This window comes from Cavia porcellus, unplaced genomic scaffold (assembly GCF_034190915.1).
Source record: "Cavia porcellus strain 051 isolate PalLab524CR breed Dunkin Hartley unplaced genomic scaffold, mCavPor4.1 scaffold_36, whole genome shotgun sequence".
In the NCBI taxonomy this organism is placed as follows: Eukaryota; Metazoa; Chordata; class Mammalia; order Rodentia; family Caviidae; genus Cavia; species Cavia porcellus.
This window is the reverse complement of record NW_026947519.1, coordinates 494,605-566,693: the sequence shown is the minus strand read 5'-3', so window position 1 is coordinate 566,693 and position 72,089 is coordinate 494,605. Positions and strand designations below refer to the sequence as shown.

General features: G+C 37.5%; 1 pseudogene; it reads right to left on the bottom strand.

Annotated features, from left to right (window-relative positions):
* Positions 1-27,063: 27,063 nt before the first annotated feature.
* LOC134474710 (uncharacterized) lies at positions 27,064-61,676 on the bottom strand (annotated as a pseudogene).
* Positions 61,677-72,089: the final 10,413 nt, after the last annotated feature.

Below are 72,089 nucleotides of genomic sequence, written 5' to 3'. Positions count from 1 at the left end.
AAAGGAAGAAGATACAAGAAAAGAAGGGAAATAATAAGGCTGGTCAACTCAATCCAGAATCCTCGGCCTATGCACAAATTCTTTTGAGTCAGAATTAAACTTCCCTTCCTCATTCTTCTGACAAATGCGTTGAATACGTCAAATGTGAGAAACATTGATCAGAGCAGACATGAACACTATCTTTTACTTGTCCTATGATATAGAAAACATAACAGTTTAGAAATGAACTATAATTATAAGCAGGACACATTTGTGACAAGAACAAGGAGTCATAAAAGGATATTTATGTAGAAAACAAAGTGTTCATTGAGATGAAGCAGTTAACAGAAGTTTGAGTAGGGACATCTGAATGATGTGTCCACATTAGTTTGCTGAGAATTTCACAACAAAGACAACTGTAAGTAGGTTATAAGACAGGCATAAAATTTCCACACTAGGGAGCCCAAATAAAAATGTTGATAGATCATGTCTTCTCTTAGCATGTAATGAGGGGTTGGTTGTAAGTCTTTCTCTCATTGTCGATAATTCAATGGACTATTTGAACAAAACACCAGTCTTGTGAAGTATTCTACCTGTGTGACAGGAATATAGTAAGAAAGAAATTGTTTTCATTTATTTACTTACTCACTTCTATTCAATATATGACATGATGAAGATTTTAATTGGCTATAAGTACAGCTAGGTGCTATTATACTTACACAGTTATTTCTGGAATTTGGTGATAAATTAATAGCATTATATAAACCAATATTTTACACAATTTTGAACTCGTGTACCTCGAGAAACTTCTGTTATGTTCTTTTAAAGACTGTTAAGTCCAAAATATCATTAGTAACATATGAGAATTTATGAAGAGTATCTCCCAATACCAGAGACAAAAAAGTTAACCAGATATATAACCCTAACAATGCATATTAATACTCAGAAGGAGCTACTGTGTACAGGTAATATACTTGCTGTACCAAAAACCATCTAGTATTTACAATATACAATATACAAGAGAATCCACAAAGAGAGTACTAAGAGCAAGTAATGGCTAGAACAAACTGTATAGCAAATAGAAAAGAAGACAATATTTCATGTTTAACAACAAAAAAGTATCCTTGAGTCTTTCTGAGAAATAGAGTAAGCCCATAAAACCTTTTAATTTACATGATGCCACACATACACCATACACATTCGCCTTCTTAGCCATAGGTCAGGAAACCATTTATATTGTGGTGAAAATGAGAGATTACCATGGACATATTCAGTAGTGAATGTGTAGATTGATGCACTTATGCACAGTTTTAACTTCAATGTAGGGCACTTAAGATATTTTTTCAGTTAACTGAAAATGTCATGCCCTAACAATGCACATATATGTTTATAACAGTAAGATTTTTAGTAGCTAATCCTTGGAAACAAAGAAATGCTCATAAGCCATAAAATGATTGAAAAAGATGTAATCTTATTCAATGAAATATTCTCAGCTATAACAAGGATGATTTTGAGGTTTTTATAGGTAAAGGAGGAAATTGAGCCTATCCTTATAAATGAAATAAAACAGACTCAGATTTATAAATATCATGTCTTTATAAATTAAAAACTAAAAAATAATAAAAAATAAAAAAGTGAAAGAGTCATGAGGTCCAAAGTGTACAATAGGTACTATAATAATGAAAGGGGAAAAATGCTCAAAAACACAACTATGGGGGTAGAGGAAGGGGAAAATAGAAGAAAGATAAAATATATTATGTTGTTAAACATAAATAAATTTACATATGAGTATATATGCTAGACAAGCATACTACTAATATCTCTTTGTACATCAAAGGAAAAGTATGTGCTGCCATTATTTAACTGAGCAGTTTTGTATTTATATTTTGTAAGCTGAACAACTTGTTCCGAGAAAACAATATTATGCATTATATTAACTAATGTTTTAATATCCTTATATCCCCATCCTGGTTTCAAGCTTGCAATAATCTTCCTGTGTATTCCTTCCAAGTACTGGAATAATAGAAATTCACCACCATGCCTGGCTTCTTCTGGTCTGTCTTTGCCAGCGCCAACCTAACTAGAGTTACCTTGCTGACTACAATGAAAATTTTTTAAATTCATTATTTGGAGATTTTTCTCTTAATTCTCAAGGTACAGCTGGCTGAAGACCAAGTAGCCATGCCACATTCCAAAAATTAAACCCCCTTAAAAGTCTTTTGTGGGACAAATTCATCTCAAATTCTTCAACTCAGTCTCTCAAGAGTTCCTGGATATTAGCAAATATAGACATGTTTTTTCTGGCAGAAAAATACACGTTGGAATACTTCTGCCAAACTAAAACCAGACAAGTGTGGCCTTCTCTATATGCTTTTCAGTCAACATTCCTATCTGCTTATTTCTGATTAAGATCTGCCTTTAAGCTTGGTTCACAGTATTCTCCCATGCTTTGTTTGCAGTAACTTCAAAACTTTTCCAAATTCCTCATCCATTCCAATTCCAAAGGCCTCACAAGCAATGGATCATTTGATCAGGTAAGTTCAATATAGTAATCATGCTTCTCTCTCTCTCTCTCTCTTTTTTTTTTTTTTTTTCATCTTTATCAGTACCGGGGATCGAACTCACAACCGCTTGCTTGCAAGGCAGGTGCTTATGCCACTGAGCTAAATCCCCAGCCCCTAATCATGCTTCTTTGATATTCAAATCAGTTTTATTTTCTTTCTCATTGGTGGGACACAATCCTCAGCACCAACATATTCATACACTTTAATTTTTGCTCACAGGTTTTAGACCTTTCAGTCCATGGTCAAGTCTGCACAGCATAGTAGAAAAATATGCTGACCACAAAACAACTCATGGTGTGGCAGCTGCAAATGGTGGAAGGAGGAAGGAGGTAGATATTGCTCACAGCCCTACTGATCAATCTCCTCCAACTGCGCTTCGCCTCCCATAAGTCACATTCTTCTGTAAAGACATCAGTGCACCAACTCATTCATGAGCACACACACCCACAATCCAATTATCCCCTAAATCTCACATATAGGTATCATAGAACAGTGAGGTATTCCCCTTGATATAAAACATAGCAACTGAAAGCTGCTGGAATAAACAATGGGTATACTAAGAGCAGTAAAATTAATAAAACAGAATGACAAGTTGGAAAAGATGAGAAAAGCTTTTAATTTGTTAGAAAAGTAACAGCCTAAAGTTACAGAATGCTATTGGGAGCTACCTTGAATATAGCAACAAATAAAGAGCAAAGCTAAACACATGGCAGATTTCTACAAGCATTGTCATCAAGATCATGATAGGAATCTAAAAGTTATTAGAGTCCAGTATAAGCAAATTACGCTTTTCAAGGGATTAACTGTTCATAGAATTAATAAATATAGCTTCAGAAAACAGAAATGCTTTGAAGTGGTATAAAGACTGTGTGCAGAGGATATAATCATGAATATCATCAGCCATAATATTGGTCCTATATCACTTTTCAAAGTTTTAAAATAAGAACACTTCTCTAAGGAAAATAAATCAATTAAATGCTACTCCAAATAAAAAGATCCCACTACATTGAACACAAAGTTCAGGTATTAAAGGTAATAGTTTTAATACTTTGATTTAAACTACAAAGTACACATACTAGAACCAACTATCCTTGAGGCCTCAAGGGTAAAGACAAAAGATTAATTAAACTTCAATTGTTGACAGTGTCACTACATAGGACTTTACCATATAGTCATTTTTTATCAAATTACATCCATGATCTTGATTACACATGTGTAGCAGGCTAGATGTGAAAAACGTGGAAGAATATAGCATGCTCAAATGAAATTAAAGCATTCTGAAACCTCTAGAGCTAATGAAGAATGTGCTGCATTAGAGCAGGTATATAGTGTGTATTTATGTTCTGAGATTTTATTTTCTTTTTTTCCTCACACCATCCCAGACAAAGGCTCATCAGCAATTTGCTTCAATGGCTTCACAAACCATTTAATTTTTTTGTCTCTGAGTTTTGCTTTTGTTCTTAGTTTTTGTTATTAATTTTTTTTGAGCAGACTTTTATTTACTTAGAAATGGTTAGTAAAATTTCCTATGGTGTGGTTAGAAAGTGAAATATTAAATGTCGAGAATGGTAATAGTCTGACCTGAAACAAAATGAAATCTTAGTACCCTTAAAACATATTTTCCATTTATGCTACAGAGAATAATGTAATACCCAACAGCCAATTGAAAGCTACTGGAAGAGAGTACAGAAATGATAGCCTTATTTACATTTTACTTTTATTTAGCAGTATTTTATACATACATGTAATATGTAAAAATTATATGTAGGTTGGAAATATATATATATATATATATATATATATATATATATATATATATATATGACAAATTTTTAAGATCAAAGATCAAATTATCCTCTTTTTCCCTGGCCTGCCATCTTCTATCTTCTCCTTTGTGCTTCCAAATCTAATTCTAATACTAATATTAATACTAATACATAGTAATAATGATAATATTCATATCTCCAAGTAATCCATGTTCTTAATTCATTACTTTTTATTTTTATGTTGGGTATTCATAAAGGAAAAGCCATGTGATATTTGATATTACATGATTATATTTAATTCATTTTGCAAGTGAATTGACCAGTTTCAATTTACTAAAGATGACTTGAAGTCATTCCCTTAACATATCTGCTCCCTTTATAATGGTGGAATAATATTTGATGTAAGGGGTATAAATGCATATCTGTTGGGTATCTAGAAACAAACTATTATAAATTTTGCTGCTATAAAACTGAGCACATACATGACAGAATATGATGACTGCCATTTCTTGGAAGATATACATGACAGTTATAAGTGGATGCAATTTTTAGATATTTGAGGAATTTCTGAACTGATTTCCATAGTGATTTCACTAGTTTACATTCTAACAACACAAAAGGTTAAGGTTTTCTTCAAGTCCTTGCCACATTTGTTGCTTTTGTGTTGACTGTAGTTTTTCTTGAGAGCCATTTATTTTTGGTGTGTGTCATCCTAATTGAACATAACATGTATTTTTCTCAGCAATGTATAAAATTGTCCTGTAATCAGCCACCTTTTAAGACATGCCATGTTTAAACAGATACAAAAATCTACCATAGTGCCAAGCTTAATGCATCCTGGGCTGTTGAGACTAAAAATATACAGCAAGCAAATCCAACCAGGAAAACACATAAATACATAAGGATTACATAAGATAGTCTTTCTAAATGTCTTATTTTAAAATGGAGAATAATTAAAACAATGGTACAGAATTTCAAAACCCAGTAAAAGGTTAACATTTATTAATGCATTGAAAAATGTTATTTTCAAAGTAATTTACTTGAGTGTGGGCATAGAGAACCAGAGAAATATGATACTACCTGCCAGGCACTGCCACCAGAATGGCTCTTGCTTATGGGCTCTTAGTGCTGAAAGAGCCAGACAAATCTGCCTCTGGCTGCCAGGCACTCACACCAGAAAGCCTTTTGTTATGGGCACACAGCACAGGCAGAGAGAGCCATAAAGAAGCATCTCTGCCTGCTGGACAATGTCATCATAAGGCTTTTTCCTACAGGTGCACAGCATGGACAGAGAGTGCAAGAAGATCCACATCTGCCTGCTGGACACTGCCACCAATAAATCCTTTCCTATGGGACATGCATTGTGTGCAGAGACAGCCTGAAATATCCTGCTCTGCCTGTCTGCCATTGCCCCAAGAAGGCCTTTGACAATGGGCTTACATGTGTATTGAGTTCTGTCCTAGATCCCCGATCTCCCAAATTGGGGAGGTTAAATTTTTACAGTGGAGGTTAAATGTTTAAAAAGACAAATTTGTATGATTTTTAGGGGCCCAGGAGAGTCAACACCCTTTAAATAAGCTTGAGGCCTCAAGGGTAAAGACAAAAGATTCTCTGGATCAGTCCACTATATTAAGACAAAGCATGGAGAAACTGAGGAAAGTGCAGAGAATGAGAAGGATCTTGGAGTCACTTCAAGGATGACTCCAACTCATTAATCAAGTCAACTTAGTAGCACTGTCTTATCAGGAAGACATGGTAGAAGTGAGACTATAGGAGTAATCTTTGAGCTGCAATCTCCACCTTGTTAATTGGAGTTGGAGACAAGAATGTCCACAGCTGTGACCTTATCTGGTCCTTTGAGGTATCTCTGGCCTCACAGGCCACTGCAGGCCTCATCCAGGACCAGTGATTCATAGAGGTTCACTTACTATGAACCAGCTCCCATCACCAGGCAAGAGGCCTAGGCTTAGGACAGACTCCCAGATAAACATGGAAAGCCAATTATTAAAATTTAAGTCCTGCTCAGAGCCACTTCATAGTGGTCTCCAACAAATGTGGGTAGAAAGAGTTGGACAGATCCACCTTTGTTTACTGTGCACTGCCACCAATGCTCTTTCTTAAGGGCACAAAGCACAGGCAGAGAGAGGCAGACAGATTTATCTCTGCCTTCTGGGCACTACCATGGAAGAACTTTACTTGTAGCTGCACTGCATGGGCAGAGAGATCCAAACAGACTTGAAAAAGCCTGCAGGGAACTGCCACTTAGAAATCTTTTCCTTTGTCACACACTGTGGGCAGAGAGAAATAGAAAGATCCATCTCCACAAGGCAAATTCCACCACTGGAAAGCACTTTCCTATTGGCTCTCAGTGTGGGCAGAAAGGGCCAGACAGATCTGCCACAGCCTGCCAGATATCACCAACAGAAGTTCCTGTCCTACTATTGCACACAGTGGACAGAGAGAACAAGACAGATGCACCATTGCTTGTTAGGTGCCGCCAGCAACAGGCCCTATTATGATGTAGCCAGTGCATTCTGAGAGCACCAGAACATCCTCCTGTTCCTGCAGACAACTTCCACTGGAAAGATTCTTCCTACAGATCATCAGAGAGAAGTGACACACAGCCAGCTAAGCCCTATGCACCTGTAGTCCATAATAGGAGGTTCTTGGGTCCTTTTGGCAGCCATCACCCAAGAGAAGAATCAGATAAATATATTCCTATATGTCTGCCACCATTGTGGGAGTCCCAGTGTAGATGCACAGGCTGAGAGAGGCTACCCCAACTCCACACACTTTGATCATCAATGAAGCCTCAGTGTAGCTTCACCGATGTGGAGAAGCATGCTCATTGCCCTGCTACCTCTCTGCAAATCTGGGGTCACAGGAACCAAGTGCCTATCCCATCTTCCTACACTGTGTAAGGGCATCTACTATGGAAAGTGCCTGGGGCCCCACACTCAGCTTGTTGGGTTGAATCCAAGAGAAGAGCAAGATGAAGGACCAAAAGGCAAACTCAGATCTCATGCCACTTGGAACAAGTCAGGGAGAAAATCATGGAAGAAAATGGAAGTCAAAGACCTGAAGTCCCTGAGTGGATAGCAACTAAAGCAAGGAAACAAATTCGTGAGTTTTTAAAGCAGTCAAATCTGAAACAATGTCTCCATTAAACCAATTCACATACATACTTAACAATTATTTAGCAGGTCTAAAGTAAACACAGACAAAAAAGAGGATCAAAAAATGATGGAAAACATGTATAAATATAGAAAAGTACTAAAATACATGAAACAAATCCAGGAAATTAAAAATTGAATTAAAAGCTGGCCAAACCACTTGAATACTAAAGATAGACTTTCAAATCTTGCAAATATGATTGCAGCTAGTTATTGTAAGAGGAAAGATTTCATAAAAACAACATGGAATCAGGAAATAATACCTCAGTGGTTGCAAGATGACACAAGAATCATAATGTAAGAGTGATGGGTGTTTGTGAAGAAACTGGCATCAACACAAAATTAAAGTGTTATTTGCAGAAGTCATAGAATAAATCTTCCCAAACATGGGAAGTGGATCTGGCATGCAGAAAAGTGATGAATATAGGACTCCCACTAGCCATAACCAAAGTAAATCTACACCCAGACATAATAATAATCAAGATTCCAGAAATTCAGCACAAGAATAGAGTATTAAACACTGTTAGAAAAAAGAAGCAGATTGTCTAAAAAGAAAAACCAATCAAAATCTCAGAAGATTTATCAAAACAATCAATTTAAGAAGAGTTTGGAGTGCAGCTTTTAAAACACTGAAGTGAAATATCTTCCAATCCAGACTGCTCTACCCTGCAAAACTGTCTTTCAAAACTGATAGAAAAAAAGATATATTCATGTTAAAATACAACTAAAGGAATCCATGACTATACAACCAACACTACAGAGGGTGCTAAAGGATATTCTAGACAGAGATAAAAATGACCATGGTTCCAGGGAAAGCAACTTAGAAAGACCATCAAAACAGGCAGGCATTTGAATGAGAGAAAAAAAGAGGAGGGCTGGCAACAGGAAGATAACATGAAGAAGAGGAACCAATGTGTGCTTCTTGTAATCATTAATATAGATGGCCTCAGGTCAGCAATAAGGAGAAACGCATGGAGAATGCATCAAGAAACAAGATTCATCAATATACAGTAATACATAAGAAATGCATTTAACTGGAAGGGAAATTCATAGCCTGAAAACAAAAGGAGAGAAAACAATTGTTCCAAGTGACAGGAGACCAGAAAAATAAGAGTATCTCGCCTATCAACCACAGAATGGATAAGAAAGATATGGTATTTTCATGCAGTGAAAAGTTATTCAGCTCTAAATTAGAATGATTTCAAGGCTCTGGTAGGTAAGTAGTCACAACTGGAGTCATGTTCATGGATGAAACAGTTTAAACTCATATGCATGAACCCCAATATAAGAAACACAAGCAGCAGTTCATGTAAGAGTGATAGGGGATGAAACATCTGGAAGGAAAAGTTGGTTACAATGGTTAATTTCTTATTATCTTGTCTTAACTTTTGTATTATTTTCATAATTTTGTTAGGTTTGGCTTTGTTCTGACCTGTTAGACTTTATTCTGTCTGGTGATAGGGGCAATTATTTTGAATATTGTGGGACATATTATGTAATCTATTATATTCCCTTGAAGTCATAATTATTTCATTCATTTTTTTAATTGGCTTCATTCTGTTTTCTTTGACTTTTTTATGTGGGATGGTGCAAACAGTTGTTTTGGAGAAAGTGAGACAGTATAGCAACCATTGCTGATTTGCTGTCATCTTGCTTTGAAGTCATATCATGCTTCTGTTCTTATGTTCTGATTGGTTCTATCCTGTTGTGTTTTTTTTTGTTTGTTTGTTTGTTTGTTTGTTTTGTTTTGTCTTTTTCCTTTTTATTGGTACCGGGGATCGAACTCACCACTGCCTGCTTGCAAGGCAGGCGCTTATGCCACTGAGCTAAATCCCCAGCCCCTATCCTGTTGTGTTTTATTTGATTTTATTGTATGTGATGGTATGAATGACTTTTTTAAGGAAAATGAGCTATTATAGTTTCCATTGTTCATTTCCTGTTATCTGATTTAGAAGTCCTGTAATGCTTTCATGTTTAGAATGAATTTATATAATCTTACTATGTTTGCTATTATTGTGTATGAATGTAAGATCAACTATTTCAAAAAGACAAGATACATTAAGTTAGCAACTGTTAATATCTTGTTGTGTTTTTGTTTAGTGCTCTATTGATTGCAGTGTTCTATTATGATTTCTGTTGTTCCATTCTGTTTTTTAGTTTTGTTTTGTTCTCCTTAAAATTATGAAACAAAATAGCATACTCCACAAATTATGGACATGAGGGAAATGATCAAAAAATAGAACAATGAAAGCAAAAATGTGATTTTAGATGAGTAAAGATTATTAGTATAGTATCAGTATCTAAGCATACATGTATAAGATACATACATATGCTTGTGTTAACACACACTCACAGCCCTCCATATACACATATGTTAATTTTCACATTAGTCAGTTATCTCTCTTTTACTTTCTCAAAATCTATTTTACATTTGATCTTATTTACAATCTTGTTTTTTTTTAATATTAGGAAAACCATATGATATTTATGCAAATGATTCTGATGTATTTCAATATTCAGTACAATTTAAAGTTGCATTTGTTTGCCTAGAGAAGTTCCACATTTATTCCCTTTTATCACTGAATAATACTGCATTTTATCAAAATATTGTGTTTTTACCCAAAGCTATGTCTTCTACACAAAACAAAGAATATATTCTTGAATAATCAATGGATTATAAAAATCATCAGGAATGTAATTTTAAAAGTGACTAGGATTAAAGGTTTGACATAGAATATATCCAACTATCTGGGACACACAAAAAAAGTTTCAGAGAAAATGCATAGTTCTGAATCCCCACAATAAATAACAGTAGAATTCAGGTGACATAATGATAGATGTCAAGCTTCTAGGGAAGCAAGAGCATTATAACCTGCTTTCAGAGAATATTTTTTAACATGAAGCCACAAGTTAAATATGAAATTTTATTGCTCAAGTAAGAGATTTTTATGTTTAGAATATCTCACCATATTTTGTTTGTTTTTATAATCCTGTATAATTTAGTGTTTCTTTGTTAGATCACTGCTAATTAAAATGATGGTTGTGCAATGAAGATGGACTAGCCTTGCAAGAAGGGTAACAGATGTGTCTGTGTTCATAGCCAATGAAAGCAATGGATTACTTCCTGGTAACAGCCTATAACCAGAAGCCTCATCAGCTCTGAAAAAAAGAAAACTATACAAATGCATGAAAGGTTGTGTCATGACTTGAGAATAACTGTGCTGAACAAGAGACATGTTGTGGTAGTGAAAAGAAAATGCTGCAACAAAGTTGACTGTTGAATCACTTGCTTGAATGTAGCTGTAATTTGAGGACATGTGTTGATATAAAATGGTATGCTGATGTGTTACAGTTTGTTTTGATGGTCTAACTGAAGTGAAAGATAGTGGAGCTAAATCACTCCTTAGAAGGTCTGCTGCATTACCAATTTGGTGGCAAGTGGAAAGCTTCTTCTTTAGAGACACATTTAAGTTTGGAGAGTTTGAAAACAAGTTTTCTCCATAAGTTTTAACAACCTAGCTAAAATGTTAACTATCTGTGTTATCCTTTGCTCATTGATTCCTCTAATCAAAATTAGGAACTGATGCAGGTGGTATTGGAAAAGATTTCTAGGTCTTAATCTTGTTTTAATACTTGGTAGAAGTTGTGGAAATTATCATTTAAAATTTGAATTCTGAAAGAACTGTAATTAAAGTCAAAGAAAAGGGGATTAATTCAATTTTATAGAAAGAAAGAAAGCAAATCTATGAAAGTAATCAATGACAGATTTATAGAAAGTAATTGATTATAGTAAATAATTGATTACACAAAGTAATCAATTACAGATTTTAAGTTTAAGACAGAAAGGATATCAAATAATACATAGAACATGTAGCTTATGGTATTATAGATTTCAATTTTGAAAATACATGATACTAATAAGAGTATGAATCTCTTTTTCTCTGAAAGTGTTCTTTTTTGGAAATACACTAAAATATTAAGGCTCTTCATGGAAATATATGCAATATGTTTATACCAAAAATAATATTTCAGTTAAGTAACTTGATTGTACATATTGACTTAGTTTTTGAAGTCAGTGTGAAAGTAACATAAAGAATGTAAAACAACATATTGTATCACTAATACTAATATAATTTCAAGTGCTTTTATCCCACACACTATGTAATAATATAAAAATAAAATGATAAACATTGTCAAAATAGTGGAAGTTGAACAAGTTTCATACCTAGTTTAAATCAGAGGCTCCATTTCCTTCTGTCAGGAAGTCAACAAGAAAAGTTGATCTTTGAAATGATTTTTTTCACTCTCAAAAATCCTTAAAGATTAAGCTGTCTTACAGAGCTTTTCATTTTGTTAGTCTCAAACATTCTGCAAGGAGTCTTCCTTTCCAAAACTTCTTTTTTAAAAAGTTCTTCAGTGATAACTATGGATGTTCCAGCTTCATCCCACCAAATTGACTTAAATTTTCACTTTCAACTAATTTTCATAGCTTCCTGGGAAAGGCAAGGAAAGAAAGTCATCTTCATCTCATTCTGAGATATGAAATGCATAATTTTTACAAAGCACCTCTGAGCCAAAACTTTGAAAGTTGGTTCCTCAACCATAGAAAGTTGGTTCCTCAACCATAGATCTTAATTGAGTCTTCCCTGAATGTGTGATCACACCATGAAGATTCAATGCAAGTCTCTGAACCAGATGATTCATTTTTAGAGGTAGCATCTTGAATTCCTGAAGAAATCAGTGCCATCTCAAACAAGGATTTCCTCAGTGACTCTTAAACTTGCATGGCTTTGAGCACTGGAACTTCAAGTACTGTTTCAGGAAGCTGGCAGTTAAAATGTCCTGAGCCAATCACAATGCTTACCTGTGATATCACCATGCATACCTATGACATCACAAAATGACTTGGTTCCTAGCAATCAGAATGTAAAACCCAGCATGAGTGATTCTGTTTTCTTCTACTCCAAAGTTTTTGTTTCAATTTTATTTAAAGAAAGACTAAACAAAACAGAAAATAGAAATAATACATACAGTCAGAGAAAAAAATAAACAGTAAGAAATCACTAGTTGATATTTACATATTGTCATTTTACAAATAGTTGTTCAAGTTACAAGAATGGAACATGTAAAGTGGGAATTCAAACAGTGAGACTGCAAACAGTTCTGTTCCACTGTCCAACAAAAGCTTAGTAACTTTGTTGTCAATCCTATACACTTAAACATACATGCAGTTATCCATATCTTCATTTATGTTTAGATTAAACAAACTAAGGCAGGTTAAAGTCATTCTGAACAAAGAATAATAGTATTTCTGGATTTTACATCATGACACTCCGTGATCACCACTGGGTACTGTTTTTTAAATTTAATTTAAAGAAAAACTAAACAAAACAGTAAATGGGTAGAAATAATACATAATTTAAAAGAAAAATAAACAGTAAGAAATCACTAGTTGATGATTACAGATTTTCTTCTTACAAATAGTTATTCAAGATACTAAAATGGAGCATATAAAGTGGGGATTCAAACAGTGAGCTTGCAACCAGTTCTGTTCAACTATCCAACAAAAACTTAAAAATATGGTTATCAATCTTTTTTAAGTAACATTTTTTTATTTAAAAGGAAAAAGAGAAAAACACAAAACAAAACAAAGTGGTGTAAGGGTACACGTAATACAGAACTACAAAAAAAAAAAAAAAACAGTAAGAAATCACCAGTTAATAGATTACATATTATCATCTTAGAAACAGTTGCTCAAATCACAGTATCAAAGCATAAAAAGTGGACTTTCAAACAGTGAGACTGCAAACAGTTTTGTTCAATGATCCAACCAAAACCATTAATATGGTGAGCTATTTAACACCCCTAAACACACTTGCTGTTGTATCCTTTAGAGCTCCTTTTTTCCCCTCTCTTTTTTACAACAAAATTTACACATTTTGGGTTTTAATACTCCTTAGTTCTTATTACTTTTTGTGGGGGGAGAGAATAAAGTCAAATATGGCAAAACAAAGCTGTCAGTCAAAACCAAGGATAGACATAGCACATGATGTAAAACAGAGTACAAGGTTATCAACAATGGTTATCAACGATGTCTAAGAGACCTAGAATAAAAAAGGCAATTCTAAGCAGCAAAGATGAAGCAGGAGGCATCACAATCCCTGACTTGAAGTTATACTACAAAGCAACAGTAGTAAAATCAACATGATATTGGAATCAAAACAGAGTCGAAGATCAATGGAATAGATTAGAAGATACAACCACAACTACAAACACACTCAACCACCTTATCTTTGATAAAGGAGCCAAGCAGGTTCACTGGAAGAACAATCCTTTAATAACTGGTGCTGGAAAAACTGGCTCTCCTTTTGCTGAAAACTAAAGCTAGACCCATGTCTATCACCATGTACTAAATTAAAATGTAAATGGGTCAAAGATCTGAATATTAAAACAGAAACACTAAATCTATTGGTTATCAATCTTATACACTTAAACATACATGCAATTATCCATATCTTCAATTATGTTGAGATTAAATAAACCCAAGCAGGCTAATATCACTCTGAACAAAAAATAATAGTATTGTTGGGTTTCACATTATGACACTCCAGTACTGGGTATTTTAGTGTCTCCTTTTCTTCAAAGTATCTTTTCATGTCATCATATCCATAAGATCCATTCTAATAAACTGTTTATAGGTTCTACACTTGCATGAATCTTAACATGTATTTCTATCTTTTCTATATTAGAGGGAGAAACAAAACAAACCAAGGTAAAACAAAACATATTCCTATAAGCACATGAAATGAAATAAATAAGACCATTGTACAAATAGTTCTACCATGGTTCCCGTGTTGTTTCTTGTTCTCTTCAATACAATTGGATATATCATCAGACATAGTATAATTGAATATATGAGTACATAAGAGTATTAATAAAAGCACAACTTTATATATAGTATAGAACTTCAAAAATAGGCAGCTATCAAACCAGAATGTGCTTTGTAGAGTCTTGTCAACTTCAGTGTAGTTGCCTATACTCTCAGACTTGATACTATCAATCATATCTAGTTTTGAATAAAATATTTTCTGCCTCATTTGTGTTATGCTCTTTTTTTGCCATCAGTTGCCTACTTATCTTCTTCATTCTGTTTTCTGCTCCATTCATTGAGGCCTCTCTGCCATTGTTCCTGAAATCCTCATAATTTTTTCTCTCTAGAATGCCCTGCAATATTCTCTGTAGAGTTGGATTGGTGGTTACAAATTTCCCAAGTTCCTCTCCATTTTGGAAGCATCTTGTTTCTTCATTAATTTCTAGAGATAGTTTAGCATGGTATATCAATCTGGGATGGAGATTATTTTCTTTCTGGGTTTGGAATATTTCACTCCAGTCTTTTCTTTACTTGATGGTTTATGATGGGTAGTCTGCCATTATTCTTTTTTTTCAGATTTTTTTAAATTTTATTTAAGGAGAAAAAAGAAAAAAACAGAAAAAGGGTACAAGTTATACAGAATTTCAGAAAATAAACAGTAGGAAATCACTAGTTAATTACATATTGTCATCTTAGAAATAGTTGTTGAAGTTACAAAATTAAAGCATATAGAGGGGACTTTCAAACAGTGAGACTGCAAACAGTTTTGTTCAATAATCCAATAAAACTCAGTAATATGGTTATCTATGTTATACACAAATATATATGCAGTTACATCTTTTAGAGAACTTTCCTTTCCTTTCTTTTGTACAATGACAATTACACATTTGGGGTTTTATTGCTCCCACAGTTCTTATTACTTTTTTTTTTTTTTGAAATAAGTAAAACCAATGTGACATACCAGGACAGAGTCAGTCAAATCAAAAGGATGGACATAATACATAATGTAAAAACAAAATACAAGGTGATCAACAATGGTTACCATAATGCCTCTAGTTATCATAAAAAGAATTGCCTAAATCATCAGTTATAATAAAATTGAACAAAACAGTAAAGAATAAGACCAATAAAACCAAAACATTGGAGACATTAGAGGACTTCGAAAGAAGATAATAGTCAACCAGAATGGGCATCACAATAGATCTTATTGTCTTCATAGTTGTTGCCTATACTTTCAAACTTGGTACTATCTAGCATAAAAGAAGAGAGGAAAATCAGTTAAAACAAGATGGTGAGAGCAATACAGAGTTTCAAATCAAGTTAATAGGAAATCAAAGTGGGTTACTATAATATATCCTGTTATTTTTTATTTACTTTTCCCTTAATTTAAAAGGATAAAATGAAAAAGTAGATAATAAAAAGGAGATTGAGATAAAAAAAGAGGGCATAACAACAAAACAGTGCAGGTCAAAACATAGCCATTTAAGCAAAATAGTGTTTCACCACAAGATAATCTTGACATAATAGTAGTTACCATAGTGTCTCTTCCCTTAAAATCTTTGGGTATAACTGCATATACTGTAGCATCAAACCTATCAAGACAATGTAAAACCATTCAAGAGAATGACAGTATTACAGGGTATTTAGAATCAACTCACAGAAAATGAACAATGGTTTCTGTATCATCTCCTTGTCTATAAAAGTTTTTCTTTATATTATCACATATAATAAAATCCAATAAGATACAACACGTTAAAACTGATGGAGACAGAAGAACAAAAGCTTGATGGGACTTCAAAACAAGAGGATATTAAATCATGTTCTAGTCTGCCATTATTCTGATGGGCCTTCCTCTAAAGGTTATCTGATTCTTGTCTCTAACAGTTTTTAATATTCTGTTCTTATATTGAATTTCTGGGATCTTGATTATTATACGCCTGGGTGTAGCTCTGTTTTGGTTGTAGGTGGCTGGAGTTCTATATACCTCATATATCAGAATATCATTTCCTTTTCCTATGTTTGGGAAGTTTTCCTTAATTATTTCTGTGAATAACCTTTGTAGTTCCTTTGTTTGTACCCTAGTTTCTTCATTCATAGTCTTTATTCTCAAGTCATAGATCTTTTTTTCATCTTCTAGCCTTTGTATTGTTATTGCTTGTTTCCTTGTTATTTTTTTAAAAAGTTTTCCCTTTCACACTCCCACAATGCAAAATTGTCCTCCAGTTTTGATAATCTATCCTTGGTTTCTTTCAAGCTGAATTGCCATCTTCCATTTTAATTTTCTGGTGGTCTCTTTGAATCTGATTCATGTATTCTATATTTTTTATATTCTTCATCAAATGGTTCTCTCCTTTGAGTTCCTCTCTTCTTCCATCTGTGGCTGTATCTCTTATTAATCTTCTTATATCTTGCTTTATTTGGCTAAATATTTTACTTTTGAACTCATGTATGAGGTTCCGAATATATCTCTTTATGTCCACTGGTGAAGTGTCTGATAATACACATTTGCTGTTCTCATTCTCCTTTGTATTTACCTGTCCTCAGTCAGTGTTCTCAGGGTTGGGACCTGGGGATTTTTTTTTTTTGTTGCTTCTTCTTCCCATCATTTTTGCTTCTTCCAGGAGGCCCCAGTTTCTTTCTTTGTTGGTTACAATTCTTCTGAAGTGCACTGGATAGATGACCCTTCCCACTTCAGTGTGCTAGTGAGTTGCAGACAGGGACAGTGTAAGCTGACCCCTCCCGTCTGGATGATTCAAGCTGCTGTGGCCTGAGTTATACACTAATAAACAGAACTTCATTATGTTTGTGTTATGGTTGCCAATGCCCAAGTTATATAACCAAATCACCTGTAGTACCATCATACTGTTCTGTATGTACCATCTTACTGGGTGACTTAATTGATATGTTAATCATTTCTCCTCTCTGCAAAGGACTGTAAATTCCTGGGAATCTGACCTGATTGATAGGTTAACCATTGTTTCCTTCTGCAAAAGACAGATGTTATCTAAAATTAAATGCTAAAATTTGTAGGATTGTAAATTTCTGCAAAACTTCTTTGTCCTCTGCAAAGGGAAACAAAGGTCTTCCTCATTCCTTAGCCGATAAAGTATTTTCTCATTTCCTGATCCACAAACATGATCCCTTACTTTGTAAATTGTGTGTCACTCAAAAGTTTTTCCAGACTTTTTGTAGAAAACACAGTTGTTTCCCTTTGTAATTTCAGTAAAACAATGGCCTGCTGCATGGCACCCTGGGATGAAAAAGCAATGTATCATCCAGATGGAACCTGTCCTCTGATCCAGAACACCAGAGCCATGTTTTCCCTTTGTCTCACCCCTATTGGACAACCATAGGTAAGGAGGTTCTTCATTGGTATCACCAGTTGTTCTCAGTAGCCATTAGGGCACCCCAAAAAGTGCACCAATTTGCCCAAGGTAGCAGAGGTGAGACAATTGGCTAATGAGTCTCCCTCAGGGTTTTCTGAAAAGATTGCAAAAGACCTATCTCATTTATATACAAGTAGCACTATAAAAATGCAAGGGCCATTAATATTGACTTTGTAAGCCAGTTGGCCCCTAACATTAAGCAAAAATTGCAAAAGTTTGAGGGATTTGAGGGAACCCCTTCATTCAGGTATTACAGAGTGCTTAAAAGATATCTGACAACCAGGCTTAAGACCAGGCTTAAGAGGTTTATGCTGGGCAGAAGGACTATATTGGTTGTCGGACTCTACATAAAGGAAAACAGTCTTTCCTCCCAGTGGATGCAAGCCACCAAACACATTCCAGTCCCTGTGACTAAAAAGCAAGTGAAAGAATTTCTAGGAGCCATAGGACTGACCCAGAGATTGGGACACTCACAGAGGCCTGTTGCCTATCTTCCAAGAGACTTTATTATGTGGCAGCTGCAAGGCCACCTTGTCTGTGGGTGATTTCCTTGGTGGCCATCCTGGTAAAGGAGGCTTAGAAATTGACTTTTGGACAGAAACTCTTAATTGTCCGCTCCCATTTGCTGGAGACTTTCATCAAGGCTCCACCAGATCGATGGCTGCTCAACTCCCGAGTCATGCATTACCAGGCATTATTTCTGGATCTGACTACCATCAGTTTCAAGGGGACAGTGGCTTCAAACCCTGCTTCTCTGCTGCCTGATTATGACCCTCCCTTGCCCTTCCATGACTGTATTGAGGACCAGACTTGTCGGATGAGCCACTATTTAGAGTTCCTTTGTATTTCTCCTATGGAAGCAGTTACACCTATCAAGGTAAGTGGGTCATGGGAGCTGCCATTACTACAGACTCTCAGATTCCAAGGTAACACACCCTGGAGCCCAGAACATTATCCTGATGGGCTGAACTCATTGCCTTCACTGAGGAGAGGCCCTCAAGTTGTCAAAATGCATTTGCTACTGCCCATGTTCATGGGGCCATTTATCAAGAGTGGTGTTTACTGACTTCTGGAAGCCAAAAGATTAAAAAAGCCCTCCAAGATTTGGACACGTTGGCTGCCATCTGGATGACAAGGAAAGTGGCTATTATCCACTTTAGAGCCAATTAGGTTGGAGATAACCTTGTTATACAAGGAAATAATTTGCAGTCGCCACCCCCCAAAAGGCAGTGACAAAATCAGTGAGGATTGAGATAGCCCTGACATTATTGATGATCCCACCTACTCTGTCAGAGCCCATTTGCACTTGAAAAGAAATGTATCTGGGGGCTAATACCAATGCTTGCCCAGTCTGTGAGCCTCAGATGACCTCAATGTCAATTAGTGAACACAAAGCGACTGCAACAAATAGTAACTACTCACTAACGTGGGACTATGCCTGGAGAACATTGGGAAATAGACTACAAAAGTGGGAAAGCCTGGACTTCAAGAAAAAAAAATACTTATTAGTAATGATAGACATTTTTCACCAGATGGGTTAAAACTTTGCCTACTAAGGCTGAGTCAGCCCTGATAGCAGTTTCCCCAATTTGGCCTCTCTTTATCCATGGGGTCCAACAATGTCCCAGCTTTTATAGCCCAGATAACTCAAAAACTAACCTAAGCTTTGCAGATCGACTGGAAACTCCATTGTGCTTACAGGCCTCAAAGTTCAAGATAAGTAGAAAGGATAAACTAGACTTTTAAAATGATAATAACTAATGGCTTAGAAAGTGGTGAGAACTGTGAATCTCCTTCCTTTTGCCCTCTTGTGTGTGCTTTGTACCCTCTATGTTGCTGGTATTTCCTTTTTCAAGGCTTTGTATGAGAGACTCCCTCCTCTTATCCCTAAGATTTCTGAGGAAAAATTAGCTGCTTTAGTTAATCAAGATCTTAAGTCCCTCCTAGGCCCTTTAGCCAGTTATGGCTTCCATCCACTGGTTATTCAGACAACAACATCCTCTGCCTACAGGGCACTATTATGACAAACACCCGGCAGTAGAGCCTGAGACACTAGTCCTCACCAAGAAGCATCACCGTGAATCTCTTGAGCCAAAATGGAATAATCTCTACACTGTGGTCCTCAGCACTCCATCTGCTGTCAAAGTCACTAAAAAGCCTACCTGCATTGATCATTCCCACTTCAAGCTGGTCCCAGCCTCTGAAGACAATCAACCTACAGATAAGTGGACTGTCATTCCTTCCAAGGACTCTTTAAAGCTTAAGATTGTCAAATATATCTGATAATCTTTTCTTACATGTTCTCCCTTATGAAGACCCCAAGAAGGCCTCTGTCTGGCTTTAGAAAATAATTGTTGTTTATATGCCAATAATTCTGGAGTCATCAGGCAAAACAGAGCTAATTTAAATGTTGGTTTTCTTTCTCCCTTTGCTTAACAGCTTTAATAACAGTGGGTGCAAGACCTTTGTTAATCCTCCTATTGGGCCTTGTATTATAAACAAATTGCCAAATTATGTCAACGATCAGGATCAAACTATAAAACTTATGATTTTAAAGATACAAGGTTATAAACAGATACCTATGTCTGAAAACTCCATGAGCCAGTGATTTGATTCACTGACTAAAATTAGTGGGGAATGTTATACACTAACAAAAAGAGCTTTGTTATGTTTGTGTTATGTTTGCCAATGCCCAGGTTATATGAGCAAATTACTGGTAGCACCATCATACTGTTCTGTATGTGCCATTTTCCTGGGTGACCTAATTGATATGTTAACCATTGCTACCCTCTGCAAAGGACAGACTTGTCTAAAATTAAGTGCTAAAATTAGTTGACAAAGGATTGTAAATTCCTACGAGACCTCTCTGTCCTCTGCAAAGGGAAACAAAGGTCTCCCTCACTCCTTAGTGAATCAAGTATTTTCTCATTTCCTGATCCACACACATAATCCCTTACTTTGTAAATTGTGTTTTCTACAAAATGTCTGGGAAAAGTTTTGAGTGATATGTGCAGCCTTGTGAACTCCAACTGCACTATGTCTCTGGGCCCAGGATAAATAAATCAGAACTGCTTTTTAAAAAAACATGTATTGCCCCATTTTTGGACACCAAGTTGGGGGGGCTCATTTTTGGGTTACAAGAGCCTGCAGTGTATTATTTTGTACTGCCTCCTCTCCAAGTCAGACAAGCTGCTGTGGCCTATACTTTATTACTTTGCACTACCTCCCCTCTGAATCAGTCAAACTTCTGAGGCCCCACTGGGTTAGTGTTGTTAGTGTGCTCCACCAATGTAGGGACTTGATTTTGGATAACCTATTGGGTCTCAGACAGGCCACAGGACCCAGGCCTAGCTCACTCCACCAATCCCGTTCAGGAAGGGAAAAACTGACTGAAGTCACTGCTGCCCCTTGTGCTTGCCAGTTCTGCCTGGTCCCAGAATGTCATTCACCAGGGCCCCTCAATTTATGGAATGGCTCAATTCCCATCACTCACTACAGGTCTTTGCAGGCATCCTGATAACTCAGCTCTCCTTTTGACTTGCCAACCCCCAAAATCAATGTAACTGCACCTCCAGTGAGTCAAAACAGTGGGACCTTGGACAGCTCAGCAGGTCATGGTGAGACCTCAGCAAGTCACGGTGGGACCTTGGCAAGGCACAGAGGACCACAGCAAGTCACAGCGGGACCTCAGATGGTTAGGAAGTTGCCTTAATTTCTTCTTGGGATGAGAGAATTCATCTCCCTCTGTTTGGGGCTCCCCAGTCTGTATTATGTTGAATTCTATGTTGACTATCTCAGGGAACATCTGTAGCCAGTTGTTATCTATCCACCATCTTTGCTACTCTAGGCCTCCTTTAATTTGGTCATGCAAGGTCTGGTGTTGTCATCACCTTCATAGTGGTTGTTGTGGCTTGAAGATCATGCATTCTGGTCATTGGGAACCAACTATAGGTAGCCTAGCCAAGAGTCCTGATATTCTGCCTTAACAGTACAGCAAGAAAAATAAAAATCAGAGACCAGTATAGTAATGCATCATTGGCTGGGAAGTCAATATCTTTGGTTCCAATTCCAAAGATTTACTTCTATGTTTTGAACTCCAAAATCTCATTTCCACAGAATACTTCAAACCAAACCATAAACCAGTTTTAATTTTCAATGCCTGGAAATGTTATTTTAATTTTTATATGTTAATGCACTTCCCAAATTAAAGGGCCAGAACTGTAAATGGGATATAGGGTATAGATTTTGTGAATATATTAAGTTTTAATATAGGGCATATATCTAAATTTGGATCTAGTTTGTTACATTTGCTTTGAATGGTATATGTGAATAATGAACTTATTCACTGTATATTGAAAACTCTTTTAGGCTACCTCTGCTTTTCCTTGAATAATTGTCTTTGAACATAAAAACGTAAGTTCTCTCAGTCTTTACATATTCTATATTTTAGTCCCCATCTATGAAATCTCTGCCTGAAGCTTTTCTTTTCCATTCTGTATGTTGCCTTTAGAAAACTCATACATTGGTAGATTAAAATAACAACATAAAAATAATACTACAAACAATTATGATGATTAATGAATGTGGCCAATAAGAAGGAAAATTATGAAGGAGACATTTTAGCAAAAATTAAAAATGGAATGCTAAAGATTGTATTGCTAAAAACAGCTGAGTGTGGCAGATAATCAACCTCAGTACTCATTGTTCAAAAACAATGAATTCTTTAGATTTCCTAAGATAAAACACCATGCTCACTTTGAATATGATCTGTAGCAAGGATGCCAAAAATGCAAAAATATTTTGAATGATTTTCCTACAAATAAACTTAACTAGCTTGCATAACAGCTCAGATCCCCTATTTACATCTCCCTTCATTTATAAGTATCTTACTTGGAACTCAGCTCTGATCTTAATCTGTGGATGGTGAAACACTTATCAAAAATCTGAAGAAACAAATATTCTTAATTGATTCTGTTTTTTTTTTAATTTAAGAGGAAAAAGAGAAAAACACAAAACAAAACAAAGCGGTGTAAGGGTACACGTAATACAGAACTACAAAAAAAAAAAAACATAACAGTAAGAAATCACCTGTTAGTAGATTACATATTATCATCTTGAAAATAGTTGCTCAAATCACAGCATCAAAGAATACAAGGTGGACATTCAAACAGGGAGACTGCAAATAGCTGTGTTCAATGATCCAAAAACATTGATATAGTCAGCTATTTAACACCCCTAAACACACTTGCTGTTATATCCGTTAGAGCTCTTTTTCTTTTTTGTTTTTTTTTTCCCTCTCTTTTTTACAACAAAATTTACACATTTTGGATTTTATTACTCCTTAGTGCTTATTATTTGGGGGGGGGGGGAGAATACAGTCAAATATGGCAAAACAAAGCTGTCAGTCAAAACCAAGGATAGACATAGCACATGGTGTAGAACAGAGTACAAGGTTATCAACAATGTTTATCAACGTTGTCTCTTGGTTCCTTAAAAAGAATTGTCTATCTCATTAGATATTATAAAGTTGGACAAAACAGTAGAGAACAAGACCAATAAAACTTAGGCATTGTAAACATTACAGGACTTCCAAAGAAGACAATAGTCAAACCAGAATGGGTATTTTAGTGAATCTTATTGCCTTCAAAGTAGTTGCCTATGTCTTCAAACTTGATACTATCATATAGAATGGAACAGAGTCTAATCAGTCAAAACAAGATCGTGGGAGTATTACAGGACTTCAAAACAGGTTTTGAGACAAGCAAAATAGTGCTTGATCATTTGAGTAGAATAGTGATTAAAAATTGATTAAAAGAACAAAACTTTCATTGTAGACTTTTCATTAGAGAGATTAGTACCTACAGGATTAAGTGAAATATCAAACAAGTGCATATATCATATAGTTTTGAATCTCATATAGATTGAAGCATCTCCTATGTGATTGTACTAATCAAGTATGCAGAATGAAAAATTGATGCCTGGAAATTCATTTGTCTCTAATACTTGGTTTCTTTTTAAAATTAACTTTCTTTCTTCCTTTCTTTTTTCTTTCTTTCTTCCTTCCTTTCTTTCTTTCTTTATTTATTTTCTTTCTCTCTCGTATCCTTCCTTCATTCCTGCCTGCCTTCCTGCCTTCCTGCCTCCCTGCCTTTCTTACTTTCATGTGCATTATTTCCTTGTTGGTATATATCTTAATGTGTACTCTGCAATTATAAATTTTAGATAACTCCAGTTGTGTGTTCACAATTGATTAGATAAGCCAGACTGAAACCTACATTTTGCATAAATATTCCATTTGATTTATGGCTAGAAAAGAGGTAGAGAAAAACAGGTTGTATTTCCCATATTAACTTTACTTCTTTCCTTTTCCTAGGTCAACAGCTCTTTTCTAGATTTAAAAAAAAAAAACTTTCAGTCTTTGCATATGTAACCTATATTCCCAGATTCTAAAGTTTTCTGCAATTAGAAATAAAAGCAAGTAATTCACTATAAAATTCAAATAAGAAAAACCATAATAAGCAGAAGACATTAACAGAGCAATTTGGAAAATGTTTCTTTCTCTCTGATTTGAAGACAAATAGAGAATTTGAGAAATTGTGTTTCCCAATACACAAGTGCAGGGTCATGAGTTCGATCCCTGGTACTGATTAAAAAAAGATTTTTAAAAGTGCGAAGATTAATTTGGAAGTACTTGTTAAAGAGGTAACATCATATAATTGGCATACTCATTATATAGCCACAGAGTCAAAAATTAGGAAAATATAGTATGCCCAATTATTAATTCTCTGAATTTTTATTAACTAGCTAAATCATTCACATTATCTAAATAGCTAGATACATAGCCTGGTAAAGATCCTGTGTCATCATAGTTGATAAAATCCATTTAATTACTAAATTTTAACAGCAACATATTGGCTGGGCACTGATGACTGTTTTGGAAAGTGTTTTTTTAACATTGATGAATAAGCTGAAAATAGGAAAAATTTTTTAAAGTTTCTGAAATTTTCATTTAGTTATTGGTAGTAAACCAGCTATTGATGCTTACTGAGAGTTCTGAATACCCACTGAGGTGGATAAGTTTCTTCAGCATTAATATTTGACTTGTGTCCACAAGTATCTTTTTGTAACTTCATAAAACTGTAGTTTATTTACACTTTAGTGGTTGTATTTTTGAATCCATTATATTCCATCACTACTTATCTTTAGCATATCAATACATTATCTTGATTACATTGGTTGTATGTCTTTATGCCTAGCAGACTAATTTTATTTTCTAGCTGTATGTTTCTTCTGCAATATTATTCATCACATATAGTAAAGCAGGAGATTCAGAGTGTGCAAATCATCCTGGTCTTAGAACTAGACCACCAGCTGACCAGCAAAAAAGACAAACTTCCACATTCAGATCCATTATTCACACCTAATCATATAGCATGGTGTTCAATAGCTGTGTTCACACAGTTAGAAATGCAAAATGTTTGTTCTCCAAATTAAAAAAAAAAAAAAAAGGATTTTCTGTGCCTGCCAACTTCCACTAATCCAACACTTCCCTGTCTATCACTATGTCTTATATCCCTTACTCAGAGACCCAAAAATTTGCACCTTCCTCAGCAATACCTGGTGCCCTTATCTGAATTCCTCTACAAAATATAACCTCTTTATTTGCTCTGAATTAATGGTCTTTATGCTCTTTGCCCAATCTTACTGGTTGGCAATAAAATCCTGGAATGTGATTTTTACTCAGCCTGCCACAGTCTTTTTGGTTGTGCCTTGCTTTAGGTTAACATCTCATGTCCCATGTAGTAGGGCTGTTGCCTTAATTGTCTAACCACCCCTCCTTGAACACTGCCTTGGTGCTCTGAAACTGCTATAGATGTTGGAAATCTGGCACAACTTCCTTGCCACTTGCACTTTCCTTCAGATTAGATAAATGATACTTTATCTTGTCCTCTTTGCTCCTGACTGATTGGAGGTCGCTGAGCATGGTCCAGTCATGCCCACAGGACCTGCTGTGCCACCTCTGGTGTTCTAGGAAGCTTGGAGGGCTCCTAACCACTGTGGGTGATGGTCTAAAGCTCTCCCCGTGCAAGCACCAATTGTGCTGGAACTTACCTCATGTGTCCTTAGTTCCCCTGACTGAAGAATGTCACTGGGCATGGTCTAGTCAGGCCTATGAAACCTCCAGGCCTAGTCTAGTGTGGCTGAAAGTGTGGCAGGCACTTTACTGCTGGGAGTGATGATTCTAAACTCTTCCTGTGCCCGTGCCTCTGTGTTGGAACTCACCTCATGCAGCCCAAGTTCCCTGGATTGAAAGCCCAAGTTCCCTGGGTATGGTGCAGCTACACCCACAAAACCTGCAGAGCCCAGTCTAGTGTGGCTGGAAGCTAGATGGGAATTTAACTTCTGTGAGTAATGATCTTAAATTCTCATGGTGCCAGTTTGAAAAAGGCACTGAGTAGTGTCTCTGCCTCCAGCCCAGCTAGACTTCCATTTTATCTTTCGGTTTCTCACACAAGGGAGACAATGTGATTACACTTGTGAGTCTGGTTTATTCACGTAAGTTTTATCAATTTACCTGACCAAAGCCTCAAGTTTATCCTTCTTTTTGGCCATGTAGCACTCCATTACAAAAACAAAATACTGCTTTTAAAAATCCATACTTCAGTTGATAGCCATTTGTGTTGTTTCCAACACTAACTATTGCAAATTGTACTGTTACAAACATGGCTGCATACTTCCGTGATATGATGTTTTTACCCTTCTGAGAAAATACACAAAAGGTGACTAGTTGGATCAAAGGGAATCTGTGATCCTAGTTTTCAAGGAATCTCTACAGTGATTTGCACAGTTATCACATCATTCCACACAGCCATCAAAACCAGTCTCCTCAGAACTGGTTACTCTTTGATTTCATTATGACAGTCATTCTTTCTGTGGTGATTTTATAACTTGCATGTGTCAAAGGACTCATGCAGCAGAGAAAAGATGGCAGATAGATAACAGCAGGCTACAGAGTCTCCCTAAGACAGTCAACTTAAAATTCAACATAATACAGCATAGGGAGCTCTGAACAGAGGGAGAGGAATTGCCTCATTCCAAGAAGAAACTAAGGTGAAAAAAACCAAAGATATAGTCCCTGCCAGCCATACCACTGTGCAGCCCTGAGCACCTCTGGGCCATGCTCAGCGCATTGAGACAGGCCAATCCCATGCTGCTGTGCTTCAGCTGCTGCCTCTGACTCTGTTGCTGTGGACCTACCAGAGGCTGGGAGAGCAGAGTGACTGGGAACCCCCTTGCTGCCTCTGCCCCTGCCATCGCAGCTGCTTACACCGCCACTGCCAACCTGGATCTGGCCAGATCCCAGAGAGCATGAGGAGGAGGGAGCAATCCGGTGTCACAGGCACAGGACTGGACCTTCTGGAACACATCGCCAACTTCCCCTCGCTGCTCGCATGAGGACCCGAGTTTGTGGCACTGGTGCTGAGTGGGCTCCCACCACCAGAACACCCCTGAGGTCACCAGTGTGTCTTCACTGCCTCCAGCCCAGCATGGCCCAAGCTCCACAGAGCCACCACCATGAATGAAGCCCAGAGAATCTGCTTCTGAAAACACCTCTTCAGAAAATAATCAAAAATATGGAACCAGAACTTTCCAGTTTCCTGCCATACTCGAACAGATTCAGGGAATTGGACCAGCCATCCTGCTCCCTGAATCTGGACTGAGAGGCCTGGGGTGAGTGTTCTTGCACCATTCTAATGCCCTGGGAAGGAGTTTAAGAAACCTCAGATAACAGCAGATTAGGGAGGTCAGCAAAACCCCTGTCAGCACACTTCAGAAAGACCCTAAGCAATACAGAGAGGGCCAGATACCCCTCCTGGACACACCTGTCTTAAAGAAACCCAAAACATGACAAGAGACAGAAATAAAAACAAATCTCCAGCCATTGACCCTGGAAAAATAAGCCCAGGAGAGGCAAATACAGAAGAGAAGCAGTGCAGTAATCATGCAATATTAGACACAGCATAAGTGGACATGAAGAAATACCTTCATGACCTCATAGATGAACTTAAAATTGTACTTCTGATCCAAGTGAGACAAGATATAAAAAGATTAGTTAAAGAAATGATAAGCCCCTCCCAAGAGAACACAGATGGAAGAAAGGAGGAACTGAGAAAAGGAAGAGAAACTTTTGATGAAGAATACAAACAAAATCTAGGAGGCTGGGGATTTAGATCAACAGCATAAGCATCTGCCTTGCAAGCAGGCAGTCATGAGTTCAATCCCTGGTACCAATTAAAAAAAAAAATAAAGTCAACAAAATTTAGAATACATAAAACAGATCCAAAGACATTACCAGGAAGCTAAAATCTCCATTGAAAGCTGGCAATATGCCTTGACAGAAACTAAAGTTAGCCTTTTGGGACTTCAAGAGAGATTTATGGTGTGTGATTGTGAGAGAAAAGAGCTCTTAAAAATAACAAGGAACCAAGAAGAAACAATTCAAAGGCTAGAAGATGACAACAGGATTTATAACTTAAGAATAAAAAATGTGAGTGAAGAAACAGGAATAATTACAAATGAACTACAAAGACTATTCACAAATATATTAAGGAAAACTTCCCAAGCATAGGTAAAGAAATGATGTCCACGTAAATGAGGTTTACAGAACTCCAGCCACCTACAACCAAAATGGATCTATACCCAGACATATAATAACCAAGTTTCCAGAAATCCACCACAATAACAGCATATTAAAAGCAGCCAGAGAAAAGGAGCTGGAAAAATTATCAAAATAACGACAGGCTTATCAACACAAACTCTCAAATCAAGAAGATCCTAGGGGGAAGTAGTCCAATCCCTGAAAGACAATAACCGCCAACCAAGACTGATGTATCCAGAAAAACTCTCTCTCAAAATTAATGGAAAAACAAGATATTTCCAAGACAATGAGGAGCTGTGGTAGTTCATGGCCACAAACCCAACCCTACAAAAAATACTGAAGGACATTCCAGAGAGAGAGAGGAAAAAATACCAGGATCCCAGCAACAGTGGCAGAGAGGCCTCAATGAATGGGGCAGACAATGGAAAGAAGGAGTAAATGGACAAACAATAGCAGAACAATAAAATAGCATAAATGGGGCAGACACAATGAGCTATAATCTTTAATATAGTTAGCCCTGATACACTAACAATAAAGAAACACAGGCAGAGTAGATTAGGATGCAGGATCCATCGAGATGCTCTGAATAGGAAATACAATCAACCTGAAAGATGGTTAATAGCCTGAGAGTCAAAGATGAGAAAACATCTTTTCTGCTCTGACAGAAAGCCAGAGAGAAGTAGGTACAACTCATCTGGCAGCCACAGATAGATTGGAAAGCTGTGACACTTTTGGACAGTGTATAACTACACAGCTAGAAGAAAGGAAAACCTTGTGACTTTAGTAAATAAAGGAGTACAGCTCAAGATCAAGTTCAGGAATAAAAAGGTTTAGCAACACTCAGATAGGTAACAGGTTGGACTCCTAATCTAAAAACTAAAAGAACTAGTGGGACCCAAAATACACAGAGCACCCTGAGAAAGGGAAAGGGGAGGAACTGTCAAACAAAGGAAGGGAGAGGACATTGTTAATAGTGTACCAGGATTTAAAAGTCACAATAGTATTATCACTCTGATTAGTTTGATTATATTTTGTTCCAGTTGGTCTACTCATATTAGATTTGAGGGCACAGACAGCTAATCCAAAAATAGCAGGTTATACCATGGTAACTATCCTTAATTTCCTATTAACTTACATTGAAACTCTGTATTACTTACATTGTCTTACTATGACTGATTTTATTTGAAGCTGGTTTGTTAGACCAATTTTTAGCCTCAATTGATTTTATTTGAAATTGGTATGCTTGATAGTATCAAGTCTAAGAGTAGAGGCAACTACTCTGACGATGACAAGATGTAAAAGATATCCATTCTGGTTTGAATTATTAAGTGATTTCAAATCCTACAAAGTCTTCAAAGTTATGTTTTTAATCAAATAGCTATGTAACATTATGTTCATTTATATTATGCCTGATGATGTGAACAATTCTATTGAAGATAACAAGAGAAAGCTTAGTAACTACTGTAGATCACCTAATCTTGTGGTCCTATATGTCTTCTTTCATTTCATATTTTTCTAGGAATTTATTTTGTTGTCTTGTTTTGATTTGTTTTTCCCTATAATATAGAAAGAATAGATATGCATGTAGAGATTCACAGATGGGAAGAATTTCTAAACTATTTACAGGAACAGATTATATAATACATGATGTAATGAACAGATAGTCTGAAGAAGAATAGACACTAAGAAACCCAATGCTAATTCTGTAGCATTTTGATATAAAATCTAGCAATACTATCATTCACTGTTCAGAGTGATATTGGTCTAGTCTCTTATATTCAATTTCAGCATACATAAAGATAAAGATAGCTCCTATGAAGAACTTAAGAAATATTATGGTAGACACTATTGACTTCCCCAAAATCACGTCTTGAAGACCTAAAAAGCCTTCATCATCCTGTAATGACTTGATTAGTTCTATAATATTCAGTATATATTCAATGTGTGTGAAGATGGGGACAACTATTTGGAAGAAAACTAGAGAAAATAGATGGACAGTGAAGATCTTCAGTGGACTTGCTTTGAAATCTGTGTTTCTTTAAATTGTTTCTCTAAAAATTGTTTTGTTCCATTTTGTTATGTTTAATCTTACCCTATTTAAGATAAAAAGTGTGTAGGATGATAACCAGATTACTAAGTTATTGTTGGATCACTGAGCAGAAATGTTTGCAATGTCATTATTTGAATATCACTTTGTATACTATAACTTTGTAAGTCAAGCAACTATTTCTAAGATGACAGTTTGTAACTTATTGACTGGGGATTTCTTACTGTTTATTTTTCTGAAATTCTGTATTGTTTCTATCCTTTATTTCTGTTTTTTCTTTCTCTTTAAATAAAAAAGTACTCATGCTGTTGAACATTTTTTCATTTATTTATTTACCATTCATATTTCTTTATCTTACAAGTGAATATTCATATCAGATTCATGTTTTCACTGGATCTTTGAATCTGTGAGTTTTGGTGGTGTTCAGTTCTTTCTTTTTTTTTAAATTTTATTTAAAAGGAAAAAGAGAAAAACACAAAACAAAATAAAGTGGTGTAAGGGTACACATAATACAGAACTACAAAAAAAAAAACAGTAAGAAATCACCAGTTAATAGATTACATATTATCATCTTAGAAATAGTTGCTCAAATCACAGTATCAAAGAATACAAAGTGGACATTCAAACAGTGAGATTGCAAACAGTTGTGTTCAATGATCCAACCAAAACCATTAATATGGTGAGCTATTTAACACCCCTAAACACACTTGCTGTTGTATCCTTTAGAGCTCTTTTTTTCCCCTCTCTTTTTTACAACAAAATTTACACATTTTGGGTTTTATTACTTCTTAGTTCTCATTACTTTTTGGGGGGGAGAGAATAAATTCAAATATGGCAAACAAAGCTGTCAGTCAAAACCAAGGATGTTCAGTTCTTTCTATGTGTATATATAAGTCCATTACCTGAGGGGAAACAGCTAAAATATTTTCCCATTCTGTGGGATGTCATTTTGCTCTGTTGGTAATTTCTTTTGTGTGCAAAATCTTTTTGAAAAGGTGAGAGCCCACTTTTTGATTCTTTAAAGTATTTTGAGTACAGTCTAGGTTTGGTTGATGAACTCTGTCCTACACCTATGTTTTTGGGATTTCAACCTGTTCTCCCTGTGTTTCTTTATTAATATTTAGAATTAATATTAATATTTAGAATAGAATATTTAGAATTATATTAATATAATTTTCTTTATTAATATTTAGAACTTTGAGCCACTTTGACTTAAGTTTCATGCATGGTGACAGACATGGGCCTTATCTTTATCTTACTTACATGGGAAGCCAGCTTTTCTAGCACCACTTATTTAGAGTGTATTTTTCCTCTAGTGATCATGTTTCACTCTGTTGTCATTAAGGTTGCTAACTGCATTTTTGGCTGTATCAGTATAGTGTAATTTGTTCCTGTGATCCTCAAACCTGTGTTTAATTTAGTTTTTTCCTGTTTTCATTCTGATTTTAACAATTAGCTTTGTAGAAATTTCCACTCAGAGGACTGGGACTATAGTACTGGGGCATCAGTGATTGCCTGCCAAGACTAAGGTCCTCAGTTGGACTCCTGGCCCCCCGAAAGAGTTATTTTTAACTCAGGCATCGTGATGCCTCCTACCTTATCTTTGTTGTCCAGGATTACTTTTGTTCTTCTAGGACTCTTGAATTTTAGAAATAGGTTGTGTTGCTCAATAAGGTATAGGATATTAATAGTGCTGTTTTTCAGTACCAGGAACTGAACTCATGACCTTGTGCTTGGCCAGACAAGTACTTATGTCTATGAGCCATATGCTCAGCTCTTCTAATGGCATTTTGATTTGGATTCTGTTAAATCTGTGCAACAGTTTTTGAGCATGCCCATTTTCACTATTTGGTTCTTCTTATCCATGACATAGTAATATCTTTCTGTTTTCTGCTATTATTTTCTGTCAATTTTCAGAATATTATAATTTTCTAAATATATCTCTTCACTTCATTTGTTAGATTTATATCTAAATATTTCATGTTCTTTGGATGATATTATTAGGCATGTGGCCTCCCTGCTTCTCATCTTGGAGCATTTCTTTTTTTGTGTATAACAATGCTACCTGCTTTTAAGTGTATCTATGATAAGTGAACATGCAACAGCTAAAAGGACAAAAACTGAAAGCTATCAATTTTAAAATTACCAATAAGACAAGGATGCTCACTGTCACCACTTTGCATGGGAAACTTTAGCCAGAGCCATTAGACAAGAAAGAGAATTAAAAAGAAAAAGTTAGGAAAGAAAGAAATTTAGTTCTTATTATTGGCAGATGACTTGATACTCTACATGTAAGAACCCCCAAAAAAGCCACAGAAAAGACTTTCAGATTTAATAATCAAACTCACTTGTGTAGCTGAATTTTTTCTTTTCAAAAGTGTGGTCAACACATTAGTTTACACAAGAGAAATATGGCTCAGAGTGAGGGGATGGATGTCAAAGCATCATTTTTTAGCAGATTATTTCATTTCCTAAGTTGTAATGCGTATTACCTTTAATTATTAAACAGAATAAATATTAGAGAGTCCAACAATGAAGTTGTAACACATTTGTGGCTGGAGAGAGAACCCAGAAGTTTATTTGTGAAGGGCGAATGCTCTACCACTGAGGTGCATTAGTGGGCCTCATGTCAGAATTAAAAACAAAGATTGATTGCATTGCAATGTTAACATTCCATTTCAAAAATGTATACCCTTGGTGGAATTAATAATGCCTTACTATAGCTAATAATGCCCTGTATTTCTAAAATATTTTCTGTCAACAAGTAGATTAGGTAATGAGTAAATCCATGCACTTATTATGAAGCCATCAATTCATGTGACATCTGAGTTTCTTTTTCAAATTGTGATGGGAAGATAGTAAACTGCATGATACATTTTCTTCCAGAAAAAAAATCAGAGGCCATAACCATGGTGTAAGTGGGGCTTATTGATCTCCAGGCCCCAGATCAAACCCATATTTTGGGTATTCACCATGCCATGCCCTATATGGGTTCCCCAGGGCTGCTAGGACCCAGCCTGATTTTTCTGAAAGAGCTGCTACGTCTCCAACCCCTTGTGCTTCCTATTTGTCTGGATAACAATTTGGAGCAAGAGAAAAATAAACAACTGTATGACTGTTGGCTATCAAGCTGGTCTCTTTTGAGGGGTAAGTACTATAAAGGAAGTGGGGTAGGAGGAAATGATTTGCTGGTAATCAGAATGGCGTTCTTGGTCTTATTACCTCCCTCTGCTGCCATATTTTTCCCAAACACAGTCTAAATTTCATCCAAAACAAATAGAACAGAAAACAAATAAGCCATTCTTCTCTCTTGCTAACCAGGAAGACCTGGAATTTGGCAAAAAAGACACTGAAGTGTCCTGCAAGCCAGCACTTGTGAACAGTTTTAGCCCATGACAAGTGAATTTACTTTCTGTATGGAAGCCAAGAAAGCTATTGGGGAAGATGACTGGAAGGCAACAAATTCAGGGCCTATGAAATGCATGGGGTAAACCGTTGAACACTCAAATTACTTCCAGAATTCCCCAGGTTATCAACTGAATCACTTCTCTATTTCCTACAGGGTGACCCTTGGGCACCTTTGGTGTGCTAGCTACCATGAAAAAACACTTGGGTGCAGGTGGGAATATTGAGAAACTTTGATGAACATTAAATAAAGCCCTATGTCTTCATCCAAGTGAGACCTTTCATTTTCTGGCTCCATGGAGTAACACGGCTCAGCCTTGCACTTTGATTTCAGCAAGAGCCCATGATTACCTGTCTTTCTGCCTCCCCATCAGTCACTATTTCTATTAAAGCCTCAGATTTTACTGGAGATTCAGCCTAACTTCATCTGTCTACCACAACCTCAGAGTCAGTCACAAGACAATGGCAGTAAAGAAGGTATGAGAAGGAAATGAAGAGGATGGTGAAAATAGGAAAGCGGAATGGAGGTAGAGGGTTAGGGCTCTGGCAGTAAACTAGGGACTCTGTGTGGAACAGTTAAAGAATACCTTTCAAAACCTAATATGATTTGTGGGTTCAATTTTCTTAGTGGGTCTATTTTAATTAAATCTTTCCTATATGTGTAGGAACCCTGAAGACTCTGCTGTAATACTGGGCTTTAAGCATACTGGGAAACCTCTGAGAGTTGCTATGGTGTCACATGTTCTACTCAATGAGGGATTCTGGTTCATGAGTGAGGCAGCAAAAAATGAGCCAGCATTGCTGCTCCATGAAAATGCACAGACATCTATTCAAACATTAGCATGTTTGGATTATATAAAGAATTTAAGCAACTCAGAATTTTGGCTGTCTGGACTATAAAATCTTAAGCCTGGTTAATTGTTTCTTGTCTTTTTAGGGCAGTAATTCTAAACCAAATGAGGAATGCACTTTTGGTTTTAGAGTTTAAGGAAAGACTCTAATTGTAAGTGTCCATATTAGTAACTTCAGAAGTATTACGCTTTTCTTCCAAAACAAGAACCTGCATTTTTTTCATAATTTTATTGATGATTATTCCATAGGATTTTAGTGGTCAAAATGTAATAAGAAAATCTTTCTGTTTATTGCAACAGTTTATATAAAAGGAAGAAATGTTTTGTGTCTCAATTCCTTGCTAGCTTTAAAAATGAGGAAAGAATGGAGCTTTATCTTACTTTGTTGTTTACCTGATAGGAAAATGAAGTTTGATTTGAATTTGAATTTGGAATTTTACAAATCACAATGTACTTCTAAATTTTGAATAAGTGGTAATTGCTTTCCACTAGCAAAAGAGCTTCATTATGTTTTTGTTATGGCTAAGTTATATGACCAAAGTACCTGTAATGCTGCTGTACTGTTCTGTATGCATCTTTTTCCTAGGTGACCTAATTAGTATGTTAATCAATTCCCCCCTCTGTGAAGAACTGTAAATTCCTGGAAACCTAACCTAATTGATATGATAACCATTGTTACCTTCTACAGATACCAGATGTAGTGCTAAAATAAGTTGACAAAAGATTATTAATTACTGCTAGACTTCTCTGTCCTCTACTAAGGGAAACAAAGGTCTTCATCATTCCTTAGCAGATTTCCTGATCCATGCTCATAACTGCTCAGTTTGTAAACTGTATTTTCTACAAGTCAGGAAACTTTTGAAGGAGACACACAGCTTTTGCAAACTCCAACTGCACTATGTTGCTGGGCCCAGGATAAAATAAATCAGTGCTGCTTTAAAAAAAAATGTTTTGTCCCATTTTTTGAATTCAAGGTTGAGGGCTCTAGGGGGCTTGTTTGTGGATTACAAGTTTTGGGGTGTCATCTGGGAATACTGGGGGACCTCCCAAATTATAATTTCACCAATCAATTGGCTAAACATCTGTAAGTATTTGTGTTTTTTTGCCTGTTTATAATTTGAGAGCACACATTTGTAAATGCAGACAAAATGAGACAACTTCCAGAGGCTTTTTTGCCCATTTGTGATTTAGGGCTTTGAGGCCCATTTGTAACTTTGGGCTTTGGCCCCTTTGCCCTTTTGTAATTTGGATGTGTGCAGTGACTGCAGATGAGCTGGTGCTCCTTCTGCACTGGATTCCAGGGCTCTCGCCGGTTTGTAATGTGTGTGGCCTAAGCCCATGTGTGGGGCTCTGGGATCCGTTTGTGTTTTGGGGCCTCTTTTCAGCTGTTGTCTCTATGTTCAGTGTTTTTTGTACTTTGGGGTTGTCCACCTATTTGAATCTGTTACTAACTTGGTTTTTTTGTTTGTTTGTTTTGTTTTGTTTTGTTTTGTTTTGTTTTTGCCTGTTTGAATTTGTTAAATTTGTGTCTAGGGGCTGGAGATTTAGCTCAGTGGCATAAGCACCTGCCTTGCAACCTGTGTAGTTGTGAGTTCAATCACCGGTACCAAGAAAAAAAAATTGTTACTAACGTAAGGGCTCATTGCCCATTTCTGGCACAGGATCCATATGGCTTATTAGACTCAAGGTTCATAATAAAAATTATTTTCCTTTTAGCTCACCAAACTATGGACAGAAAAACTTTTGTTTGTGTTTTTAATGTTGGTCTTGTTTTTTGTGGTGCCTTGTTTAATGTTTTAGTCCTCAATTGGTTACTTGCAACCTTGGCATGCCTTTAAAAAATATTTTCTTTCTGGTTAAAATGTGAACATATGTGCACAGATATATGTATATTTATGATTTTTGAAAATCATATTAACTTTACTAAGTAAAAACCAGGTCATATTGTAATTGAGACAGTTAAGAAAGTTACAATTTTTAAAATGGAGCATTTTAATGTGATAAAAAGACATGAAATGATTAAATATGTTTTAGACTACTAAAAGTCATTTCAAGGATTTTGTTAAAGGTTTTAATGTTGTCTAAAAAGAAAGAGAAAAACTGACTGGTAATAAGTTAAAAAATGATTGTATTGTAAAGTAAAAATGTACAAGAGAAAATGTTTTCTGTGGCATGGCTATTGTTGGGGGCTCTTGCCAGCTTTATGTTGCAAATCTAGAGCAAAGAGCCCACAGTATAATTTGCAATACTGTGGAGTTTGGGGAGGGGAATTTCCAGGAATGCTATAGATTGTAAAGACAGAGTTGAGATTTTGATTGCTAGGAAAAAAGAAACAACAACAACAACAACAACAACAACAACAACAACAAAAAACCAATTCATCTTGTACTGGAAAAAGCCAATTTAAATTTAAAAGAAATAACTATTGTGCCTAATGTGATTGGTGATTATAGAGATAAAATACAAGTTCTTGCATGTGCTGTGGACATTTGGGAGATTATATGGCACAATTAGTTTTGTTATCTATGAAAAAGCCCTTTTTTTTGGTTAAGTATGTAACTTCAGTAGAACAATGGCCTGCCACAGAAAAAAGGTAGTGTGCCATCCAGATGAAACCTGTGCTCTGATCCAGAATGCCAAAACCATGTTATCCTTTGGTCCCACCCCGATTGGACAACCAGAGGTAAGGAGGTTCCTGATCCATATCATCAGTTGTTCTCTGTACCCATTAGAGCACCCCAGAAAACCCACCAATATGCCCAAGATAGCAAAGGTGAGGCAATTGGCTAATAAGTCTCCCTTGGGGTTTTCTAAAAAGATTCCAAAAGGCCTGTCACATTTATACACCGGTGTCACCTAAAAATGCAAGTGTAATTAATATCGCCTTTGTAACTCAGTCGGCCCAGACATTAGAATAAAATTGCAAAAGTGTGAGAGATTTGAGGGAATGCCCTTCAGTCAGTTATTAGAGGTTGCTTAAAAGATATTTGACAACCTGGAGGACTCTAAAGACCAGGCTTAAGAGGTTTATGCTGGGCAGAATGACTACATTGGTTGTTGGACTCTACATAAAGGAAAATAGAGTCTTTCCTCCCCATGGATGCAAGCCATCAAACACATTCCAGTCCCTGTGACTAAAAAGCAAATGCAAGAATTTCTAGGAGCCATAGGACTGACCCAGAGATTGGGACCCTCACAGAGGCCTGTTGCTTATCTTTCCCAGAGACTTGATTTTGTAGCAGCTGCAGGGCCACCTTGTCTGTGGGTGATTTCCTTGGTGGCCCTCCTGGTAAAGGAGGTTTAGAAATTGACTTTTGAGCAGAAACTCTTAATTGTCCCCTCCCATTTACTGGAGATTCTCATCAAGGATCTGCCAGACCAATGGCTGCCCAACTCCCAAGTCATGCATTGCCAGGCATTACTTTTGGATCTGATTACTATCAGTTTTAAGAGGACATAGAGGCTTCAAACTCTTCTACTCTGTTGCCTGATGATAACCCCTCATTGCCTTATTGCAATTGTACATTTATCACCTCGCAGGACTTCGACCTGATTTGATGGATGAGCCACTACCTGGAGTTCCACCATATTTCTCTGATGGAAGCAGTTACATCTATCAAGGTAAGTGGGTTGTGGAAGCTGCCATCACCACAGACTCTCAGATTCTATGGAAACAAACCCTGGAGCTGGGAACATTGGCCCAATGGGCTGTACTCATTGCCTCACTGAGGCCTCAAGTTGTCAAAGTACGCATTTGTTACTGCCCATGTTCATGGGACCATTTATCAAGAATGGTGTTTATTGACCTCTGGGGCCAAAAGATTAAAAATGCTCCCCAAATTTTGGATTTGTTGGCTGCCATCTGGATGCCAACTCCTTGGCTATTATCTGCTGTAGAGCCCACTGGGCAGGAGATGGCCTTATTATATAGGAAATAATTTGGCAGATGCCACCACCCAAAAGGCAGCCAGAAAATCAGTGGGGATTGAGATAGTCCTGACATAACTGCTGATCTCACCTACTTTGTCAGAGCCTATTTGTACTTGAAAAGACTTGCATCTGGTGGCTCAACTTCGAGCAACACCTGGGGGCTAATATCAAAACTTGCCCAGTCTGTAAGCTTCAGATGCTCTCAGTGCCAATTAGTTAAGCCAAAGCAACCACTCACTACATGGGACTATGCCTAGAGAACATTGGGAAATAGACTTTACAAAATGGGGAAGCCTAGGGTTAAAGGAAATAAGTACTTATTAGTAATGATAGATATTTTTCACTAGAGTTAAAGCTTTGCCTGTCTGAATCAGCCCTGATAGCAGGTTCCCTAATTTGGCCTCCCCTTATCCATGGGGTCTGACAATGGCCTGGCTTTTATAGCCCAGATAACTCAAAAATTAACCTAAGCTTTGAAGATCAATTGGAAACTCCATTGTGCTTACCAACCTCAAAGTTCAGGACAAATAAAAAAGAAAAAACAGATTTTAAAGACAGTAATAATTAATGGCCTTAGAAACTGGAGAACTGGGTGAGTCTCCTTCTTTTTTTGTGCTCTTGTGTGCATGATGTACCCTATATTTTACTGTTATTTCCCCTTTTGAGGCTATATACAGGCTTCTCCTCTTATCCCTAATATTTCTGAGGAAAAATTAGCTGATATAGCTAATCAAGATCTTATTAAGTCCCCCCAGACTCTTCAGCCAGTTCTGACTTCCATACACTGGTTATTTTGTCAACAACATCCTCTGCCTGTGCCCTACTGCAAGGACAAATGTGCTGCTGTAGAGCCTGGGACACATCACCATGAATCTCTTGTGCCGTGATGAGAAGATCCCTACATTGTAGTCCTCAGCGTTCCAACTGCTATCAAAGTAGCCCAAAAGCCTGTCTGGATTCATCATTCCCACTTCAAGCAGGTCCCAGCTTCCAAAGGAAATCAGCCTACAGATAAGTGGAGTTTCATTCCCTGTAAGGACTCTTTAAAGCTTAAGACTGCCAAATGTAACTAATAATCTTGTGTTCTCCCTTATGGAGATCCCAAGGAGGCTTCTGACTTTTTTTTTTTAATTGTTACTAGTGTGATGGAACAGAAGGAATTTAAATGTTGGTTTTCCTTCTCTTTTTGGTTAACAGCTTTTTTTTTTTTTTTTTTTTTTGGTCTTTTTTCCTTTTTATTAGTACGGGGGATCAAACTCATGACTGCCTGCTTGCAAGGCAGGCGCTTACGCCGCTGAGCTAAACCTCCAGCCCCCTGGTCAACAGCTTTAATAATGGCAGCAGCAAGACTTTGTTAATCCTCCTATTGGGCCTTTTATTATAAACAAATTGGTAAACTATGTCAAAGATCGGATTCAAACTATAAAGCTTATGATTTTAAAGATGGAAGGTTATAAACAGATACTTATGTCTGAAAACCCCATGAGCTGACAATTTGGTTCATTGACTAAAATCAGTTGGGAATGCTGTACACTAGCAAAAAGAGCTTTGTTATGTTTTTGTTATGACTAAGTTATATGACCAAAGTACCTGTAACACCACCATACTGTTCTGTGTTTTTCTGGGTGACTTAATTGTTATGTTAATCAATGCTCCCTTCTGAAAAGAATTGCAAATCCCTGGGAACCTGACCTAATTGACATGTTAACCATCACTGCCCTCTATAAATAACAGATGTTGTGCTAAAATAAGTTGACCAAATATTGTTAATTCTTGCTAGGGAAGAATTCTCTGTCCTCTGCTAAGGGAAACAAAGGTCTTCATCATTTCTTAGCAGATTTCCTGATTCATGCCCATAACCCCTTACTTTGTAAACTGTGTTTTCTACAAAATGTCAGGAAAGTTTTGAGGGAAACACATAGCTTGTGCAAACTTCAACTGCACTGTGTCACTGGGCCCAGGATAAAATAAATCAGTGCTGCTTAAAAAAAAAAACAAAAAACAAAAACAAAAAACGTTTTGTCCCATTTTTGGAATTCGAGGTTAGGGGTTCTGGGGGACTCATTTGTGGATTACAAGAGTAACATTGATGATAAATACATTTCGTTTTAAAGAGACTTTGAATAACTTAATGGGAAATTGAATGATTTGTGTGATAATTTGCTAATGATATTACAAGCAAAACACAGCCTTTTAGCATAATAACATGGAGATACTGGCTTATGCAATAAAGCAGGACATAGTGTTATATCAAGGTTTGCTGCTTCAATATAACCAATATCTCAAGATACTGAGATTCCCTCTGTTACCTCAGGACAGACAGATGAAAATCCAAAAACATCACAGATTCAGGTGATGGCAACATCAGCTTGTGCCCATCTACAACCTGACATAGATGGTTCTATAGTTTGCTTCATTTCTAAGGCCAAAGGTGCTGATGCAAATATGGTGAACCTCACAGGATTTTTTAGTTTTCTCCTTCACAATGTTGTACACTTATCTTTGTCAGTATCTAAAGAAGTAGATCACCTAACCTTAAATAATAAAATGCATTGAATTTAGTGATGCCTTACCTTCTGAAATTATATGCTTTTTAGTCACAGATTAATATAAAGGTATATGCTGATAATTTTGACATACATGATTAATGTTACTTTTCCTTTTTTACTTTACATGGTAGAGTAGATTTAACATTTGTAATACAAGTTGGGCATTTCATATAATTGACTCATTTTAAAATGCTGGTCTTACTTTTTATGGATTGATAAGTCTAATCTTTTCTACTTCCATAGTGGCAAAATACCATCTTTTTTGTGTAATCCACAAAGATTTTCTTGGAATGGTACATTCTAGAATATATTGAGCAGTAAGTGTGATTTTTAAAAAATGAATCAGCCTTAAATCCCCCCCTTTAGTGAGTATTCAATCTAATCTATTGGTCCTAGGTAGAGTAAGAATTTGGGAAAATGATTTAATGTAGCTCTACTTTTGCCTTTGCAGGAGCTAGTGAGTCCAAGAAGTGTTGTCATGTGTAGAAAGAAGTCTGAAAATGGCAAATTGATGCACATAGGTTTCATCAGTGTCAAGGCTCTAGCTACAATTGTGAGTCCCCATTTCTCTTGGATTTTGTCCAGTTTGGTATAAGCTGGTTCTCCAAGTCATAATGTCTTATGTTGAAAATCCCCAGTCCTCCAGTCTCCTCAAAGAGTCAAGTGTATTCCACTTCTTTCAGTACTGATTGCTGCAGCCCAGAGAATTCTGTAGTCCAGTAGCTACATTAGAAGTGTTAGTTTTCCCAAAAGGTAAGAGAATGAAAATCACCACAAAACAAAGCTCGACTTATGCCCTGTGTTACATACTTCCTATGTTTTGTAGTTTTTGAAAGTACAATTTTCCTCCCTAGTGCCTATCATTCTCTTATAATCTGCTTTATTTACTTTCTTCTTGCATGGACAACTTAGCCACAATTTAAAGAAGAGCAGTTGATTCTGGTTCACAATTTGGAGTGGTTTCCTTCCATGGCTGGCTTCATCTTGGTCAGTACTAGGGATCACAGTTTTGTGGCAATGGAGAAAGAACTCATGACATGGCAGTGAAAAGCAGGGGTCCTGAACAAGGGAAAACAAGTGAGACATTACTTCCTGGGCCACAGTGACCCAACTCTTTCCATGGGCTTTGTGTCCCAACATCACACTCAGATATAAACCCATTGTCTAATCCATTGTTGAGAATCACACACTGTGGACTTCCCTTTGCAAAATGCATTTAACCCATCTGTAAGAGTTGCCAAAGTCCTGACAGTTTCAACACTGCTGAAACATCCAATGGTCACATCTACTCTGAGATTTAAGGTAAACTTCTAGAATAAGTCATTGTAAAAAATAAAAGTTAAGACTTCTGCTGTGTAATGTGGTGTAATCCCTATAATAAATGGTAGAATTAGAATCCTAGCAACGAATGGGACTAAAGTAAGGCAGAAATCCAGCAAGGAAGACCTAATGCCCCATAGATCTTTGACTAGAACTGGGGTACTATGTTTCATGATGTGAACTTTGAAGTGTTTGGTTGTCCATGAGTATATGGCACCATAATTATAGCCCTCATGGGCTCTCTCTTGGGTCATCTGTTTGTATTGGTTGGGAATTTCATCAGACTGTCTATGTTCTTGACTTCTCCAACCATCTGGATTTGCCACTGTACTTATGGCTTCACATTCTCATCTTCACACACTGCCCTCTCAGGAACTGCCTGGTTCCCAGACATTCTGAAATATGGGTGGAAGTATCCCAGCCTCCACAAGTCTTGTATACCACATGGGCATAAAAGCAGCACAATGGAATGATGACAGTGTTAGCTAAGCCATTTACCATTTTGCAAGGGGTATCAGAGTACAAGAGTAGCTGGATGACTGAGCTTGGTGACATCAGCTTTCGGGATGTTTTGGACAAATCAAGTCTCAACCATCACACACACATGATCCACTTTTCTCTCTGAATCCCTTTTGAGTGCATGACATTGTAAAAGGATATATATAAGCCATATCACTATCTGTATTAATTAGTGCTTGTAATTTAAATGTTTGCATTAAAAGAATCCAAAGTGAGTGCATATGCAACATAAAATATCTCCATGGTTTCAAATTTAAGGCATAAAGAAAATATTACACACACACACACACACACACACACACACACACACACACACATACACATACACATTTGTATATGAAGTGGTGGGGCAAGTAAGGAAGAGAATGATGAGTAAAAGAAAAAGAAGCTGAAAAATGAGTATTGGACAGTGGGAAGGAAGCAAGGAGAAAAGAATAAAGGAGTATGATGGTACTTTAGTTTGATACATCCTTAGTAAAAACCTGACAAATTGAAACCTATTAATCTGTAAAATTAAAGCAAATTTATAAAACAGCTTAAAATAAACACAGAAATTTTATTTCTTATATTTGTTGTAGAAATTGAGCCCTGAGTCTTTGCACTGAGCTATAATTGCAGCCCATATATCATCTTTCTTTTCTCTAATTCCTTCTTTCCTTTTTTACTTTCTTTTTTGCTCTTCCTTTCCTTCATTTTTTCCTGTATAACAATTATTTCTACTTTCTATAAGTGAACATGCATATGTTTTTTATTTTCATATTTTTGTAATACATGTTTTGTAATACTTGTTGGGGATCACAAATTCACAATAGCTATGGCTGTGTCTCAGTGCAGGTCTATGACCTTGACAGACATGTTTTTAAGCAAGGGTTTCAAGGTAAATTGAAACCCAGAAATGCCCTAGATTCTTTTTCTTTGGGTTAAATATATATACATCCCTCTAAACTAAGTAATAATTCTGTATGACCAAAAGTTTTTATAAGTGTAAACTCATGCAGAAGACAATCAGAAACTGTTTCCAGGCTCCCTCTTTTGCACTGGGCAGCCTCATGCAAATGTGTGGAGATTTCTTGGCTTAAAGTACAGGACAGAGAGATTGTGGCTTCTGTAATCGAGTAGGAGGTACCATCAGATCTGGAAAGCAAGTGTATTACAGGACACAGAGTCCCAGAGCTGAGTGTGACCAGCTCAGAGATGGGCATGGTAATTATTAGATTTGTGTGACACTGGAGTGTTTTTGAAAGACACTTAACACTTCATTGACTGGTACCAACAACCACAGGTCATGCCCTACTGACCGAAGGAGAATGCAAAATTCTTTAGTCTTCTGATGAAAAATTATGTACAATAAGTAGAATTTAGTATGATGCAGCTAATAGTTTCCATTGCAGTGTGAAAGCTTGTTTAAAAGATCTTATTTCTTTAGATTGGTTAATCTAGTCATTATTGTATGTTATAATGAGCATTGTCTATTTTGAATACCAAAAATTCTCATTAAGTTTACTAGATTTAAGTAAAATACTATAGGAACATAATTTTATATCTATATATTGTGGAAGTATGTCATTACTTGTTCTGTAAAAATTACTTTGAATTCTTAGACTACTATTCATGAAATCTAACACAATTTTTATCAATATTTTCATATATGTCTTCTATTACTCATCTTGCATAGTTGAACAGAACCTTGAGAAAAATACTGAAAAAATATGTATTACTTTCACAGTGAATTGTAATTATAAGCATTTCTTTTTCTTATATTAAAATTGTAAAGTGGGATTCTTAGAGCTCACAATGTTGTATATTCCTTTTTATTTTATAGCAAAAACAGATAAACAAAATATGGAATTTAAAGCAAAAATAGTAAATTAACACTATTTAATGTATTGCATATTTTATCTTAAATATATGTTCAGATTACAAGATATAGGCATAAAAATGATCAGACAATGAAAACACTTAAAATATACCAATAATTATACTGATACTGATCTTGGCAAGTGCAGGTGCAGTGTAGGTGACATCGTGGTTTGCACTGCTCTGAGATGAGGTTGAGGAGGCAATGCAATTCCAATACAGCCTGCAATCCTGACATCTCTCTGAGGCCTGGAGCCAGTGCAGTGGTGCTTCTCTGGAGTGAGCAGGAAGCTATGCCACTCTGCCTTGGAGCCAACTGAGCATGTACTCACTTCTCCACAAATTAGAGAAAACAATGGCAGCTTGCTAGGAAAATGGATAGAGAACATCTCCGGAGAAAACAGCTCAGATGCTAGAATTTGACATGGAGAGGGCCAGATGATTGAAGAACAATTCTCACTAACCCAGGAGGAAATTGAACAGAAAAATAAAATTAGGAAGAGGAAGGAAAAGTTCAGGTTGAGGGCTGAAAACCAACACGCTCACTGAGATGAGTTTCATGCTGTGCTGGATGTGCCATGGAGTTGAATGATTCAAGATCGGGCTGAAGTCACAGCTGCCAATAATGGAGTGGGTGAGTCCCAGGCCCTTGTTGGGAGGATGTAACATAGTGTGGAGTGGAGCCAAGGTTTATTGACTCTCAGTGTGTGCTGGAAATTGGTTCCTGCGGCATAGGTGGCTGAGTAGAAGACATCTTGGAGTAGGGCAAAGCGTAGCACTGCGGTGGTGTCAGTCAACTACTGCTGGCCAAGAGAGGACTGGTAGGAGCAGCTTGGACTGAACCATGCCACTGGTCAGGAACCAATAGCCAGAAGCGAAACTGTTCCAACAAGGTGACATCTGCTACAGCACAGCGTAACTTGCGGAACATACTTGCAGATTGACTGGCTCAGAAGGGATGGGCCAGCCTGCAGCATTGCTGCACCCACATCAGATATCATGAAACTGGAGAAAGCAGCAAGCCCTCAGCCAGCATGCTTTAGAAAACTGTGAGGAATACAGAGAGGGCCTGAGACCTCCTCCACACACCTTTCTGAAAGAAACCAGAAACATGAAAAGAGCAAAAGATAAAACAAAACCTCCAGTTGTTGACCCTGGGAAAATAAGCCCAGGAGAGGTAAACAAAAAAGAGAACCAGTCCAGCAATAATGCTATATTAGCCACAACATGAGCAGACAAAAAGAATTACATTTGTGACTTCATAGATGAACTTAAAAGTGAAATTCTAACCCAAGTGAGGCAAGAAATAAAAAGGTTGATTAAAGAAATGCTAAACCCCTTTCAAGAAAACACAGAGGAAAGAAGGGAGGAACTCAGAAAAGGAAGAGAAGCCTTTGGTGAAGAATATAAACAAAATCTACAATACATGAAACAGACCCAAAGAGACTATCAGGAAACTAAAAACTCCATTGAAAGCTGGCAAAATGCCTTGACAGAAACAAAAGATAGCCTTTTGAAACTTGAAGAGAGATTTACAATGTGTGACTGTGAAAGAAAAGAATTAAAAATAACAAGGAACCAAGAAGTAACAATTCAAAGGCTAGAAAGGCAAAAGGATCTATAACTTAAAAATAAAAAATGGAAGTGAAGAAGCACAAATGAATTACAAAGACTATTCTTTGCGATAATTAAGGAAAACTTCCCAAGCATAGGAAAAAGAAATGATATCCAGGTAAATGAGGCATATAGAACTCCAGCCAACTATAACCAGATCTACACCCAGACATATAATAATCAAGATTCCAGAAATCCACCACAAGAATAGAATATTAAAAGCATCCAGAGAAAAGAAGCAGATCACCTACAAAGGACAAATCATCAAAATAATGACAGGTTTATCAACTCAAACTAGTAAATCAAGAAGAGTCTGGGGGGAAATAGTCCAGGCCCTGAAAGAAAATAACCTCCAATGAAGACTGATGTATCCTGAAAATATCTTTCTCAAAATTAATGGAAAAACAAGCTGTTTCCAAGACAAAGAGTAACTGTGGGAGTTCATAGCCACCAACCAACCCTACAGAAAATACTGCAAGTTATTATAGAAAGAGAGAAAAAAATACCAGGATTCCAGCAACAGTGGCAGAGAGGTAGAGAGGAGAAAAATGGACAAATAACAGAAAAATAGAATAGCAGAATTGAGGCAGAGAAGATGGGCTATAATTTTTGACACAGATAGCCTAGATACACCAACTAAGAAGAAACCCAGGCAGAGTAGATTAGGAGGCAGGATCCATTGAGATGATCTGAATAGGAAATATACTCAAGCTGAAAGACAGTTAATAAACTGAAAGTAAAAGATGAGAAAATGAAGTGTGAAGAGACAGGGAACCAGAGAAAAATAGGGACAACTCATCCAGCAGCTGCAGATAGGTTGGAAACTTATGACACTTTTGTGGAGTGTAGAACTACACAGCTGGAAGGAAGAAAAACCTTGTGGCTTTAGTAAGTAAAGGAATGCAGCTCAAGATCAAGCTCAGGGGTAAAAAGGTTCACCACTCAGATAGATAACAGGTTGGACCCCTATTCTAAAAACTTAAGAAGTTAGCAGGACCTAAACTATACAGCGCATCCTGAGAAAGGGAAAGGTGAGGAACTGTCTGAAAAAGGAAGGCAGAGGACATTGTTAATAGTGTATCAGGATTTAAAATCCACAGTAGACTTATTGTTCTGCTTAGTTTGATTTTATTTTATTGTGGGCAGTCTGCTTATACTAAATTTGAGGGCACAGATAGCTATCACCAATAGCAGGCTATACCATGGTAACTATCCTTAATTTCCTATTAACTTAAACTGAAGCTCTGTATTACTTACATTTTCTTACTATGACTGATTTATTTGAAGCTGGTTTGTTAAATTGCTGTTTTGCCTTGACTGATTTTATTCAAATTTGGTATGTTTGATGGTGATGAGCCTAAGAGTAGAGGCAACCACTCTGAAGATGACAAGTTGCAATAACATACTCATTCTGGTTTGATTATTAACTGCTTTTGAAGTCCTACAATTTCTCCAAAGTTGTATTTTTATTAAAATAGCTATGTAATGCTATTTTAGGGACTTGGGATTTAGCTCAGCGGCATAAGCACCTGCCTTGCAAGGAGGCAGTTGTGAGTTCGATCCCTGGTACCGATAAAAATGAAAAAGACAAAAAAAATTAAAAATAAAAAAAATAGCTATGCAAAGCTATTTTAGTAGCATTCAATTATTATGTCTGATGATGTGGACAACTCTGTTGAAAATAACAAGAGAAAGCAGAATAACTACTGTAGATTACCTATCATTGTGGTTTTATATGTCTTTTTCATTCCATGTTTTTCTAAGAATTTGTTTTTTTGTGTCTTGTTACAATCTGTTTTTCCCTATAATACAGAAAGGGTAGATTTACATGTAGAGAATCACACATGGGGAGAATTTCTAAACACTTTACAGGAACAGAGTATATAATGTACGATGTAATGAACAGATACACTACAGAAGAAGAGACACTAAGAAACCCAGTGCTATCTCTGTTACATTATGATATAAAAACTAGCAAAACTATTATTCACTGTTCAGAGTAATATTAGTCTAGTCTCTATGTTCAATTTCAGCATATGTAAAGATATGCTGCTATGAAGCAGAATGCTATGAAGAGAATGAGGGACATTATGGCAGTCACTATTGACTTCCCTAATATCAGGTCTTGAAGACCTAAAAAGTCTTCATCATCCTGTTATGATTAGATTAGTACTATAATGTTCAGTATGTATTCAATGCTTGTGAAGATGAGGACAACTATTTGGAAGAAAACTACAGACAATTAGACAGACAGTGAAGATCTCCAGTGAACTTACCTTGAATTCCGCGCTTCTTAAAATTGTTTCCTTAAGATTTGTTTTGTTCTGTTTTGTTATATATAATCTTACTCTCTTTAAGATATTGGCAATTTTTTTGAAGATAGCAAGAGGCATTATAGTAGTCATTGTTGATCACCTTGTATTTTGCTTTTACATCATATACTATGTCTATTCTTTTTAACTGACTCCATTTTATTTTGTCACATTTGGTTTTATTCTCTTCAAACAAAGTAATAAAAACTATAGGAGTAATAAAACCTAAAATGGGTAATTGTTATTATAAAAAAGAGAGGAAAAGAAAATGCTCTAAAGGATATAACTATATACATGTTTAACTGTGTAAGACAGATAACCATACTACTAAATTCTTGTTGGATCATTGAAGAGAACTGTTTTTAGTGTCACTCTTTGAATATCTACTTTTTATGCTTTAATTTTTAACTTGAACAGCAACTTCTAAGATAACAATATGTAATCTACCAACTAGTGATTTGTTACTATTTATTTTTTTGAAATTCTTTATTACTTCCACCCTTTTTTCTGTTTTGCTTTTTTTTCTCTTTAAATAAAATTCTTTTAAAAATGTACTGATAGTGATCTTACATAGAGGCAGAATATTTAGCTATCATGCATAAGTGTTACTTTTATTCATCAATAACAATAAAATGAAAACATACTTCCATCCAAACACAAACATTAACATATGAGGAGCTCATTAGCATTGATATATTCACCTTTCAAAGAAAACAAGTATGTTCCCTGTGGAGAAACCAAAGATTTTAAGGACATTTCAGGTATCAGCAGCACCTCACCCACTATAGCCTCAAGTGCAATTTTTTTTTTTTTTTGTACCAAGAGTTGAACTCATGACCTTGTGTTTGCCAGGCAGGTACTTGTGCCACTGAGCTAAACCACTGCCCCTTCCTCAAATGTATGATGTATAAAAATTTGTTTTGAAAACAAATTGCCTGGAAGCCTGCACAATGAAGGCCTCTATGGAAAATGTTTCCTTAGGATTCATGTCAACATGCTTACCTAGCCAGTAACATACAGCCTGCTACAACTTCAAAGAAAAGAAATATTCAGCCTAGTATGCAGTTTCAATGCAACAGACATTGACTTCATCAATGAGGGTTTGCTTCCATGCTGTAATGAAGAATTGAGTAGTGAGAGATATTTCTGCCCAGATTTTTGTTTAGTCTGAAATGGCCAAGTAAGGAGCTCTTGAAAGGACACAATATGTCTGGTTGAGCATAAAGCCAATGGGGTATATTAAGTTCCACATGTAGGGACATTCAAGTTGAGAGCATTCATGGGTGTAGGATATAGGACAGGGGTGGTTATCTGATAAGTAGATGGAAATTATGAAAAATAATCCCAAACTGAAATTAATTCCTAAGTTGAGAACTTACTCTACTGGATAGCCAAGGCTAATTTTGGTGCAAAGAACTGGCACTGTCTGTCAAGGGAAGAGTCAAGTGTACCTAACTGGACCCAGTACATGAAAGGCAGTTTGCATGGCACCAACATGGTAAGTCTCAGTCACATAAGCATTGGGTTATCCACTGAACTCAGTGTTTCCTGTGCCATGCTCAGGTCCACATATAGAACTGCCAGAATTCACGATTTCTGAGCTGGGTTTCAGTCCTGGAGTAGTCTCATTTTATTCTCACTGTTATCTTTTCCCTCTCAGAATGGTAGTTTTCACTCTGTCCCACAGTACCTTGTCATTCTGTCACTATTAATTTATTGTGTTTTAAGGTTCACAGAAAACATTTTTCTTCATTGCCAGCAAAGGTGCAGATTTGAGCTTTTCAGAAACGCTGGAAATATTGGATTTGAGAGGAGTGATATGATGTTTCAAAGTCTGGTAAGATGACTGGGTAGTGTGAGGTAAAATCATGTGTAATTTAATGGTGTTTACTTTATAAGAAACTAGGACTTAGGGCATTGTGAAATTTGATTTTTGAAAATGATAAGTGATTCTGTAAAACTGCAGGGTAAGTTTATATAAAGAAGAGAGCCCTATGAGATAGGTGAGACATGCTGGACAGTAGAATTAAGGGCATTGTTCTTGGGCGAGGAATATGCTTCTTTTGCTGTTTAACACTGACTTCTCAGTTTTCTTTCTTCAGTTCATCCCACAATGATGTTCATATGTCAGACAAAGTGGAATATAGGCTGGGAAAATGAGGCCAATAAATATACTGTCCATAAAATATTTAGATAGTCCTCAGGACAGAAGAAAATATGATAAGGTATTTGATAAATAATAATAATAATACTAAAGCTTTCAGTCCAGGGAACTGTGCTGCCACCAGAAAAGGGAACTGCACTGCTGCTGGAAGAGTTGAGTTCCTGCATACCATCCCAAGCCCGGGGAGAGTTTAAGATCATCGCTCCCAGTGGTCAAGGACCTGCCCATCTTGCAGCCACACTAGACTGTGCTCTGAAGGCATTGGGCCTGCCTAGCCCACAACCAGTGACCTTCTTTCAATCCACAGAACTGGGCTCCTGGAGGAGGTGAGCACCTGCACACCATCCCAAGCCCTGAGAGATTAAAAATCATTTCTCCCCCTGGTGAAGGAGCTGCCCAGCTTCCAGCCTCACTAGACTAGGCTGGGGAGGGTTAGCAGCCCAACTAGATTACACCCAGCCAACTTCAATTGGGGGATTTGAGGGCACATGAAGTTCCAGCACATTGGTCCTAGCCCAGAGAGAGCTTTGACCTTCATCGACAGTGGTTAGGTACCTGCCCAGCTTCCTGGAACACTGGAGATGGCACAAGAGGTCCTGTGGGCCTGACTGGACTATGTTCACCAAACTCCATTCAGTTCTAGGAGCACAGTGGATAGGGGATGATTTCCAGCATGCCTAGGGAAAGCCTTGGAACATCACTTGAAACATGAAAATATAGGAAAATGACAAAACAAAATACCAAAATGCAATCTCAAACCTCCAGCCCATCACAAGAAAGCCTAGGAGCCATGTATATAGAAAATATATGCCATGCACCTGAAATATCTGAAATAATAGCAACTGAAATAATGAAGCAACTCTGGGAAGCTTTAAAGGAATTCAAATTAGAAATAATTTCCCAAGTAAAAGAAGAAATGATAAATGTAATGAAAGAGATGCATCTAAAAAAGGTACGATTTAAAACTTAAAGGAACAAAACAAAAAGACAGAATCCCTAGATGACCAATATAAGAAACAAACAGAATACATGAAGCAGATTCAAAGAGATATACAGGAAATCTAAAATTCTTTTGAAAATTGTCAAAACCACCTCAACAAAAGTCAAGATAGAATTTCAGGCCTAAAGACAAGATTGCAGCTAGTGAACAGGAAAAAAAAATCTTTTTTAAAATAATAAGAAATCAAGAAATAACAATTTAACAGCTTCAGGATGATTCAAAGGAAAATAACATAAGATTGATAGGGATAAATGAAAAAGAAAAGGACAACACAAATGATATCAAGAGGCTATTTACAGAAGTAATAGCTGAAAATTTCCCAAACATGAGAATGGAAACTGACTTTAGGATTAGTGAAGCATATAGAACTCCAAATAGCCATAACCAAAATAAAACTACACACAGACATATAATAATCACACTCCCTGAAATCAAACATAAGAATAGAATATTAAAAGCTGTTAGAGAGAAAAGACAGATCACCTATAAAGGAAAACCTATCAGAATCACAGCAGAGTTCTCAACATAAACAATGAGGTCAAGAAGAGCATGGAGCAAAGTATTCCAGATGCTAAAGGAAAACGATTTCCAACCTAGTCTGATGTACTCTGCAAAACTGTTCTTCAAAAATAGAGAAATAAGATACTGCCATGACAAAGAACTTCATGATGACCAAGCATGATGACCAACCCTGCAAAGAATACTGGAAAATAGTATAGATACACTTAGGGAAAAAAATACTCAGAAAGTCAGACAATTAAACACAATGGAAAGATAAAGATACAACAGCAGAAAGACAACATGTCAACAATAAACCAATATATAACAGTTTTAACCATTAACATGAATGGTATCAATTCACCAATTAAAAGAAACACACTGGCAGAATGGATCAAGCAACAAGATTCAACCATACGCTGTCTACAAGAAATACATATAACCCAAAAGGAAACTCACAGACTGAAATGTCAAAGGATGGAAAACAATACTTCATACAACAGGAATTGAAAAAAAAAGCAATGGTAGCTATTCTGTTTGCAGGCAATGTGAATTTCAAATCAAGAATGATCCTAAGAGATAAATAAGGTCTCTAAATGCTGATTAGGGGAAAACTTCAAGAGGAAGAGGTAACAGTCTTAAATATATATGGAACAAACTCCAGAGCACTAGTTATACAAAGCAAGTATTAACAGAAATGAAAAATCAAGTAAGCAATAACACAGTTATAACAGGAGACTTTAACACACCGTTGACACAAGGGACAGATCAACCAGACAGAAAATCAGCAAGGAAATAACAGAACTGAAACACATCTGTTAACTAATGGATCTGATAGACATGTACAGAGTTTTTCATCCAGCAACATCAGAATATGCATTTTTCTCAGCAGTACATGGGACACAAACACATGGAAATTGAATAATACACTCTTGAGCAATCAGTGGGTCACAGATGAAATTTAAAAAGAAATTAAACAATATCTACAAGCAAATGAAAATACAGAAACAAGATACTGAAATCTATGAATTACAAAGAAAGAGATGAAAAATTTTGCACCATATTCCCAAATCAGGAAAACAAAGCTATTACAAATAAACAACCTGATGCTATACATCAAACATCTAGAAAAAGAAGAGCAAGTCTAGTCCAAAGCAAAAAGAAGGGAGGAAATTATAAAAAGCAGAGCAGAGATCAATGCAATAGAGACAACAGTCCAAAGAATCAAGGAATCAAAGAGTCGGCTTTTTTAAAGAAAATATAAAATTGAAAAGCCCCTAGCCAACATTATTTTAAAAAGGAAAGAAAAAGCTCAACTTCATGTAATAAGGGGTGAAAAAGATGAAAGCACTACCAACTCTGTGGAAATACAGAAGATCATAAATACATATTTCAAAAACATCTACTCTCCTAGGTTCAATAACACAGAAGAAATGGACAGAGTCCTTAAAAAATATAAACTACTAAAGCTGGGTCAAGAAGATGTAAAACTGCTGAATAACCCAATTTCTACTAATGAAATTGAAAATGTAATTAAGTCCTTAAATAGAAAGATGAGCTTAAGCCCACACAGATTTACTATGGAATTCTACAAGAAATACAAAGCAGACTTAATGTCGACACTCTTCAAACTCTTCAATGAAATCCAAATAGAAGCAATTCTTCCTAAGTCTTTCCTGGAAGCATATATTACTCTAGTACCAAAACGTGAGAAAGATCCAACTAAAAAAGAGAATTACAGGACAATCTCCCTAATGAAAACAAATGCAAAAATCCTCAATAAAATATTGGCAAACAGGATGCTGGAAATCATCAAGAAGGTTAGACACCATGACCAAGTGTGATACGTCTCCAGCATGCAGGGATGGTTCAACATATGTAAATCAATAAGTGGAAACTACTATATCAATAAAGCCAAAAGTAAGAATCACACGATCATTTCTATAGATGTAGGAAAAGCTTTGGATAAGTTTCAACAATAATTCATTTATAAGAACCTTACAGAAAATTGGAATAGATGGTCTTTACCTTAATATGATGAAGGCCATCTATGACAAACCAAGACCAGTATTATAATAAATGGCCAAAAACTGAAGGCCTTTACCTTAAAATCAGGTGCAAAACAAGGATGTCCCTTATCACCACTCCTATTTAATATAGTACTGGAAATACTAGACAGAGCAATGAGACAAGTGACAGAAATAAAAGGAGTAAATATAGGAAAAGAGGAAGTTAAATTATTATTTGCAGATGACATGATATTCTAGATAGAAGACCTCCAAAACTCCATTGAAATTCTCCTAGATACAATAAATAAATTCAACAACGTTTCTGGGCACAAACTCAGTACTCAAAAATCAATAGCATTCGTATACACTAACAACAAAATCACTGAAAGAGAAATAAGAAAAGCAACAACCTTCACACAAGCATCCAAATACTTAGGAATAATCTCAAAAAGGAAGTAAAAGAGCTATATAGGGAAATTTATAATACCTTGAAAAAGGAAATAATAGAGGATCTCTGAAAATAGACATTCCTTGTTCATGGATAGGAAGAATAAATATTGTAATAAATGGACATTCTCCCAAAATTGTTATACAAATTCAATGCAATCCCAACGAGAATTCCATCAGCATACCTCATAGATAGAGAAATCACTCCTAAAATTCATCTGGTACCAGAAGGGACCTAGAATATCAATGACAATTCTAAGCAGCAAAGGCATAACAATCCCTGACTTGAAGTTATACTACAAAGCAACTGTAATAAAATCAACATGGTATTGGAACAAAAACAGAGCCCAAGATCAATGGAATAGATTAGAAGGTACAACCACAACTACAAACACACTCAACCACCTTGTCTTTGATAAGGGAGCCAAACATGTTCCCTGGAAGAACAACAGTCCCTTTAATAAGTGGTGCTGGAAAAACTGGCTCTCCATATACAGAAATCTAAAACTAAACTCATGCCTATTTTCATACACTAAACTAAAATCTAAATGGATCAATGATCTGAATATTAAAACAGGAACACTAAACCTACTAGAAGAAAAATTAGTAAAAACTTGAAGACATAAGGGTAGGTAGAGAATTCATGAACAGGAATCAAACAGCATGGGAAATACTTTTCAGAATCAATAACTGAGATCACTTCTTATTAAAAAGTTTCTGCATGTTAAAAGAAATCTCCAGCACAGTTAAAAGAAAACCTACAAACTGGGAAAAAATCTTAATGAACTGTCCCTCAGACAAATGTCTTCTGTATAAAACACATAAAGAATTTTAAAAATCAGACCCCCAAAATTCAAAGACCCAGTCCAAGAATGGGCATCTGAGATGAATACACAGTTTTCAGATGAAGAAATACAAATTGCAAATAAATACATGAAAAAATGTTCAGAGTCATTAGACAAATGCAAATTAAAACAATACTGAGATTTCATCTCACTCCAGAAAGAATGGCCAGGATCAAGAAAACTACCAACAACAAATGCTAGAGAGGCTATTGGGAAAAATGAACTCTCCTGCACTGTTGGTGGAAGTACAGGGGGCTGGGGATTTAGCTCAGCGGCATAAGCACCTGCCTTGCAAGCAGACAGTCGAGAGTTTGATCCCCAGCACCGATAAAAATGAAAAAGACAAAAAAAAAAAAAAAAAAAAAACCCACAATATGTTGGTGGAAGTATAGACTGGTGCAGGTACTGTGGAGGTCCGTCTGGAGATCCCTCAGAAATCTGGGATTGGAAGTCCCATTTGATCCAGCTATTCCACATCAAGGCATATTCCCAGAAGAACTGAAAACATCATACCACAGTGATATATGTGCATCCATGTTTATAGTAGCACAATTTGTAATCACTAGATCTTGGAAACAACCTAAGTGTCCATCAACAAGGAATGAATAAAGAGGTTGTCATAATTTTACTCAATGGAGTACCACTCGCAATAAAGGATGATCATTTATATTTATATATAAATGAACACAACTTGAGACCATACTCACAAGTGAAATAAATCGAAATCACATGTATAAATACTGTATAGACTCCCTAGTATAAAAATATAAGAATACATAAGATTTTATGGTAATCATGATTCCCCATTACATTGCCTTGAAGCCTTATAATGTTTTAATTCATTAGTTGGAATGGTTTTATCAGGTTTGCTTGATTTTATTATGTATGATGGTATGAGCAGCTATTTTGAGGAAAACAAGATGTTATAATAGCCAGTGATGATTAAATAACATCTGGCTTTGAAGTCATACAATGCTTTTGTTCTTCTGTTCCCATTGGTTCTATCATGTTGTATCTTACTGGATTTTATTATGTGTCATAGTATAAACAAGTATTTTATGGAAAGTGAGATCATATAGTAGCCATTGTTCATTTTTGGTTCTTTGGTTCTGAAAGCTCTGTAATGCTTTCATTCTCTTGAATGGTTTTATACTACTTTGTTATGTTTGATACTATTTTATCTGAAGGCACACTTAATTATTTCAAAAAAATAGACAATATGGAAGTTACTGTTAATATCATGTTACCTTGTGTTTAATTATCTGTTGCTTACATTGTTTGTTCTGATCCGCTTTGTTCTGTCCACTTTTGTCTTAATCTCTTTAAAATAAAAATAATTTTAAAAATGACTTGAGAGGACTAATTGAATAATAGAAAAATTGAGAGCCAGACAATAGGTGACTATATTCAAAAACAACATTATATATTTATATTTAATTATATAATTTATATAATAATTTATAATAAATATAAATTATTCAATAGAAAAATGAAAAGGAAAGTACCAGGGGGCCACTGTGGCACATGGCTGCTGTCCCAGCACTCTGGAGGCCTTGACAGAAGGATCATTTCAAGTTACAGGACTGTATGCGTTGCACAGTCAGCTGTCTTAGGTTACTCTGACCTGTATTGTGAAAGCTTATCTCAAAAAAACACTATAAAACTGGCCTACACAATCCAAAACAATTGTAATGATCAAATCATGCTTTGATCTCTTTAAATGTTACAAAATGTTGAACCCTGAAAATTAAATTTGACCACATGAAACTTAATGAACTTTTAAAATTATTTGTAGAGTGATTAGAGATATTTATTTTGATCCTGTGTTGCTACCATCTGCAGCTATTCACGAGGTTCCCAATGGTTTGACCACACCCAACTTTTGGTGGAAGTCCTCAGAAGCTTTCTTCTAACTAAGTATGATCAAGGACTTACACACTTAGTTTTAGAAATGCAAGAAAAATATTACTTTCAGAACTGGCTGAGTCCAGAGGACAAAAGTGTGTCATTGAACAGCCTCTTTTTTACTCATATATTTCTTTCTGTTTCTCCCAAGATTCATGCAAGTGAAATATTTCTTGCTAAAGAAAAATTATAAGAAGTGAACACGTAAGTGCCAGACATAAAGCTCAGCAGCACAACACCTGCCTGGTGAGTTCGAACTTGTAAGTCAAATTCCTAGAGTCCAGGCAAGGGGAGGGGAAGGGAGGAGAGGAAAGGAGGCTGCAAAGGGCAAGGCAAGGCAACTTCTTTACATTGCATATGTGCTTACAGAGGCTAACACTGACCTTTCTCAACAGCCCTTTTGAATGACATCTGTTCCTTTCCTAAAATGAATGCATTTTCAATATTGTGGAGGTGATTAGGTGGTTTCTTGATGGCCTCTGTTTTCACTCACCTGTTCGTAAAGTTTCCCTTCTGCCCTCTTTCTTTCTTGCTTTCCAACTTCAGGCTGACTGAAGGAACTCCAGAGTTGACCACACCCAACTTTTGGTGGAATAAAACCATGGCTTACCTGTACTCATTTGAATGTTGAACCAAAACCTAACCTCATCAGCTTTGGATTTCAGCCAGGGTCTGACTGCTCAAGGTTTGGGGTGATTTGAAGCATCTCTTTCTTGAGGCTGGTTCCCTATTAAACCAAGTTTACTCTACATTCCAGGACTCACTGTTTTGGAATCGGGCTGAACCCAAAGTATAAAAGAATTGCCTTGAGCCTGAAACCAAGGTGTCACTCCCTCAACCTCAACCTCCTCCCAGTTTGACCATTACACTTTTCTTTGCCATTTGGGGTTCAAATTAGAATTGGTTCAGTTTCAGGCTGGTTCCAGGATCCAACTGAACCTATTTGAGACTTGAGCCAGTATTCTCTTTCAGTACCAGGCTGGGCCCGGTGAATAATTTCCAGAGTTTCAGACTGGGTCCCATGTCTGACCATCCCAGCTTTGTACTGGAGCCAAAGATCAGTTATAACCACTTCAGTCTGGCCAAGGAATGTGTCACTTGAGATTCAGTGAAGAATGAAGACCTAATTGCCTTATTTTCAGTGAGGGACAAAGGTCTGACCAAATCGTCCTCTGGCCAGTTCCTCATCGCTTGGCATTCTGTCTGGGTCAAAAGCAGTATTTTATCACTTTCAGAAGAGCCCGAAAACTTGACTGAATTTGTTTCAGAGTAGAGCCCAGTTTGGGTTATATTGCACTTAGCCTGAGATGGAGTTCTGATCATATTAGTTTCAGGGGGTTGCCATTCTGCCTGGATGCAGGGAGTAATCATTTGAGCTTCAAGTTGACTTCCTTGTACTGCATTCTTCTGAGTCTGGAACATAACTCTGACATGATAGCTGTCAGGTAGGATCAAGTGTTTTGGTTCTTGCATTTCAACCTGGGATGATAGCATGGCTATATCACATGCATCCTGGTACAGTGCCTAACTGCTTCATAATCAGTTTGGGTATGTGGTTGGATTATATTATCCATTGGCTGGATCCAGGAATGGATTGACTTGGATTCAGTTTGAATCAGCGGTGAATTTTCAGTCACTGCAGTGGTCAAGGACCTTGCTATATTACCAACCGTGGATGTCTAGGGATCAAGTATATCAACTTCTAATTGGATCAGTGAGGTGAATGAAGCAAACATGTGTTGGACCACAGATCTATTTTTCTGGTTTCAAATGAGGTACACTTTTGAAAATCTGGGTGAGCCCATGGTTGGATATTTTCTGCTTGAATTTCAAACCAGCCTCTTGCTATAATGAGAATTGAGTGTGGGCCAAGCTCCGGCTGCTTGACTTGCAGGCAACACCTTAGACACACGTGCTCCAATTCTAGACAAAGTCCCTATATAAGCATCTTCATCTTGATGTGTCCTCAGAATATAATCTTGAGTTTCCATCTCATTCAAGACTTGGGTTGTATAAATTTGAGTTTGCACAGACAGTATGAATATATTAACTTCAAAACCAGGAAGAATCAAGGGTTTTACAGGTATTTCAGAAAATATAGCTACATCAGTTTCAATCGGTGTGTAAGCATTTACACCCAAAGGCTCAGTCTATTTACAATCTGCGGCCATGTAAGCCTGAAGTGCTGACAAAGGCTGGACTTCTGAAGACTCATGCAGTGCTGAGGTAGAGAATGTGTCTGCTGTAGCTCTTGAACCAAAGTTCATGGCTGGAGATGCACTTGGTCTCCACATGGTGGCTGTGGGCATAAAAGCTGATGTGTAAACACTGAAATAGGAATCCAGCTTGTGGCTACTGTGTAACTGTGGAAGCTGTAATTTCAGTACAAATCTCGATGCCTGGGAATCCAAAGTACATCCATTGTATCAGAGTATCAGATAAAGGCAGTATCCTTCTAAGTGTGGCCAGAATTTCACCAGGGACTTTGGAGTGTCTACATCAGACACAGGTTGCATAGAGGAAACTATGGATAGAGATGCAGCCTGAGTCACAGGCATTACTATGCCAGATTTGGCTTTCTTGCAAGGCATGTCTGAAGCAAACACGGCCTGGACCCACAGTGTGATTTTTATCAAATAAAATTGTCAATTCATTTTGAGTGAATGCTGTAAAAGTGTCAGACACAGGGTATATCCAGGAAATGACTGCTGAAGATTTATAACAGTTCTGTAATACAGCAGGGTTAGATGAAGACTATGTCCAGGTTTTTCCTGTGTGATATATAAGCTGTGATACAGAGTCTATCCAGTTGGCTGCTGGAAATTCAACCAGGTTCCATGGCTTGACTTCTGAAGCTAAAGCTTCTTTCCCAAGACCTTCTTTTGGAGATTCAGCCTTAGGCCAGGATATCACTATTGAACCTGGTGGCTCTGGCCTGGCATACTCCTGTCATGTGGTTGAATGTGGGCATTCAACCTGTTTTCTAACTATGGATGTTTTAGTCTCTGCCCAGGAGTTTGCTGGCAAAGATTCAGCCTGTATCCAAAGAATGAGCTGTGATGCTTTAGCTCTCTCCCAGGGACACATCTGTGTAACTTGAGGATAAGTCCCTGCTGTTGCTAGATTTTTCTTTTGGGGGAAAGAATCCCCCCAAAAGGGTTGTAGTTATGGACTGTGGATACATTTTAGGGTTAGAATTACAGGATCTCTCCATGGATTTTCTTCCAGGATCCTTGGTGTCAGACTTAGCCTGTGTCCAGGGAATTAAGGGTAAAGATTCAGACTGCCCCTAGAGATTTATTACTGGGCATTCAGGCAATATCCTGAGGTTTCCAGCTGCTTTTTGACCTTGTCTGCATGTATTGATGAATGCAGTTTCGGGTTGTGTCCTCAATGTGACTTTATCAAGTAGAAATGCTATCTAGGGATTTCTTGGATATATTTCGGGAGGCATGGTCTGTACTAGTGCTGTCACCACATCAGTTACTGGCTCTGTCAAGTAATTGAGAGCTGGAGATTCATGCTGTGTACAAAATATGATCATTTTAGATATACCTTGTATGTGCCAGGAATTTCTGCTTTAGGTATAACTCAGCCTCTGGCTGTGACCCCAACTTTACTTCTAACACATCACCCTGGTTCCATGGTACCACAGACCTAGAATCAATGTCTAGCCAATTGTCTTTTGGAGATTTATCTTGGATGTGAGTTGTTATCATGTCAGCTTCAGATTTGCCCAGGGGTTTACTGATTTATTTTGTGTTGGGTACTTTACTTGTGGGAACTGAGTGGTGGTGCATTCTGTAAAGATGTCACTTTCATATGTTGTCCACAGATATACAGGGAAACTGGCTTGCCTCTGAAATGTCAAAATATTACCTGTGTCCAAGAACTCACTGATCTAAACTGGTGCCCAGGTGTGAGCACACCAGAATCAGACTGGATCCAGGAATTTGCCCTTAGAATCTCAGACAGTTGCCTTAATGGTGAGGGCTTACTAGACATAGGCTGTGCTCTACAGATTAAAGCTGGATGATTAACCTTGGCCCACAGTGGTATAATCAGATCAGATATGATCAGTGTCCTTGGATTAACTGGTAAGCATTCAGAGGGGGACCATGGGGTTGATGTAATAGCATTAAAGCTAGGCAATGCCCAGAGGCTTACTGGATGACATGCTGGCTGTGTCCATGGTGAGGTCATGTGATCAAATATGAAGAACGCCAATGGATTTAATGCTAGAACTTCAGCCTTGTACCAAGGTGACGCTATTGTATGGGATGTGTGAGGAGTCCATAAGTTTGGTGGTGAACTTCTAGTCTGGCCCTGCAATGTATCAGACCCACAGGTGTCCTGCATTAGACTTGTCCTGGGCCCATTTTAGAGACACTATTTTGGTGAGCTTCAGTATCCATCCACCAAATACTGAAGACTGACTAAGAGAACATGATAGTATGACTGCGTCAGAATGTGTCTGCAAATGCACCAATTGAACTTCAGATTCATTGATTTCAATAGATACAGTCTCTGCCGATTGATTCTCAGGTGGAGATGCAGACTGGGGCCAGAAGTTTGTCAATGGATCAAATAGTGGTTCTGGCCAAAAGTTTATTTGTAGAAATTTAGATAGAGACTCTGGTGATATTTCTAAATTAAAAACCAATGATGTACCCAGATCTCCTACCAGCAGTTCAGACTAGGACCTAGGAGGCTCACCTGGTGCCCATTTTATTGCAGATTCAGACAGCACCTATAATAAGGAGATAAAAATTGAGCCTCAGACCACAGGGAGTCTGTACCAAACAATGTGTCTGACCATGTATTTATTTCAGGATCTCCATACTGAGTGCATGATATGACTACCTAAGCCACATTGGGTTGAGGCCCAAGATTCAGTGCCTGAATTTCAGCATTGGCCCATATTGTTATGGCATCTGGTTTAGACTGTGTCCAGTGATCTACTGATGGAGATTCAGCCTGGATACAAATCATTACTGACTGGATTATAAGATGTGTCCCAGAACACACATGTGGTGATTCAGGGTGGGTCCATTTTTTTTATTACATCCCTTCCAAACTGATTCCAAAGAGTTGTACCTGGAGAATCATTTTCCACCCCATGTAAATATCAAGAAAGGGGTTGACCCCACCTTATCTTTGATAAAGGAGCCAAGCAGGTTCACTGGAAGAACGACAGTCTCTTTAATAAATGGTGCTGGAAAAACTGGCTCTCCATTTGCCGAAAACTAAAGCTAGACCCATGTCTATCACCATGTACTAAATTAAAATCGAAATGGGTCAAAGATATGAATATTAAAGCAGAAACACTAAATCTATTGGAAGACAAATTGGGTAGAAAACGTGGAGACATAGGAGTAGGTAGAAAATTCATGAACAAGACTCAAACTGAACAGGAAATACTTCCCAGAATCAATAACTGGGACCACTTCTAATTAAAAAGTTTCTGCATGTCAAAAGAAATCTCCAGCATAGTGAAAAGAAAACCCACAAACTGGGAAAAGATTTTAGTGAACTCTCTCTCAGACAAGAGACTCTTGTCTAAAACATAAAGAATTTAAAAAACTCAGACCTCCAAAATTCAAAGATCCAATCCAAAAATGGGCATCTGAGATGAATATGCAATATCAGATGAAGAAATGCAAATGGCAAATAAATACATGAAAAAATGCTCATCATCATTGGTCATTAGAGAAATGCAAATTAAAACCACACTGAGATACCATCTCCCTCCTGAAAGAATGGCCAGAATCAAAAAAACCAACAACAAATGCTGGAGAGGCTGTGAGGAAAAAGGAACTCTCCTGCACTGTTGGTGGGAGTGTAGACTGGTACAGCCTTTGTGGAGGTCTGTCTGGAGATTTCTCAAAAACCTGGGATTGGAAATCCCATTTATTCCAGCTATTCCACTTCTAGGCATATTCCCAGAAGAACTGAAAGCATCATACCACAGTGATATATGTGCACCTATGTTTATAGCAGCACAATTTGTAATTGCCAGATCTTGGAAACAACCCAAGTGTCCATCAACTGAGGAATGGATAAAAAGTTGTGGTATTTCTATACAATGGAGTATTATTCAGCTATAAAGAAGGATCACATTGAGATATTTATCAATAAATGGGCGCAGCTTGAGACCATACTCATAAGTGAAATAAATCAATCTCGCATGTGTGAATACCAAATAGTTTCCCTAATGGAAGTAATGATTCAAATATATAAAAATATGTGGTAATCATGATTCCCCATTATGTGGCCTTGAAGCCTTATAAAGTTTTCACTCATTAATTAGAAAGGCTTTATTCTGGGCTTCTTGATATGGAAATATTTGAAGCTATAGTATATGAAGTTTTATCCAAATATTTCAAGGAAAAAGGCAGACACTATGGTAACTACTATTAAGTCGGGTTATTTGGTGGTGAAGCACTAGGTTGCTGAAACAGTCATGCTTTGACCTGTATTGTTATATTGTTCTGTCCTATTTTATCTCAATCTCTCCCTTATTCTTTAAAAAATTATTTAGTTATTTCTTATGTTTGTTTTAATTAAGGGGAAAAATTTAAAAAAATTAGGATATATAATAGTAACTCTTTTTGATTTCCTATTAACTTGTTTTGAAGTCCTGTAATACTCCCACGATCTTGTTTTGACTGATTAGACTCTGTTCCATTCTGTGCGATAGTATCAAGTTTGAGGGTATAGGCAACTACTTTGAAGGCAATAAGATTCACTAAGATGCCCATTCTGGTTTGACTATTGTCTTCTTTGGAAGTCCTGTAATGTTTGCAATGCCTAAGTTTTATTGGTCTTGTTCTCTACTGTTTTGTCCAACTTTATAATATCTAATGAGATAGACAATTCTTTTTAAGGAAACAAGAGACATCGTTGATAACCATTGTTGATAACCTTGTACTCTGTTCTAAATCATGTGCTATGTCTATCCTTGGTTTTGACTGACAGCTTTGTTTTGCCATATTTGACTTTATTCTCTCCCCCCCAAAAAAGTAATAAGAACTAAGGAGTAATAAAATCCAAAATGTGTAAATTTTGTTATAAAAAAGAGAGGGGGAAAAGAAGAGCTCTAACAGATATAACAGCAAGTGTGTTTAAGGGTGTTAAATAGCTGACTATATTAATGTTTTTGGATCATTGAACACAGCTGTTTGCAGTCTATCTGTTTGAATGTCCACTTTGTATTCTTTGATACTGTGATTTGAGCAACTATTTCCAAGATGATAATATGTAATCTATTAACAGGTGATTTCTTACTGTTATGTTTTTTTTTTTTTTTTTTTGTAGTTCTGTATGACGTGTACCCTTACACCGCTTTGTTTTGTTTTGTGTTTTTCTCTTTTTCCTCTTAAATAAAATTAAAAAAAAAAAAAGAAAGTGATTGACCAATGTAAATGTTGCCCACAGTCTGTGCCCACAGTGAAACCAGATCAAATTCGGACAAGACCCAAGAATTTACTCCTGGAGATCCAGCCAGCAACCATGAATTGACTGTATCACCAGTACTACATACACAGGGGCTTCCTGCTGACAGTTTCATTTGGGCCCACGGTGTGACTATTTTCCTGCAGCCTTAGTCCTAGCACTTATTACTGGCAAGTCATTCTGAGTCTGTGTGAAGACTGCACTAGCTACAGGGTCAATCAAGGATATGAGTGCTGGGAATTCTGCTTGAGTCTATAGCATAAGTGAGGCAGTTTCAGACAGTGCCCAGCAATTCAGTATTAGAGCTTCAGCCTGGCTCAGCAGTACAACTGCATCAGATTTTGATGGTGTTGTGGGCTCTAGTATTAGATATTCAGGCCTCAGCTCTGCTGTGGCTGTGTCAACTAACAAAGCTGTGGGGTGACTTGTTGCTAGAGTTTCCCTTTGAGTACACAGTTTGATTGTGCTAACTGCAGGTGGTGTTTCCAACCTGACTTCTGAAGTCTCGAGCTGGTGCTGTTGGGTAAAAGCAGTGGCCATATTTTGTGCCCCTTGGTTGATTTTACTAATGTCTGCCTGAAACCAGGTGTCAATTTCATGTGGGCCCAAAATCTACTTTTATGTCCTGCAGTTGTAAATTTCATTTGTGTCCCAGTTCTAATTGTACTTCTTTTTGTATCCATCCAGTATTTGTTTTTGTCTTCTTCCTTCTTTGTTCTGGGGATGACCTTTGGAAATGTGTATTCAAGCCAGAATCTTCCTTTTCCAGGTTTAGTTTGTAACCATAGTTGAATTATATCAGCTTTCTTCAAGTAATGGTTTTCCAAAGTGGATTTTTGACTGGGCTCAGCTGACAACTACATCAGATTCAGCACTAGCAGTTTTATCCTGATATTTCTTCACACGCCCATAAGGAAGGTCCCACAATGTAGCCATTCTGGAGATCTTGGTTCCAGAATAAATCAAAGATTTAGAGGCATCGGCTGTGCATGTCTTCCCAGGTTCTGCTGTATCAGGAGGATTCCACGTTTTGGCATTAGGAAAGTGTGCGGATTCTGCCACTGGGAACTTGTAACAGAGGACAGTTGATAAATTTGAAAGCATAACTGTTCACTACCAGAAAAGGTTCTAATGTTTGAAACATAAAGCACCAGAGAAGGATTTCTTCACTGTCGCCTGGCTGCTGGTGTGCCTAATATTTTCCACAGTGGTAGAGAGTATCTCTTGTACAGTGCAGTAGCAGAGCTTGTGCTAGGGTTAAGCATGTCTCGCGGACCATGATCTGTTCCAAGGAAAGACCTACAGAACTGGAAAATAGTAAGATCCATTGGCTTCTGGGATGGCTTAAAGAACCATCCCCTCCAACGTAAACATGGGCCTGCCAGGATGACATGAAACAGGTTGGAACATGCTGCTGGGGATTCACTGACTGGTCTTTCTCGTCTGGCAACAAGACAAAAAACAAGATTGCCTATCTGTACCTAAATGACAAAACAAAATAGTTGATGTTTATGAGGTATATCCATATGTGCATATGTACATACAGAGATAAGTATACACACATAAAATCAATGGAAATGTGGCATAAGGTGTGCATGTACCTTGTGAATTATAGTTTTCTATATTTTGTAAAGTTGCATATAGAACATTTAATTTACAAATTTTAGTATACGTACCTTTACATGTAATAAAATATAAGGCTTATATATTTTTGAGCTGCATAGAAGTTCAACATAACATGAAGGATGGAAATATTGGATGGGTCTATGTCAGAGGCAACCTGAAAAGTACATTAATAAGCCAAACTACCATCTACAAACAACAGAAACTCACTGAAAGAATCATGCTGCACTCAACAAATAGAGTAGCTGGCCACAAAGTAATTCAAGACTGGACATACAACTTTCCAGGTGAGGGAATGTCCAGCAGTGTCCTCACACCCCCACTGAGCATCCTTGTAACTCTCAATCCACGTATTTCAACCAGATTCCTTGAGATTGGAAACCCCTTCCCCAAACCCTGTCTCTTAAAAAACCTGAAACCTCTCTATCTATCTGGACCCCATGCTCAAGAATCTAATATTCTTCTGTCATGCCATATGGTCATAGTGTAAACTGGCCATCTGGTGCATAAAATGACTTTTGATTTCTCTATTAGAATTATGAAAAATGGAACATTACTGCCAGAGGACAGCAAATGGTCAGAACTACATGCAGGCATTCTTTATACTCCATAATACTTCCACTGTGTGGGCCTCGTCTAAACCTTCTTCCCTGTTTTCTATACTCTCTTCACAAGACAGGAGCTCCTCTCTGGCAGCAGGTCCAACTGGTCTTGCCCTCTCCTGGTAGTACCATGAACCTCCTTCCAATGCAGCTGCTCCTCCTTTGAAATCTCCCACCACTGTAATCAACTCAAATCTTTCCCTAGACCTTCCCAGTGCTTCAGCCACTACACTCCATGCTTCTTGCCTGTTCCCTTCCTTTACCTACCATATTCCCTTGCCTCTAGTCCTGCTCTGGGCACTACCCCAAAGAGCACTTCCACTGAATGCCTGATCTGAGTTGCAGATCAGGCCCAAAGCCCCATGCCCTGAGTCCAGTTCTCACTGCAGGACAGGGAGATGCAGAGGAGACAGTTACAGTTCATGTTCCCCCCTTTTTGACAGGCCTCTCCCAAATTAGTCAACACCTGGGCTCCTTCTTCTGAGAGTGTTCCCAACAAATCTAGGAGTTTTCACACTTAACTCAGTCATGTAAGTCAAACCTGGACTAAAGTGTGATCCCTGGCTCTACTCTTCCTTCAGATGAGAGAGTGAACTAGCCTCTCTGCCCCTATCATGTGAGCAGACAATATCTCATTCAGGACAACCTTCCAGTGACACTGCAACTGGCCCTTGAGATAAAGCAGGGTGGAACTATCAGACAGAATCCAAGGACATAGCAACCTGAGACCATATAGTTTCTTCCTTAGTAGAGGGAATTCACAAGATGGGCTCATACATCAGCTAATTTTGACAAATTAAAAGAAGAAACCTCTCGTGACAGATGAAAACCCAGCTCAGCAAAGTGCTCAACTGACAACTTATTCTAAAGGCACATCTTATTACCTAGTCAGCACAAGACATCCGTGAAAATTTGCAGAAATTGGAAGCCAGCCCTCAGACATCACCACAGGGCCTTCTCCCTTTGGCTTTGAAGGTCTTTAATAATAGAAAAACAATGCATTTCTCAGCTCTAGATGTTAGCTTCCAATGTAAGCCTCCAATGTTAGCCTCCAAAGTAAGGCTGTACCAGATGCTCCTGCCAACAGTTGAAAGTGCTTCCAACGCCTTCCTGCCCAAGGGTATCCCTCCTGAGCCATGCCTCAAACGCCATCAGAATGGTCACTGGACTAGAGAATTCCCGCCACTGATTATGCCCATTAAGCTGCATCATTCCAGTGTGGGAGTCGACACTGGAATTTTTTGCCCAACCTTAACAGCCACAATTGCCATCCCTGGGCCCCCTGAGTGGCTCTTTCCCAGATCTTCTTTGTTTGATCATTAAGTACTGATGGCCCGTAGGATCATCTTAAATATGAAACTCCAGATAACTTACAGTGGAGACTAAGCCCATTCCACTCCTATTCTGCTCCTGGGCTTGTCAATGCACTTTGCCTTCCTTCCAGGGTCCAACCTCCTTGGCCCAGTGACTACTGTGGATATTGACTGTAAAGACTGCAGACCCTTCAAAACTCCCCCAATCTAGTGACAACTGAGTTAATCCCCTTCTGCATATTCATTAATAGCCATCCCTGCCTGTTTTGTTCTCCTTTGGGGGTGAGACATCTTAACCCAAATTGTCGCCTACTCTGACCCTCCTTAGGACACAGCCATCTTTTATACCCACTCAAGTATTCCTTCCCTGCCACCCACCAGGCTCCCATTCTTTCTCTGCATCTCAAAGCCTGAGTTTGAGACACTGCTACCACATCCCTGGCTTCATTTCAACACCCCCCCCCCCATAGTATTCCTCCCAAGCCTAACAAGCCCTATCCTGCCCAAAGACAATATCCAATTCTTGACCCAGATTTATGGACAATAAAGCCTATTATTTCACACCTGCTATGACACAGTCTTTTAATTCCTGACAAAGCCCCTTACAAAAGCTCCTCTGACAACCACATGATTCTAGTACAAAAGTCAGATGGCTCTTATAGGCTGATAACAAGAGCTCCACATTATCAATCAGCTCATCCCATGGTACCTAACTCCTACACCCTTTTATCCTCCACCCCTCTCTGCACCACACACTACTCTTCCTACATCTAAATGGATGTTTTTCACTATCCCTGAACCCCTCCCCATACCCTCTCTTCCCTCTCACCTGAACATACCTGGACACTCTCACTCTCAGTGTTAATCTGGACTCTCTTCCCTGGCAGTTTTTAGGAAAATCTTCACCAGTTTTCTTGGGCCCTTGTGCATGTTGGACTTTCCTAAACTCCCACTCTTCTCACATTACACAATATGCATATGACCTCGTCCTGTGTGACTCCTTCTGTGACACATTCTCCTGTGTGTTATCCTGTAAGCACACTCACTAGTACAGCACCTGGATTCCAAGGGATGTCATGTCTCTCCCTTTCCCAGGGGCTGCTGTCACAGCCTGAGTGTGGAGTCCAGGAATGAGTTACAGGTGAGCTTGGACCTGGAGACAGAACTCCTGCTGCACACCCACACCCATGTGTGCAGTTGTATGAAGACTGACAGGTCAGCTGGAGTCCAAAAGGACTAAGGTGGGGCTCTCAGGATCAGATCTCCTCCTAATCTGTCACTATCAGGGCATAATTCTCTGCAAACACACCCAAGCCATTCCTCCAGACCAGATGCACTTCATCTACCACCTATCTGGTAGAGGAGCTAACAAACCATAGCTCCTCTCCTTCCTCAGTGTAACAGGACACTTTCTCCTCTGGCTTGCCAGCATTGCCTTCCTCACTAAACTCCCCTGAAACCTCATAAGTGGAGGCAGTGCTGAGTCTTGGATCACAAGGCCTTACCTTACCTGTGCTTTCAGACTTCAAGAGAAGCCTAAAAACTAGCCCCACCTTAGTCCTTTTGGACTCCATCCAACCGGTCAGTCTTTATATTACTGCACACAGGGGTGTGGGTATCCAGCAGGAGTTCTGTCACCAGATCCAACCTACATCTAACTCACTCCTGGACCCCACTCTCAGACTGTGACAGAAGTGTCTGGGAAAGATGCTCTTAGTGGAACTTAAAGCCACTAGAATTGCTCCCATCACACTTTACTCCTCCCATAATCATCAAGGACTCTTGTCTACATCCATGTCTCACACCTTCTCACTGCCCCGTATCTTATTCAGCTCTATGCACATTCCATAGCCATTCCCATGCTTACCATCCCTTTTGGGCTCTGACATTAACTTGGTCTCTACTCAAGGGGCCAGAGCCACGTAACCAATGTCTCTAATTCTTCCAGCAACTTCCCCTTTCCCCACACATCTGCACCCTCCCTCTTCTCAACCCTGACCTCACCTGCTCCACCCATGGAAGTTCTTACAAGACCATCTCCAACACCCTTGCTGGGGAAGGATATGCTTTATCATCTCCCAGGATTCTACAATGGAAGCTGCATCCTCCCCTTCCTCCCTCCACCACGTTTCAGCAGACTGAACTAAGGGTGCTGACCAGTGCCTTCACACTAGCTAAGGGCTTGCAAGTTAATATTTATATACATTCAAATCACCTGTTCCACATACTGTATTGGCATGCTGCCGTCTGGACTGAAAAGGGATTTTTCATCTCCCGAAGATGTTCAATTGTTAATGTCTCCCTTATTAATACCTTCTTCAGGCTGTCCTATTGTCAACATGGTGGGAGTCCTCCAGATCAGCACACACCAGACACTTCCAGATCCCAAAGCCACGGGAAACACCTGTGGAGATAAAACTGACAAATTCCAGCAGGCCTCACATACCATACCCCTAAGGGTCAATATTCCTCCTTCCCCAGCATAGCACTGGCCTGTTCCTCTCAGATCACCAATAATACCAAGACCTTCTCCAAAAGATGGATGGTTCCTAAGTCAGGCAAAGTTCTTCCTGCCTGTGTGGCATGCCAAGGCCCATGCTATTCTCTGATCTTTTTGTGACAGTTTCCACAGAGTTTATAGATCTCTGATCAGATCTTTGGGCCTTTCACCCCCTTTCTTGCTTGTAACACTCTTCTTCAAGTTATCACTGCTCAGTGCTCTCTCTGCCACATAAGCAAGGTTCCCTCAACTACGACTGAGCATGAGGCTTCTTCCCAACTCAGGATGCCTAGATGGATATCACCCACATGCTAGGAATGTGGAAGCTCAGATTCCTCTGGGAATGGGTTGACACTCAATGTTGGATAAGTGGATGCTTTCACCAGTGAAGGCTTCAGAAGGCTTCAGACATTATACTTTCTCTTTTGGCTGATGTCATTCCAAGGTTTGGTCTCCCCACCTCCCCCATCCTGTCAGATAACAGCCCAACATCTATTACCCAAGAGCATCTTGGGGTCCACTGAAATCTGCACTCCCTTAATTGGCCTCAGTCATTCAGTAAGGTAGAAAGAGCTAGCAGCTTTCCTCAAGGTCCATCCCACTAAAGAAACAATTAACCTTCAAGGGGCCTGGCTTTCCCATATCTCAGCCCTCCTTCAAGTCTGAGCCAGCTCTGAGAGCCTGTAAAATGTGGTTCTTTTGAGCTTTCCTATAGCCACAACCATGTTCTTGGGCCATACCTCAGTCTGGAGGGCAGCTCCCTTGCTTGGAGAGTGTCTCTCCATTCTGCACCAAGCCCAAAGAAACAGGAAATGGACCTAACCTTCTCCTACCTTCTCCTCATCCTCGCCCCAATGAGGATAACCTGGCTAACTAATTGGACTTGATTAAAGGTTTCATTCCCTGATCACAACCAATACTGTAC